Source organism: Sapajus apella, unplaced genomic scaffold, assembly GCF_009761245.1.
Source record: "Sapajus apella isolate SASKATOON/1434 unplaced genomic scaffold, GSC_monkey_1.0 scaffold31, whole genome shotgun sequence".
Classification (NCBI taxonomy): domain Eukaryota; kingdom Metazoa; phylum Chordata; class Mammalia; order Primates; family Cebidae; genus Sapajus; species Sapajus apella.
The window spans coordinates 944767-1009380 of record NW_022436971.1 but is presented as its reverse complement, the minus strand read 5'-3'; the positions used below and the strand labels follow the sequence as shown (position 1 = coordinate 1009380).

Below are 64614 nucleotides of genomic sequence, written 5' to 3'. Positions count from 1 at the left end.
ATTATATATAAAATATGTATATAAATATATATAAAACATATAAAATATATATCATAAAAATATATAATATATAAATATATATATATTTTTTTTCTGAGATGGAGTTTCCCTCTTAAACCCACGCTGGAGTGAAGTGATGCAATCTCGGCTCACTGCAACCTCTGACCCCCAGGTCCAAGTGATTCTCCTGCCTCAGCCTCCTGAGTAGCTGGGATTACAGGCACCTACCACCATGCCCAGCTAATTTTTGTATTTTTAGTAGAGATGGGGTTTTGCCATGTTGGCCAGGCTGGTCATGAACTCCTGACTTCAGGCAATCCACGAGCCTTGGCCTCCCAAAGTGCTAGGATTACAGGTGTGAGCCACCATGCCTGGCCAATTCACTAATATTTTAAAAATTAATTTTAATTTTTTTCTCTCCTTTTTTTGGAGGGGGGGGGCGCTGTGTTGAAGAAATCCCCCCAAAGGGTAGGCCTCTCCCAGCCTCCCCATCTGTTCTTAGATTATTTAACTCGCAGTTAATGTTGCAGTGGAATTATATGCAAGAAGTTTGGGAAAGAAATTTTACAAAGCCTGGTTTTTACTGGCTTTGTAAAATTTCATAAAATAATGGTCTTTAAAAAGGACCTTAGGTGTTATGTAATTAAATGGCCTCATCTAATAATGGAGGAAACCTAACCTCCGAAGGTGAATCCACTTGCCCAAGGATACTCTATTAATTAACAGGAGAGATAAGACTATCCCAAATCTTCTCATTTCAATTCTGCTGCTGCTACTGTGTTATATGAGAGTGGAGTTTATGGATATGTAACTACCTTACGTTGATTTGAAATCCCAGCCAGGGAGCACTGATTACTATGTTAGCTTCCTGAAAAACTTCTAAGTGATTAAAAGCTTTTTTCCTCTGTAGTCTGAAATTTCTACTACTGTAAAGAAGCAGGATTTCATGGCAGCTTTATTGTAAGAGGTTCCCACAAAGTTTCAGAATAAGTTAAAAAAAAAAAATTCGGCAACCAACCGAATGGGAACAAATTTTTGCAATCTACCCATCTGACAAGGGGCTGATATCCAGAATCTACAAAGAACTAAAACAGATTTACAAGAAAAAAACAAACAAGCCCATTCAAAAGTGGGTGAAGGATATGAACAGACACTTTACAAAAGAATACATTTATGAGGCCAACAAACATGGAAAAATGCTCATCATCACTGGTCATTAGAGAAATGAAAATCAAAACCACATTGAGATACCATCTCTTGCCAGTTAGAATGGCAATTATTAAAAAATCTGGAGACAACAGATGCTGGAGAGGATGTGGAGAAATAGGAACACTTTTACACTGTTGGTGGGAGTGTAAATTAGTTCAACCATTGTGGAAGACAGTGTGGCGATTCCTCAAGGACCTAGAAATAGAAATTCCATTTGACCCAGCAATCCCATTAGTGGGTATATATCCAAAAGGTTATAAATCGTTCTACTATAAGGACACGTGCACATGAATGTTCATTGCAGCACTGTTTGCAATAGCAAAGACCTGGAACCAACCCAAATGCCCATCGATGATAGGCTGGACAGGGAAAATGTGGCACATATACACCATGGAATATTATGCAGCCATCAAAAACAATGAGTTCATGTCCTTTGTAGGGACATGGATGAACCTGGAAACCATCATTCTCAGCAAACTGACACAAGAACAGAAAATCAGACACTGAATGTTCTCACTCATAGGCGGGTGTTGAACAATGAGAACACATGGACACAGGGAGGGGAGCATCACACACTGGGGTCTGTTGGGGGGAAATAGGGGAGGGACAGCGGGGGGTGGGGAGTTGGGGAGAGAGAGCATGGGGAGAAATGCCAGATATAGGTGATGGAGAGGAAGGCAGCAAATCACACTGCCATGTGTGTACCTATGCAAGAATCTTGCATGTTCTTCACATGTACCCCAACACCTAAAATGCAATAAAAAAATACAAAAAAAATTGGTGCTACGCTTAGTTTTTGGTTTTGTATAGCTTTTTAGATGACCAAAGTACACTGTAGTTGACATTTATTGGGAAAACTCAGCCATATAGACAGGAATAGGATGAAAAGTGAAACTATCCTAACCCTATTACCTAAATTGCACTTCCCAGAGAGAAGCTTTAGAGTTTGGTGAATATAAACCTCCTTTGCCTTGTGTAGCGCTAGTGATTCCACACAAAATGCCTGGCCAGGCTTAGGGGCAAGGATGGGGCAGGAAACAGCCCTTTTACAGCTTCCTGGGCTTTAACTGTGACAAAAGAATGCTAGGAACATGAAAATCACTCAGTAACAAAATCCCTAGAGTGGGTCTCTCCCTGTCTCCCCGCCTCATAGGTTATTGAACTCTCAGTTGCTGGCTTGGGTGGATATCCCTTAAGACATGATTTTCAAGTCATTCTGGAGGCATCAGAGGTTCTATAAGAGTTTAAAATTTCGTTAAAACAAAAATGACCAGGCATGACAGCTCATGCCTGTAATCTCAGCACTTTGGGAGGCCAAGGCAGGTGGATTGCTTGAGCCCAGGAGTTTGATACCAGCCTGGGCAACATAGAGAGACACTGTCTCTACAAAAAATAGGAAAAATTAGCCAGGCACGGTGGCATGTGCCTGTGGTTCCATCTACTCAAGAGGCTGAGGTAGGAGGATCACTTAAGCCCAGGAGGCGGAGGTTGCAATGAGCTGAGATTGCACCACTGCGCTACAGTCTAGGTGACAGAGTGAGACCTTGTTTCAAAAAAAAAAAAAAGAGAGAGAAAAAAAGAAAGAAAATGTAGTAAGTACATCCAGCCAAATGTACTAAATGCGATGTTCTAGAGTATTCAAGTTAACTCCCTCTTTGTTTAGGCTCACCTCAGAAAGAAGTTTCTGTCATTCCTCTGCATACGTGCAGGATTTGATGAGGAAAATTGTCTATGGTGGTCTTTAAAAAATATATAGACCTTTTTCTGTCCATCTAAGCAACCTGGGAAAGCAGGTACAATATGACTTATGAGTGGGAAGCAGAATATTTTCAAATTTGGATCCTGAACCTCAGAGTGTATGGTGGAGTCTGGATTCTGCAAATGGGCAGTCTTAGGTTTGAATAACTTTTTATTTCCCCCAGGCTGGAGTGCAGTGACACAATCGCAGCTCACTGCAGCCTTGATCTCCCAGGCTTATGTTATCCTCCCACCTCAGGCTCCTGAGTAGCTGGGACTACAAGTGTGCTACCATGCCCGGCTAATTTTTGTGTTTTTTATAGAAACAGGATTTTACCATGTTGCCCAGAGTAATTCTGAGCTCAGGCAATCTGCTCTGTCTTGGCCTCCCCAAGTACTGGGATTACAGGTGTAAGCCACCACTCCCAGCATGAATAGTTTCCAATGGGTCCTCAGGCAAGGCATTTAACCCCTCTGAGCCTTGATTTTCTCATGTGTAAAATGGGAAGAACATTGTAAAAATAAAAGCCATACATGTTCTTAAGAGTCACTGGTTATTTCTGGAACTTCTCCCTGGCTGTCTTTCTAAGATAATTTAGTACCTCATAATTTCTACCATCCAGCATCTTTCTAACTATCCTTCTCAAGACCCCAGTCTTCTACTCCATCTAATCAAAATTTTCTCTTCCTTTAGGGAGTCCCCAACCTCCAGGAGTCGTATTCATTTCTTTGGAAGAGCAGCTTAGCTCTGTGCCTCAAGCACAATGCCTCACAGCACAGTTCCCTCATAGCTAAAATCTCTTCAGGAAGCATTAAACAGAGCCTCTGCCCAGCACTGCCTTCAGCACGAGGCCCAGCAGAAGCTCTTAACCCAGTTTCCCTGAGCACGATTCACTTTCTTGGGCAAGGTGCTCTCCTCCACCAGCATCTGTGAGCAGGGGAGATTACCATCTTCAAATATAAACCCTGCCATCTTCCTCAGGAGGCACAGCTGCCTATTTGCTTGCTTCTAGAAGGGGTGAAGTTACCAATGTGAACTAATAGATTTGTCCTGATACAATGTTGGTTTTAACTCTTTTATATATAGGGGTCCCATGTTGGAATTTACTAGAAATATAGGGCTCAGTCACTAAAAAAAACAGTTGACAACCACTGACTTGGGGCTTTTTTGTTTGCTCCCTGCTAGTTAGAGGGAGACCGTTGGAGACCGTTGGTTCTTTTTTTTTTTCCCTTTTTTTTTTTTTTTTTTTTTTTGAGACAGAGCTTTGCTCGTCACCCAGGCTGGAGTGCTACGATCTCGGCTCACTGCAACTTTTGCCTCCCAGGTTCAAGCAATTCTTCTGTCCCAGCCTCCCGAGTAGCTGGGATTACAGGTATGTACTACCACTCCCAGCTAATTTTTATATTTTTAGTAGAGACGGGGTTTCACCTTGTTGGCCAGGCTGGTCTGGAACTCCTGACCTCAGGTGATTCACCCACCTCAGCTTCCCAAAGTGCTGGGATTACAGGCATGAGCCACCATGCCTGGCCTTATTTTCCTTTTGAACCACTAAGATGCCTTCTTTCTTTCTTATTTATTCAATTAACTTTTCATTCTCTCATACTCTAAAACTAGCAGAATGTTTACATCCTGACATCTGAGGATATAAGACCCTCTCATCTTAATTTCTCTCAATCATGGCAGATTTTTACATTCACTTCCTAATTCAAATGCTTTCATGGGTTACAGCTGCTGATTTTATAATTATGAATGAATTGTTTTGAATGCAAAGAGACATTTTCTTAAAGTCATAGCATTTAGAACAGTCAACTGACCAGAATTTTAAAGAGGTGATATTATAGGTACACATTTGTTTATATAATTAAAACAACAAACTTAGATTTTAGATATTTTCCCTCAAAATGAACCCACCTTTCAACTGCTTTGGAAGAATATGTTAATATTTTCATGATAAATATACAAACTTGTGTATAAAGAAATCCCTAACTCAAGTTGGAACTATTTCCTTTATTATTTTATTTTATTTTGAGATGGAGTCTTACTCTGTTGCCCAGGCTGGAGTGCAGTGGCACGATCTCTGCTCACTGAAACCTCCAACTCCTGGGTTCAAGCACTCAGCCTCCTTAGTAGCTGGGACTACAGTTGTGCGCCACCACCCCCAGCAAATTTTTGTATTTTTAGGGGGGCTTCGCCATATTGGCCAGGCTGGTCTTGAACTCCTGACTTCAAGTGATCCTCGCCCCCACCTGAGCCCTCCCAAAGCACTGGGATTATAGGCATGAGCCACTACACATGGCTGGAACTATTTCCTTTAGGCCAACCTGAAAAACTGAGCTTGGCATGATAATGGTTGAGCTATCAAAAAAAAAAAAAAATTAATAAAAGCATTTAACAACCTACATGATCTTCGGTAAACACTAGCAATAAGAGTATTAATTCTAAAATTGTATATCTTAAGATTTCTAAAAAAATGCAAACTTGCTTTTGAGAAATAAATTATAGAAAAAAAGAAACTCTTTAAAACACAAATTTTAAAAAACAACACTAGACTGTAAGCTCCACAGGAGCTGTGCTCTGCGAGATCTCCCGTGCCTAGAACAGGGCCTGGCACAAGGCGGATTGCCAGTAAATACATGGTGAATGAATATTTCAACAGCAAAATTTCATTAACAATTTAAGAAATTACAGCTGCCCTTGACAGGCAGTGGATCAAATGGATACTAAAAAGTCAGATAATTCTGCATCTTAAATTGCCCCTGAAACAAACTGAGTATGTCCAATTTTTCTTTTCCATTTATTACTGGTTATGGTTTTAAAAAGTAGCCAAAGACCCCAGTTGAGAAAAACCAAGTAATTGGATATATTTTCATATATAAAATGTCACATTTGTCAAATGTTATTACCAGTCTACAGACCACAGATTTCTAAGCCCTGCTCACCATCCTTGTTGGCTTTTATTCTCTAACATTATTTAGGTTGCAGGTAACAGAAAGCAAACTCCAACTAAACTAAAGCAGTAGACAAGTGGAAGGACTCTGGGGTGGCTGACGAACTTGACAAACAAGTTCACGGGACCTCCCTCAAGCACCGGAAGGAAAACCTTAAAACCATCAGGACTCTGTCTCTCTCTGGATGGCTGCTTCATTCTCAAGTTTTTTCCGTGAGGTTGGAATCAAGGTTGTCGGCATCACTGGGACTCCTATCCTCCTTTCCTGAGAGAAAATGTATCTTCCTAGCTCCAGTTAGAGAGATGCTACGGAGGGACACCTATATGACCCATTTTGGGTCACAGTCCCGTCCTGCGGACTGGTGTCTGAGACCAGAAAGGAAGGACAGGAAAGAACTTGAACATTCTGAGGCCAGGTGCAGTGGCTCAGCAGTGGCTTATACAGGATTAGAATGCCTGTAAACCCAGCACTTTGGGAGGCTGAGGAGGACGGATAACTTAAGGTCAGGAGTTTGAGACCAGCCTGATGAACATGATGGAACCCTGTCCTGGTCTCTACTAAAAAATACAAAAATTAGCCACCGGTGGTGGGCGCTTATAATCCCAGCTACTCACTTGGGAGGCTGAGGCAGGAGAATTGATTGAACCCAGGAGGTGGAGGTTGCAGCGAGCCAATATCACACCACTGTACTCCAGCTTGGTGGCAGAGTGAGACTCCATCTCAAAAAAAAAAAAAAAAAAAGAACTTGAACATTTTGAACGTCTCCCCTTTAGACCATGATAGCAGGACAAAGAGGACAGAGTAGCTTCCCCAAAAGAGGGGTGGGCCATTCTCAGGAATGTCTTACTGAGGGTCACAGTTGGCTTCCAGCCTAGTATGTTTTCCATTAAAGATCAGTGTTTCCGCAAGTAAATGCAGCCCACAGACCAATGTTTGATATTTGGCTTTACTTTATAAAAATACACAACTTAAATACTTATGACACTCTGTTTACAAGACATAAACAACTGGTAGATTTAACATTTTCAGTTATTTCAACAGAAAGAAAATATGTAAATTACCTTTTACAAGCAAAGAGCTCATTGATAGACTCTGCTTTCACAGTTAAGGGGGAAAAATACCCAGGAGCAATCAATGCAAGAAGCTAACCAACACTGTCCAGCTCCCCAGCAAAACTCATCTCGCCAATAGGGCCTCTATTGCACCGCCTAATATTGCACTGCTCATTAGTCACCATCTCACTTATCCATGTCACAAGTGTAAGCTTTTGTCTTCTCTAGAAAAGTTTAATGGAAAAAACAATATACAAACAATATAACTGTGTCTTCCAATTGTGCTAAATTCCAATTATGAGAAGTATGAACCTCTCTCTTCGCTTTACAAAGCTTGCAATGAAAAGTGGTTAGCTATATTTTGCAGCTAAGTTCATTTTCAAAAGTTTTACAAAAACTTTGATTCAGAGTAAGCTTGATGGGGTACAGTAGCAAAGGAGGTGGCATTCCCATGCCTAGTGGAATTACTTGTAAGAGGGGCACTGTCACTCTCAAAGGCAACATGCACAGGGCTTACAGCTCCACCCTTTCTAACTTCAGAGCAAAATCCCTCCCTCCCCCTTGTGATGCTGTCATTGTTGTACGATTCGGAGCTTGCAGTGGCTGCCTACTTACTCAGGCTATCTTTCAGAAATTTAGCTGCCTTATCTATGGCTCGTTTAACTAACAGTGAATCAGGTACTAGTTTATAGGTATAAAGAAATAATTACTTGGTTTAGAATTCAACATATCAGAACCTACTAGAGTAAGTTTCCTGAGGTAAATGTTTGCCTTAAAGAAGGATGTGCAATCTACAGAACTGTAGCAATTTCTCTTGGGTAGCAACACAATGACCCCCAAGTCTGTACTTTTAAATTAACAGGCTAAGAAAACTAAGGACACATTTATATGTAGAAATAAAAATGACAATGCTGAAGTCAAAGAAATATTGACAGCTGAGATATCAATCCAAAAGGAGGCATGAAGAGGAACAGATGAACAAAAGGAGGCTGTATTTTAAAGTGCTTAGGTAGGTTAGACGATGAATTTGAAATGCCTCCAGGGATTTCTAACAAGTTTAAAAAGTGTGACTTCTTGGTGACTCAGATGTTGAAGACATGGCTTTTCTTCAATAATAGCTATTCAAGCTTTTTCTTCTTTTTTGAAAAACAAGATTCTCTATAAAAACGTTTTAGCCATTGTAATTATTCTGCTACCTATTACTCTCGATAATATATTTTGAAATCCCAACTGGCTGAGGATTTTTAATAAAGTTGAACTGCAAAGCACACATCTGCACCAAGAATTTAAATTAATGCAATAGAGGTCTGTGAAATTTTGCATGAAGTTAGTGCCAAAAAAACCTTTCTATTACAGATCATGCTTTGCTATTTCTTCACATTCTGCTGAAGGATTGTAGCAATCAAAAATTGCAGGACCCTGAAGCTTAACTTGCTTATTTTATTCCTTTTATGTAAATGAAGTGGTCTATGGCCATTCTTGACATTAATAATGAAGGTGTTGGAAACTGAGTTCCAACACCTAAGAATCAAGCTCAGGAATTTTTCAGCAACTCACACGTAAGGATATGAATGGAAGCACTAATGAATGTTCTCTGCTATAACTGTTCATCTGCACAATATAGTTGAATGAGGTTACCAATCTGGTATTTAATAACAGTGATGAAAACTGACACCAGCTTTTATACAGCGCCTCACATTGAGTTATCATGTCAATCTGGGCTAACGCTATCCTGCACGTCCCTCATCCTATGACTTCTACATTCTATTGTGAGGGAAGGCATATCTGAGTGCTTTCAGCATGATAAAGGCCTTCCTTAAGGAAAATTTAGGTCCTGAAGAACTCTGGGTTGAAGTTCTATAGCCTCAGAAGCCAGTTAAAGGCCAGAGGAAAACCTCGTAAGAAATGACATATATCACACAGTTCATTTAAAAAGTTGTTTTGATATTGTCAAGATGAAAACTGATAGGATAAAGCAATGCTCTGGTTTCCTGATAACAAGCCCAGTGTAGCCCAAGTACAGTCACACAGTGAAAAGCTGCTGCATGGAAAATCCACAAGACTGTGTTGGGCATGGATTGGAAGAAAGTGGCTTTTCTTCTTAGGTGGTAAGGTAGACACTCTTTGGCAATTGATATGGGATAGCTTTTTAAAATTCACAGGATAAGAATATTTTATATACTTTCAAGACCCAGTAAGTCAGCTAATTGAAAGTATATAAAAATGTGAATTAGTGTGGTTGCAGCTCAAAATATGAGTGATGCAACAAGAGTGGTGAAGTAATGAGTCAAATGCTGAGACTGGTTCTATAAGCAGTGTAAGGAGTGCCAGTCCTAATACGTGAACTTCATCTATCCTTGTATACCGAGGAGGAGGAGACTGTGGCCAGAGAATGTATTTTGTAAGCTATAGTTTAAAAATACCACTCTTTAGAGATTTGGAGCCCAAGAAGGAATTACAGAGATTCCTCCCCACAGAGGCCCTGAGATCTCCCCCGACTGGCAGCCAAAGGATCCATACTTGTCTCTGGTCAACCAGGCCCCGGCCAAGGCTTAGAAAAGGGAGGAAGCAGTGGCCAGAAGCCAAGGACTCAAGAGGAGACAAATGATGGCAGATGCAGGGTTCAGAAAAAACACAAGAAGGAAAGGGGAAGAGAAGAAAAAAAAGGAAGAAACAACACTGGTGAGGAAGTGCAGAAGAGGCCAGCTTTGCAGAGGAGTGACCCTGCCTTTCCCACCTTCCTGAGGCAAAGGCTGGCAATAAGACAAGGGCTAAACCTATAAGAAGTCTCTCCTACCGCACGCATCAAGCTTGTCCCAAGCTCGGCTGGCCTTTCTCTCTGCCGATGTGTGCAGAATCTTCAAGTGTGACCTGTAAGTACCTTTTTTTTTTTTTTTTTTTAAACAAAGTCTTATTATGTTGCCCAGGTGGGACTCAAGCTCCTGGGCTCAAGCAATCCTCCTGTCTTGGCCTCCTGAGTAGCTGGGACTCCAGGTGGATACTACTGCGCCTGGTTTCTGCAAGTACTTCTTCTTGGGGTCTGATTCCTCATTCCCAGGTGCACAGTGCTCTCTACTGCTACCAGCAACTATTTCTATGGCAAAGGAAAGGCCTCAGATCCAGGGGCAGGATAAGCAGCAGCCAATGTACCTAGAATTTGTGGCTGCCACCACCTTTTCTCTTAGGATTGGCTTGTCTCTCCCCCTGGTGGCTGCAGAAGGGGAACAGAGTGAATGTCATAAAGGACTGCTCAATTCAGAACTGAATTGCCTCATTTTACAAACTCCCAAGGGGCTGCCAAGAATCATCATTACAGATCAATGGTTAAAATACCACCTAGGGAACTCATTGTAAAAGCAGCAACTTGTCTGTAAGATCACGCTAAACTTACAGGGGATCTGATGTTGTATGCTTCCATTTTTGTTATTTTCTTCTCTGATGATGAACTAAGTAAAAAAGAAAAACTGAAAGGGTCCTCTTGTCTTCTCTTCCCTCCCTCCAGAAACCTCATGGATTTCCCCAAGTGAAATGTCTAAGGGATGCTACAGTTACAGAGCTGACGAATGAGAAAAAAAATCAGATTACCTAGAAATATGAAATGAAGTATAGGGTGTAAGTGACGCTCAGTTCTCTTCACTTCATACAAGTGCAGATCATCTCTCAGTAAAATGCCTATGAAATGGCAACAGACACCTGAATTACTAATACACAAATGAATAAAAAGAGAAGTGAGATTCTGGGAAGGAAAACTCCACGTTGGTTATTTCACCTCTAGGGAAAGTCTGTTTGCGCTTGAGTCCCACACTTGGCTTTTTTCTCTACCTTCTACTTGATGTTTTTCAGGAGGGCTGTCCGAGCATTCACAACTGCTTTGAAGGCATCTTCACTACCAGGTGCTACACATTTGTCAGGGTGAAGAAGCACAGCAAGTTTTCGATACGCTTTATTGACTTCATCCCTGTGAAAAGAAGCCAAGATCTGTGTTAGTAACAGGGCTAGCCCAACCCACTGCATGTTAGCTGCTCGGACACACATAATATCTCTTGCAGTAGACATAGCCTAAATTATTACCCTTTCTCAAAGGCAAGATTAAAAGACTAGAAAACAGATGTTGAACCAATAAATAATGTGCAAAATATAATACAAATAGAAAGCAGTACACAATGCAAAAAGTATGTAAATGCTAATGAAACACTTAGTAAAAGCATGATCAGATGAAAACAGGCAGTATTTGGCACCTCACAGGCACTCAGCATATCTTTGCTGATTGAAAGAATATGGGCTTGGGCACCAGGGAAGTCACCAGAGTTACCTTCTGAAAGAAGGGGTCTGGGAGAGGGCTGACAGTGGCCTGGAATGGAGCCTGGACACAGCACAGACGGAAAGCAAAACAACCCCAACACCTGGGCTTGATAATCACAACAGTAGGTGTTTCATGACAAGCGTGTGCTGGGAAAACTGTTTCTTGAAGTTAGGATACAGGAGGTTGTTACATAACCCAGGTGTGAGTATAAGAGTTTAGATTAAGGTGTTTGTGGAAGGAAACAAGGGAAGATAAAAGATAAAGAATGAAATGGCAGAGTGGATGATGAGCTGAGTATCCAGGAGGAGAGGACAAAAGGAAAAGGGCTGAAATGAGCTCAAGGTCATGAGGAATTTGAGGCCCAAGAAGGTGATACCACTGAGCAAGGAAGGGATGCTGGAAAGGGGTAGACCAGAGTGACAATGAGCTCACTGAGATGAAAGAAGAAACGTGACAGAGATCAGTGTTATCTGGAGAGGAAAGGAGCTGTTAAGAGTGCCTCTCCAATCCAGCAGTTCCCATAAACCAGCAGCGCTCCAGGAGACAGCTTCAGGCTTCTGAGCTCCTTAAAGAGCAGAAACTGGCTGGGGTGGGGCCTGAATATTCCTGTACCCATCCCCACTGGTCATCACCCTCAGATGTCAGGCCTCCCAGAGGGATCTAAGTACCCAACCACTCCCCTGGTCAGATTAAGCTCTGTCTCTACCAGATGGTTTTATTTCCCACCTTCCTTTTGTAATTCAGGGTTCCAGTGATCCTGTAAGCATGGATATGCTTATAGCTAAATACCCTAGGCTTTCTCCTTTATTTTTTATTAGAAGGATTTCTAATGTGGCTCTCTAAATCAGGGAGATGGCCTTTGATACCTTGGCTATGATGGCAAGTTTTATGTTTCAATTTGGAGAGACTGAAGTCATAGGGTCACGTTAACAGTTCTCCAAGTCTTAGGTATACATTTTAGGGCCTTTTCTGCTTTCTGCTCTTAGAGTGGTTCTGAATTTTCTTGTTTTAGCAAGAACCCCATTCTTTCAGAAGGCTGCTCTGTGGGGGCCTTCCTGGTACCCTGTGTGTTGTTTTTCTACATGTGTAACTTTGATAATTTTGCTAACAAGAATGACATTCTCCCTCTCTGAAGCAATTTGAATTGTCAAAATTGTTATTTGTCCTAAAGACCCTGTGTCCTTGAGGAAGGCACAGCATCATCTTCTTCCATGAGGGAGTCCTGGGAAGGGCCCTTCCAGCCACTCTGCCTCCCGAGAGAGGGTGTCCACACTGGGTCAGTAGTTACACCTGGTCCTCTGCATTAAGAGTGCCTTTCAAGATTTGCAGGTAGCAGCAGAAACTCTCAAGATGTAACAAATACATCAATTATGCTGAAGACAAAGATTTTCTTAAAGTTCAAGAACAGTAAACACGGTTAACACTCAACAAATATCAAAACTCTCTACAACTTAAGAAAAAAATGTTTTAAGGTTTTTTCCCAAATGTACTTGGTGCCATACAAAATTAGTTTGCTAGGCCCAGTGGAACAAAGGTAAGAGAAGCACATGTTTCTATTGGTTAAGGATATGGACCCTATGGGGGTCTGTAAGTTCTAGTAAATTCCAATTAAGTGAAGTGAATACATAAGGAACCCAAAGTTTCTTCTTCCTTAATGAATATTGTTCTAAGTCTACTAGTAAGTAGATAAAGTAACCATTTCTTAAGTTTAGAGCCAGTATCCCTTGGAGATGACACAGAAGAATTCAGAAAGAGACTATGAAGGTCTAAAAAGAAATTTAAAAGATACAGATATATGGATTCAGTGCAATCTTACTGAAACCCTACTGGCTTTTTTTTTTTTTTTTAATAGAGAAGCTGATCTGAAAATATATATGGGATTACAACAGATCTATAATAGTCAAATAATCTTGGGAAAAAAAACAAAATAGGAAGACTCACATTTTCCAATTTCAAAACTCACTAAAAATCTACAATAAGCAAGAGTATAGCACTGAACAACAAAAAAAAAGATCTCAGTAAACTCTGTGCTCTACACATGAGGTCACCTGAACTCCCTGACAGGTTTAAAGCATCCTCAATATCACCTGGTGAGTGAGTGTGACCAGTAGCAGTCTTCCCCTTCCCTTCCCCTCCTTCCTTCTGGACTTGAAGATATGCTGTGAGGCCAGAATGGAGAAGAGATATTTAGTGCTTTGGGTGCTGCATGGCAATTTCAAGACATACTTTTTTCTTTTGTGGGAACCAAGGTGAAAAAGTAGGAAGGGTGAAGTAAATGTGGGGAGCCAAGGTACAAAATAAGATACATAAATTACAACATGTGTAGTAATGGTAGAATTAGATCACTGAAAGTTACATAACCATACTGAATAATAATTTAAGTTTTGTACAAGCAACAAAGAATAGTGATTGTATTATTTTCTTGAATAACTCTCTTGACTAAAACAAAATAATTAACATAAATACACACATAGAGGGCTGGGTGTGGATTACATGCCTGTAATCCCAGTACTTTGGGAGGCTGAAGTGGGTGGATCATCTGAAGCCAGAAGTTAGAGACCAGCCTGGCCAACATGGAGAAACACCATCTCTACTAAAAATACAAAAATCAGCCAGGCCTGGTGGCACGTGCCTACAATCCCAGCTACTCAGGAGGCTGAGGCAGGAGAATCACTTGAACCCAGGAGACAAGAGGTTGCAGTGAGCTGAAATTGTGCCACTGCACTCCAGTCGAGAGGGAGGCGTGAGACTAAAAAAAAAAAAAAAATTATTTAATTAAATTAAATTTAAAAATACACACATAGATGAGGAACTTGCAGGTCTTCAGAGACAAAGACAGAGACAGATGTGTTCCAGGGTAAAGAACAAATGATACCACTAGCTCCTGGGATTCTTGAACATGTTTAATCTCACTGAATCCCAGTTTCCCACCAGTAAAATGAAATGTTTGTACAAGTTGATTGCCAACATGCTTTCCTCCTCTAACATTCTATGATTTAAGGATTCTCTTTTGTTAAGTTTTTAAGGTGCACTAGCTTCAAGGCTTTTCTTGTTCAACACAGATAAAAGCGGAGCATACCATTTCATAAAGCGTTTATATACATGACAGTTTTCTTAGCAGGCGACTGTGTCCTCTATTTTGTCTCTGGTATTCAGCTAATTAAGCGAAACAGAGTCATTCTAATATATTTTTATACATCTTTGTATTTCCAGCCAACTGGAAGAAGATACTCCGCACCTATAATTTTGGTGGCGGAGTCTTTCTGTATGATAGAGGTCAGCACTGAGTATCCCAGAGCGCTTACCTTGAGGCCCCAGGTTTGACTCCCAGCATGTCCCAACTGTCTTTACTATTTCGAATTCTGCGAATGGCATCTGCCTGTTCTTTGGTGAAACTAGCACTGCTATTTGTAGTAGGGCGTTTCCCACCATTTTCACATAAATCAACTATGGATACATAAAAGGTCTGCAAAAAGAAAACACATCCCAGTGTAGAAATGATTTGGTGAAAATAAGAATTCCTTTTAAGTATACAACTTAAGAGACTTTTAATATATTCCAGCAACTCTTAGAAGTCATGTATAAAGCAAATACATACTTTGGAAGATTTTTTTCTCTTATACTATTTAAATATAAATATATATATGTATATATATATATATATATATTCACGTTTTAATACACAAAAAGTATAAGGAATGAAATTAAAGTGGCTAATAATCCTACTTTCAGATAACTACACTTGAAGTTAAAAAGTAATAGATAAGCTGGGAGCGGTGGCTCACGCCTCTCATCCCAGCATTTTGGGAAGGCAAGACAGGCAGATTGCTTGAGCTCAAGCATTCCAGACCAGCCTGGCCAACATGGCAAAACCCCATTTCCACACACACACAAAATACAAAAACTAGCTGAGTGTGGCGGTGCACACTTATAGTCCCAGCTACCTGGGAGGCTGAGGTGGGAGGATGGGTTGAGCCCAGGAAGTGGAGGTTTCAGAGAGCCCAGATCATGCCACTGTACTTCAACCTGGGTGACACAGCCAGACCCTGTCTCAAAAACAAATCAACCAACCAAAACCACAAAAGTAATAGATGAACACTGTTAGAAAAATACAAATAGTAAAGAGAAGTGTAAAATGAAAACTGTGTCTCTCTGTACCTCAAATTCCTCTCCTGGAGGCAACCACTGTTAATTTTTTTTGAACATCCCTCCAGAAAAATTTATCATCAGTATGCCAGTATACACACAGATCCATACTCTTCCAACATGTACCTAAAGGAGATCAGCTTAAACACATCTTAGCACCTTGCATTTTTTTCTACATAATACATCCTGGAATCTTTCTATAGCTACATATAGAGACTTTCTTTGTTCTTTTAAATGGCTGTTCAGTATTTTATTGTGTGGTTGTACCATAATTTATGTAACCAACTTCTATTCTTGGACAAGTCAGTTGTTTCTAGTTTTTTTTTTTTTTTTCCACTACAAACAGTGTTTTAGTAAATTTTTCTTTTGTGTATACATCTCCGTACACTTGTGGAGATACTGCTTTAGGATAAATTCCTAAATGCAGAACTGTTGAGCAAGAGTGTATGCACATTTTAATTTTTGAATCTGACAACTGTTGTCCAAAAACAGCTGCACCAGTTTACATTCCCATCACTGTGTGTGTGACAGAGAGTGCCTGTTTCTCCACATCCTCATTAACACTGGCATTATCAAACATCTTAATTTTTGCCAATCTGATGCACATCTAATACGGTTTGATTTGCATGTCTCTAATTACAAGTGAAAGTGAGTATTTTCCCAAATGCTTATGGTCTTCTCTTTTTCTGCAAACTTCATATTTTTTTGCCCATTTTTTTTTTTTTTGAGACAGAGTTTTGCTCTTGTTATCTAGGCTGGAGTGCAATGGCGCGATCTTGGCTCACTGCGACCTCCGCCTCCTGGGTTCAAGCGATTCTCCTGCCTCAGCCTCATAAGTAGCTGGGATTACAGGCATGCATCACCACGCCTGGCTAATTTTGTATTTTTTTTTTTTTCAGGGTTTCTCCATGTTGGTCAGGCTGGTCTTGAACTCCCAATCTCAGGTGATCCGCCCGCCTGCGTCTCCCAAAGTGGTGGGATTACAGGCATGAGCCACCACGCCCAGCCTCTTTGCCTACTTTTACAATTTTGTTTTTTCTTTTTTTTTCTTTTTTGAGACAGTCTCACTCGTTCGCCTAGGCTGGAGTCTGGAGTGCAGTGGTGCGATCTTGGCTCACTGCAACCTCTGCCTCCCAAGTTGAAGCGATTCTCCTGCCTCAGCCTCCTGAGTAGCTGGGACTACAGGCATGTGCCACCACACCTGGCTAATTATTTGTATTTTTAGTAGAGATGGGGTTTCACTGTGTTAGCCAGGATGGTCTTGATTTCCTGACTTCGTAATCTGCCCGCCTCAACCTACCAAAGTGCTTACAGGCATGAGCCACTGTGCTTGGCCTGTTTTTTCTTTTTTTTTGAGACAGGGTCTACATTGGCCAGGCTGGTCTCAAACTCCTGGGCTCAAGTGATCCTCCTGAGCAGCTGGGATTATAGGTATGTGCCAGTGCACCTGGCTATACTTTTCTGGTTTTTTAAGTGGAAGCTTTTTTGAACCTGCTCATGTTTCATGTTCTGTGTACTGTAATTATTATTGAATAATACTCATTTACCACACCACAGCTACTTTTAAATAGACATATTTCCTCTTCTAATTTCTTTAAAAATCTTTTTCTCTTCTTTTTCAGATTCTTCTATAGTTCCTGTTACCTTCTAAAATTTTTCTTTTTCTTTTCAACTCTTCTTTCTTATCTCTAGTAATAGCTAATCAACTTGGTAACCTAACAAGAAGCCTTGATGTTTGAAAAGGGGTGTCAAAGGAATACCACTAGAGACCAAGACACAAGAAGTATTAGGTTGGCTTTACTCTATTTTAATATTGCTCTCTCTAGTAACAGTATCAAAAACCAAGTTCCTTCCTGACATAAAATGTCTATTAAACAGATAGGAAACAAAGAAAATATTTATTGAATTGAACCAGCAGGAAAGCACTACTTATAAGTACTTACTTATAGAATAGTATAATTATTCTCTTCTTGTTAGCCTTTTTTTTTTAACAGACTAATTTATCCATTAGTTCTATCCAAGATGTATCTAAAAGGATAAAAGCCACATAAAAGGGATCACAGTTTATGGATGTTTTCTAGTGGTATGTATCAGTAAGGTTATCGTCTAGCCTATGAATTAACCTGAAGTATGAATACTCACAGATTTCTGAGGGCACAGGATTCCATTCACTATACACATGGCTGTAGAAGACAAGCCATGGTGTAAGTTACAGAATACTAGGATTGAGATCAAAGCCTGTTTAAATTTCATGTCTGAGTTCCAGCCATGACAGAGCAATGAATACTGGATTAGACCTTCTGCTATCAACTACAACTGAAATGGGAAAAAATCTGTTGGCAGTGGACAACAGCAAGTGCAAGACCGCTCCCTGAGAGGTAAGCCCCACAATCACCTGGCTGTCTACTTGGAGTCCATTTTCCCGACCAAATCACAGAGAGCTAGAGTCTTAGACTGCCTCTAAGGCTCAGTGAGACTTGTGTCTGCCCATACTCTAGCTCTAAGTCTCTCCTCTCCTTAGAGGCAGAGATTGGAGTTTGAGGCTGCTGAGGTGGCTAGAATCTGCACAGCAGGCCACAGGAGAGGAGAGAGCTGGGCAGAGCTGGGCACCAAGTCCATATGCGGGTCTCTCATAAGTCTGTAGTCAAAGGCTGGGCTATATATGCATAGAGTGAGATCACCCAAGGCTTACCAGATAACAGCTGGTATGGGGTTGAGAATAAAACCAATATCCTGAGGTCTAGTGGTGCCAGAGGAAGAGCTATCTGAGAATGTTAGGGTTTAGTCTTGGCAGAGTGGAGATACTGCCTTAACCCCTCATTAATAGCCCTACCATCTACTGAGGCACCACAGAAAGGCTGTGCCTTAAAAGTTATGGACTCATCCTAACAAAACCTAAAACCAAGAGCTGACAAGATCTGGAAAAGAGGCAGAATATGGAAGCTGTGTCCTGCCAAATTAGAATGGCTTGGGAAACACTTTGGGCTTCCTTCAAATCCTTGCTATTAAGGCAAAAAAACAAGCCAACATAAATCCATTTTAATTTGTCAATAATTGAACTGCCTCCTGAGGAATCAAAAATCAACACTCGACCTTCTTCAATCAAGAATCAACAGTCTTCTGAGGAAGATAAAAGAATCTATAGTCTCTACAATGTATATTATCCACAATGGCTTGTGTTCAATCAAAAACCACTACTCATACAAAAAAACATGAAAATGTGATCCATAGGAAAAAAAGTAGTAAACAGAAACTGAACCCAAGATGGTTCAAATGTTGGACTTAGCAAAGATAGTAAAACAGCTATTATAAATATTTCAAAGAGGTAAAGGAAAATACATTCAAAGAATTAAAAGAAAATATACTCTTAATGAGTGAGCAGAGAATTTAATAGAGAACTGGGAACTATACTGGGAACCAAATGCAAACTCTAGAGCTGTAAAGGACTGAACTGAAAACTTCCCTTGATGAGTTTAACAGCAGATTGTCAGTGGTGAAGTCAAATCAAGAGAGATTACGCAATCTGAAAAATGCAGAAAAAAATGGAAGAAAAATTAATATAGCCGCAGGGACTTTGGGACAAAATCAATTGGTCTAATATACATTTAATTGGAGCCCAAGAAGGTAAAGAGAGTCAGAATGTGGCCAAAAAACAAACAAACAAATAAAAAAAACTAAAGAAATAATAGTAAAACAAAAACCAAACAAAAAAATTCCCAAATTTGATGAAAAACACCTAACAACCAATCTTAGAAACTCAGTAAATCCCAAATAGAATAAATATGAAGAGAACCACATCTTGGCATATCATAATCTAGCTGCTGAAAACCAAAGAAAAGAGAAACTATTGAAAGCAGCCAGGGGGAAAAAGGGGCACATTAGGTACAGAGATTACTAAGAGTCAGAATGAGTGCTAACATCTCATGAGCTACAATGGAGGCCAGAAGAGAATGGACCAGCATCTTTAAAGTGCTGAAAGAAATTTCATTTGTAACCATTATGTCCCTTGGATGAATCACTTTACTACCCTTAGACGCTCTCATATACGAAATGAAAACAACACCTGCCACACATTGTTTTCATAAGTCTGCATGAGATGAAATGTGTAAACTTCTCCAGAATGGTGAAGTACTATTCAAATGGTTAGGTATCATTATTGTATACATATAGGTACAAACTCACATAGCTCTGTGTACTCAAAAGAATAGAAAGCATGGCAAACCAGCATCAACTTGATTTGATCTTGAAATAGAAACTACTTTTGGCCAATTCAGCCTGTCAGCCAAGGAAGAAATCTGTCTTCTAGTAGGAGGAGTGACATCTTGTGAGAAGGAAATTCAGCATAAAAGATTAAGTACAATCCCACTCAATAATTAAGAACAACTCTTTATAGTGTAACTACATTATTTGAAATGCTAAAAATTCCCAAAATATCAGATATATTCGGAAGAAGAAAAATACATTATTCATACTACCACTTACTTCCAAAAGTATCTATAATTAAGGGCTGACTTTGTAAATTATTGTTTTAAATGGCCTATTTCCCTTAAAATTACTCAAGATGAGGTTTTTAAAAGTGGCCATCTATTCAGGTTGCAATGTGAGCGCCTCCATTTCCTGCTTGATTGGCGAGGCCTTATTTTTATGTGTGATTAGCTGGAGTCTATATTGAGAGTCTCCTGTTCTCTAACTGCACCCCTGTGGGCTACAATATAGGATTATATTAGCTGTGGCAAGGCAATTTTGCCACAGTAATGCTTCTATTTGATTATGCATACAAATGTAATACCATTAGCCAAAGGTGGCTTTGCAGAAAATCTCTGTCCTGCTTAAGCGGTGTACAATAATTGTTGTTAAACTTGATGATCTTCAGAATCACCTGGAGAGTTTTTCTAAAATATAGATTCCTGGGCTCCATAGCAACATAAGTTTCCAGTAGATCTGGAGCCTAGAAGTATGTATTTTGAAGAATCTCCTCAGGTAATTCTCATGATCAGCTAAGTCTCATCTAAAATAGAGAGCAGACAGATAGCTTCTTTGAAAAGAAAGAGCTTATTCTAATGAGAAATTCCTGATACTTTTTTGCTTCCTATAATTTAAATTAAAAATTGGCACAGTTGGCCTTGACACAAACCTTAAAATAACAAAATGCTAGGTTACCTGGAACATCTCATTAATGCCTTCTCCAGTTTGTGCTGAAGTTTCAAAGTACAGGAACCCTTTGCTTTCAGCCCAAAGACGTCCTTCACTTTCATCTATACAGCGGTGTTTGGTACAATCAATCTGAAATGTGGGGGCGGGCAGAGAGAAGATGACAACCTTGTCCTACTAGAATGGACCCAGGGCGGTCTTTGTCAATCCTTTACTAAGGCAAAGCTATTCTTAGTAAATGCCTGTACTAATGTGTAAAATTACCAGGACCTAAAGGGACAGAAACAAATCCTTACATTGAATGTAGACTGATATTCTATAGCAGTAGGACTAGTGCCTGTTGCTGCAATGCCCCACCTGACCCCTTGGGAAAACAGCTGTTATTCAGTTCTGTGAAAGTTGGCTTCATGATATCTGCCATACCTTTGGGGCCATAGTCTGCTTTTCATACCTTTCCCCTGTCCACATCACCTAATTAATGCCCCTCCTCCAATCGGGTCAAAGTGTGATTACCCATGGCTCCTGCTCAGTCACCAACATCCTTCCCCAAGTATGGCACCAGAAAAAAAAAAGTATACAAATCTTGATATAGCAGGTTTTAGGTTGCTGTGTTGTTTTGTTTTTGTCTTAGGGACATTATGTTTTGAAAGGTTATTGATTCCCATATTACACAATAAGGAATTTTTCTTTTTATTTGATCCCCAACACTCAAAGCTCCACTCTTCCCCTAGAAACCTGAACACACCATTTCCAAAGGGGTTACCTTGTTGGCACAAACTACAAATATAATATTTTCCATGTTTCCATGAGGTCCAAGCTCTTGCTTCATTTCTGCCAGCCATGCATCAAGGGAATCAAAGGAGTCTTTCTGCCCAACATCATAGACCAGTATCACACCCTGTGTGTCCTTGTAAAACTCATTTCGAACCTTCAAATAAAAGGACAGATGCACAAAATGTAGTTTTTGTGATGTTATAAGAATATATCTCATAGTCATTAACCTGGTAAAATGTGTTCTTTTGTGTATTTATAGTGTTTGCTATTGTATTTCAGTTTCTACTGGTCTCTAGAAGTTTTTTTATAGAATCAAAGTAATGTCATTCTAAAAAGTTATTAGTATGGAAGGACTTATAATGGAAAACAAGAGCCTCCTGCCCCACTCCGCCCCACCTCCAGTTCAACTCCCCAGAGGCAATCAGTCTTTAACTATTAGTAGATCTTAAAAGAATACCAATTATATAAAGTTCTTCTTAGGAAGAATTAGGAAGATGAGTGAGCAATGCAAAAGAACTTAAGGCAAAAATGACACAAGTATTAGCAATGGCTAGAGCCATTTATAAATCACATCCCAAAGCCGGCTTCCCCCAGGGTGCGAGGCAGAGCTTTCCTGACTCTCGGGTCTGCACGCCAGCTTTAGAACTCCAAACTCAGAGCCTCAGTGTAATACAGTGGAAAAGGGCACAGGCTCTGGAGTCAGACAGATCTGGGTTCACACTTACTTACTAGTTGTATGATCTTGGGGAAGTCACTTAACCTCTCTGCGTCTCAGTTTCCTCATCTGTAAAATGGGGATAATACTACTTACTTCACAGGGTTATTATGAGGGTTAAATGAGATAATGCAGGCAAAGTACTTAGCATGGTGCCTGAAAAACAATATCTATTTAACACCTTCTCCTTCCTTCCTGGCATCCATTCTCCGATTATCCTTTGATGCTTCATTAGAAATGGCAGCTTGCCTCTGGGGCATGGCTCCAAATCTGGGAAGAGGCAGCATGAAGTATGGGGCATACTCAAGCATTAGGGCCAGAGAGAGGTTGGGTGGGTGAGGAGCAGCATTGAGAGACGGGGATTCTGGGACAAAGTTCCAGAAAGAATCTTGACAAAAGCCGTACATTATACATTCTTTTCACAAAATTCCCAAATGTATTCAGACCCACACAGGCTATGCAGTAAGAAATGAAAACATGTTATACACATCAGATAGGGTTTTTGGGCATAGGCAGATACCTGGACCAAGGATTTAGTGCTCCTATTTGTTTACAGAAACCTAAGAAACTATCCCCAAAAGTTAAACCCAATCAATTCAATAAGAACTGAAGATGATGAAGCCCACCAGTCCTTTCTCTCTGTACTTGTGGTCCTTGGCCCTTCTACAGCAGTTAACAATGGACTCTCCTTTCCTAAAACCCCTGCTGCCTTGGCTCCTGTACATCATATTCCCTAGGCTCTTACATTCTCTTTCACCAACTTCTTTCTCTCTATTGCTCCTACTCCAGCCCACCACCAAAGTGTCCTGTGCCCTCTTCCTTTCTTTTTGAATCCTTCCTCTTAAATCAACATGAACCACTTGTACAGTTTCAACTGTGAGAATCTCCAAGATGAGCCCTCTCCTCTGAGTTTCCGGACCTGCATTTCTAATTAGCACCAGATTCTCCCAGCTGAATGTCCTGTTGGAATCTCAAATTCAACATGCACAACACGAAACACTTCAACTTCTTTCTTCTTAAACTATTCTCCAAAGTTCCAACTCTCTCAAACGATGTTAAAAGTTTCTGATCAGTCCTCCATCAACCTTTCCAGTCTTATCCTCCCACTATCCCCTGACCTTCAAACTGGGTAATCTCTCATTCCCCAAACCTGTCCCATGCCTTCCTAACTCCATCTGGAAACAGACACCTCTTTATCTTTAATTGTTCAAGCCCCGGCTATAATGCTGTATCTTTCATGCAGTTTTCTCTGCCCCATTCCTCACCATCCAGCCCCCATTCCTGCCAAACAGAATGTAATCTCTATGTCCCCTGTACCATACTGTTTTGTACTTCTAATAGTGCTATCACTTCCTGCCCAGTTTTGCAGTTTGTAGCATATCCAGCTGACTTCCCTCCTACGCTAGAAGAAACATGAAGACATGCATCTTGATGCATCTACCCTTGTGTCACCCACAGGACCTAGCCGATACAGGCACATCTCAGTTTATTGCACGGTATGTAGATATTTATTGCACTTATGTAAGGCACACAGGCACACCTCACTTTATTGCACGGTATGTAGATACTGTGTTTTTTACAAAGTGAAAATTTGTGGCAACCCTAAGTCAAGCAAATATATCGCTGCCATTTTTCCATAGTGTGTGTTCACTTTATGTCTCTGTGTCACATTTTGGTAACACTTATAACACTTCAAACTTTTCAACATTGTTTTATCTGTTATGATGATCTGTGATCAGTGATATCTATTTCTATTTTAAGTGTCTTGGGGTACCATGAACATATAAGCTCATTTAAGAAGGCAATCTTAATAAATGTAGTATACATTCTGACTGTTCCATTGAATGGCTGTTGCCCCATCTCTCTCACACTCCTTGGGCCTCCCTATTCTCTGAGACAAAACAATATCGAAAGTAGGCCAGCTGGGCCCAGTGGCTCACGCCTACAATCCCAGCACTTTGGGAAGCTGAGGCGGGTGGATCACAAGTCAGGAGTTCGAGACCAGTCTGGCCAATGTGGTGAAACCCTGTCTCTACTAAAAATACAAAAATTAGCCGGGCATGGTGACACGTGCCTGTAATATCAGCTACTTGGGTAGCTAAGGAAGGAGATTCACTTGAACCTGGGAGGTGGAGATTGCAGTGAGCTGAAATCGCACCACTGCATTCTGGCCTGGGTGACAGAGTGAAAATCTGTCTCAAAAAAAAAAAACGAAAGTAGGCCAACTAATAACCCTACAATGGCCTCTAAGTGTTCAAGTAAAAAGGAAGAGTCACATATCTCTCATTTTAAATCAAAACCTCGAAATGATTAAACTTAGTGAGGAAGGCATTTTGAAGACTGAAATAGGCCAAAAGCTGGGCCTTTTGTACCAAACAGCTAGCCAAGTTATGGATGCAAAGGAAAACTTCTTGAATGAAGTTACAAGTGCTACTGTGGTAAACACATGAATGATAAGAAAGTGAAGGAGCACATTGCTGATATGGGGAAAGTGTTTGTGGTCTGGATAGAAGTCTAAACCAGCCACAACCTTCTCGTAAGCCAAAGCCTAATACAGAGCAGGTCCCTAACTCTCTTCATTTCCATGAAGGCTGAGAGAAATGAGGAAGATACAGAGGAAAAGTTGGAAGCTAGCAGTGCTTGGTTCATGAGGTTTAAGGAAAGAAGCCATCTTCATAACATAAAAGTGCAACATGGAGCAGCAAGTGCTGATGCAGTGCTGCAAGTTATTTAAAATATCTAGCTAAGATCATTGATGAAGGTGGCTAATCTAAGCAACAGATTTTTAATGTAGATGAAACAGCCTTAGAATAGATAGATCTAATGGAAGATGGTATCTAGGACTTTCAAGGCTAGAGAGGAAAAGTCAATGCCTGGCTTCAAAAGCTTCAAAGGACAGGCTGACTTTCTTGTTACAGGCTAGCAGAGCTGATGACTTCCGGTTGAAGACAACGCTCATTTGCCATAATGAAAATCCTAGGGCCCTTAAGAGTTATGATAAATCTACCCTTCCTGTGATCTATAAATGGCACAGCAAGGTCTGGATGACAGCGCATCGGTTTTAGCATAGTTTACTGAATATTTTAAGCCCACTGTTGAGACCTGCTACTCAGAATAAAGATTCCTTTCAAAATATTACTGCTCATTCACAATGCACCTAGTTACCTGAGTTCTGATGGAGATGTATAAGGAGATTAAAGCTGTTTTTATTATGCCTGCTAACATAACATTCATTCTGCAGTCCATGGATCAAGAAGTAATTTTGACTCTCAAATCTTATCATTTAAGAAATACATTTTGCAAGGCTATAGCTGCTATAGTGATTACTCTAGGCAAAGTAAATTGAAAACCTTCTGGAAAGCATTCAGGTGCCATTAAGAACATTCATGATTCAGGGGAGAGGTCAAAGTATCAACTGAATTTGGAAGTTGATTCCAACCCTTGCAGATAACTCTGGGAGAGTTTAAGACATCAGTGGGGGAAATAACTGCAGATGTGGTGGAAATAGGAAGAGAACTACAATAAGAAGTGGGGCCTGAAGATGTGACTGAATTGCTGCAATCTCACAATAAAAAATAAATAAGGAGTTGCCTCTTATCAATGAGCAAAGAAAGTGGTTTCTTGAGATGGAATCTACTCCCAGTGAAGATGCTATGAACATTGTTGAAATGAGAACGAAGAATTTAGAATATTACATAAACTTAGTTGATAAAGAGCAGCAGAGTTTAACTGGATTGACTCCAATTTTGAATGAAGTTCTAATGTGGGTGAAAATGCTGTCAAATAGCGTTGCATGCTACAGAGAAATCTTTCATGAAAGGAAGAGTCAATCAGTGTTGCAAACTTTATTATTGTGTTATTTTAAGAAACTGCCACATCAACCACCACCCTGATCAGCCAGCAGCCATCATCACTGAGGCAGCCTCTGATCATAATAGAATCAAACTAGAAATCAGTTAACAGAAGGATAACAGGAAAATCTCCTAACATTTAGAAACTAAACAGCATATTTTTTTCTTTCTTTCTTTTTTGTGTTTTTTTAAAATTGTTTTTGAATAGCACACTTTGTTTTTGAGATGGAGTTTTACTCTGTCACCCAGGCTGGAGTGAAGTGGCGTGATTTTGGCTCCCTGCAACCTCTGCCTCCTGGATTCAAGCAATTCTCCTGCCTCCGTCTCCGGAGTAGCTGAGATTACAGGCATGCGCCACCATGCCCAGCTAATTTTTGTAATTGTAGTAGAGATGGGGTTTCACCATGTTGGCCAGGTTGGTCTCAAACTCCCAATCTCAGGTAATCCACCCTCCTCAGCCTCCCAAAGTGCTGGGATTATAGGCGTGAGCCACCGCGCCTGGCCTGAATAACACACTTCTCAGTAACTCATGAGTCAAACAGAAAGTCTCAAGGGAAATTAAAGAAATACATTGAAGCCGGGCGTGGTGGCTCATGCCTGTAATCCCAGCACTTTGGGAGGCCGAGGCGGGTGGATCACGAGGTCAAGAGATCGAGACCATCCTGGTCAACATGGTGAAACCCCATCTCTACTAAAAATACAAAAATTAGCTGGGCATGGTGGCACAAGCCTGTAGTCCCAGCTACTCGGGAGGCTGAGGCAGGAGAATTGCTTGAACCCAGGAGGCGGAGGTTGCGGTGAGCCGAGATTGCGCCATTGCACTCCAGCCTGGGTAACAAGAGAGAAACTCTGTCTCAAAAAAAAAAAAAAAGAAAGAAAGAAAGAAATACATTGAACTGAGGGAAAATGAAAATACAACATCTCAGAATTTGTGGAACACAATTAAAGCTGTGCTGAGAGGGAAATCTGTAGCATTAAATGAATTTATTAGAAAAGAAAAAAGTCTCTAATCAATAATCTAAGCTCCCACCTCAAGAATCTAAAACAAAATGAGCAAAATTAGCCTAAAGCAAGCGGAGAAAAGGAAATGATAAAGATAAGAGCAGAAGTGAAATGGCCAAACCAGAAAAGAACAAAAAACCTCCTTGGGAAAAATGAAAAAGCCCAAGGAAGGAAAAACAGAAGAGAATGGTCATGAGATTCATTTGGGGATTACTTAGGGGTGATATGCAGATGAAAGTAAACCAAATGGTTGCTTTAGCTTCTTCTCTGGAAAGAGTGCACATGACTAGTCATGAATAGGAACGATCACTCCAGTATCCTGATGTGAAAGAAGTCACATCACTGAGTTCTTAAGTCCAAGCATAAATGTAATTATTTTTTCACATTTTAGGCTAACATATGAGGTAAAAAGCAAAAGCCCTCTGAAAGTCAAAATGTTTTATCAAAATGTTTGAAATACTAGCAATGAAAGTTTCTACTGCTATTTAACGGGATAACCTAAAAGATTAACAGGTGTCTATTAACTTAAGGCTCTGAAGGCAAGCCACAATCAAGCTAAATTTATCCAGTTTTACGTATGATTTCAATATTGGTTGTTTCAGATAATTTTGGATCTTTCCCAAACCACCAACAACACTGGATATGGGTTTTGTTAAAAAGGCTTTCTTACCTCATAGAAGAAGGGATGTCCAGCCATATCAAAGATGTTAACTTTGATTTCTCTGTCTCTGACGTGTACCCTGAAATGTTCAAATGAAAACAATCCCAAAGAAGGTCATGGTTTCTCCATTTACCTTAATATCATTTATAAATTTTAAAGGGTATGTGTATGCAATTTAAGAAGCTTTCTTAGTGCCTCTTGTTGATTCCAGGTCATCTTTATAACAGTAGTCAGCAACCAGACAGATGATCCCGCCTTCTTATCTCAAGAACACTGAACTCACATGGAGTAGGCATTCTCAATTATGTCACCTTCACCTTCACCTCTAGATTCCTTGGTCCACAGCTTCCAACCAACAAAGGGTAATTATTACTATGGTATTAAGAAAAATTGATTTGGGATAAATAGGAGCAAGATGAAGGAAAATGAAAAGTTTTTTCACTTAGTAAGAGACATCTTAATTACCACTGGTTATTTGGTTACCATACAGTAGAATAACAAAGATGTATATTAATGATGTGTATTTAATTTTCTTGTGATCTTTATTTGAGCAACGGCAATAGTGAATTTGTTTTCAGAAATTTGGAAATAAAGGATAAAACCAAAGAAGAAACAGTAGCCATTCATATTAGAAGTAACTACTGTTAACATCATAGCGTATTTGTTTCTAGTCTTTTTTTTCCCATGAAAAATCACCATTGAAAAAATGATAAAGGAACATTAGAATTCAAACACTAAAGAAAAACACAAAGATGAATGCTTAAAAGTTATTCCAGGCCAACAGGTAGGGAAAGAGACGCAGTGAAATGAGCCGTCTAGACTCCCTCCCTGATTCCAGCCATCTCTGAGGCCCAGCTGCATCCTTGTCACTAGATTTTGTGACTTGATAGATATCCTTTTTCTTTTATTTTGCTTAAGTTGGTTTGAAATAGGTTTCTGTCAATTATATCCTCCTGACTCATCATGGGATAAACATCTCTTCCAAAAAAATTCTGGCAGAAAAAGAATAGTCTGTTGAATATACCATGGTCCCATGGCATAATATGGTAATTCTCACATCTTAGATAAATAAACTAGCTACTTACATGAATTCAGAACAAAACTACCTTAAATAGGATGTCCTACTATGTCACTGATGAAATTCTATGCTTTGAAGTAGGAAAGAGGAAAAGAAAACTAGAAAGGTGAATTTTATTTTTATTTGTTTATTTTATTGAGATGGAGTCTCACTCTGTTGCCCAGGCCAGAGTGCAGTGGCATAATCTTGGCTCATTGCAACCTCCGCCTCCTGGGTTCAAGTGATTCTCCCACCTCAGCTTCCCAAGTAGTTGGGATTACAAACACCTGCCACCATACCTGGCTAATTTTTATATTTTTAGTAGAGACGAGGTTTCACCGTGTTGGCCAGGCTGGTCTCGAACTCCTGGCCTCAAGTGACCTGCCCACCTTGGCCTCCCAAAGTGCTAGGATTACAGACGTGAGCCACTATTCCCGGCCAGAAATGTGAATTTCAAATGAAGAGCTTCATACATTTCACTGCCAAGAGCTACAATTTTCATTCTTTAAGGAAAATTTGCAGAAATACCCTCTGCTGCTGCTGGTTGAAAAATGGTGCTATGAGAGCATCACACAGAACTCTTGAGTTTTACTTTACCATTTACTGGGGTCACTATAAAAAGTCATGAAGGATATGTCTAAATTTGACTCCACTCTTCACCTAATCGACATTCTGCTAGCTATACATCACAACTTTAGTCTACCTTCTTGAATACTGCTCTCATAGTCTAATCTGGCAAACTTCCTCTTTAAATGTATCTATCTTACCTAACAATAAATATTTGTTGAGTACCTATTAGGTATAAGCACTATGCCAGGCACAGGGAGTTTATAATCTGGCAGGAGACATTAAACATATACAAATAATAACTATACAAGGCAATTTATGGTAAATACCATAAATAGCATAGAGAATGTTACGATTTCTGTCATTTGCAACCAAAATGAGTCCTGACCAATAAAGGGCATGTTTAGAAGATCTTATGAGAACAGGAGAATTTTTATATCTCGAAGAAATTGGCAGGGGTACTCCAAGAAGACAGAGTGAATAATGGCACTGAGGTAAAAGTATGAGGGTAACAGTTCAGTGTGGATGGAAAGTAAAGTGTATAACAGAAAGAGAAAAGGGGGAAGGCCAGAGTGAGGCTAAGATAGTGAATGCCTGAAATTTCATGTTTAGGGAGTGTGCCAACTACCCCAATTCTACTCTATGGTTATTTCCTGCTAATTTAATCCAACTCTTCAAGCTCAACCCCCTCCTGACTCATCTCCAGGTAAATCCCCCATGAGACCCAACTTTACTCTTTCCAGATCATTTTTGTTGGATTCTAATAGCTATGAAGATCATAAGCCAATAAGAAAAGTTCTCTCATAGAAAATTTTCCACATAATATTTATAGACTTTTTAGAGAGAATATTTCAAAATGCTCTAAAAACACACCTACTGAAAGGACCTGTTAATATAGAAACATGTTTCCTAGAAAGTTACACCTGCCAGTTAGGCTTGTAGGCTTTGTGTTGACATGTTCATCGTTGCAGCCTACCCCTAACACAAGGCCTGGCGAATAGGGTGTGCTTAATGCCAGCATGTGGGCTGAATGAATAATGTGATCACTAGATACCTGTAAAAGCCTCCTATTCCCATCTTTCCCAACTTATCTTCAAAGTCTCTGTTTCAAGATTACCTGCACAAGGGCACTGATGCAAAGAGAGATCATTTTAGAAAGTTCTGAACTTCTATGTAATTTACAAACACAGGGAAACAATATACTTACTTTGTGACTCCATAGTCGATTCCAATTGTTGCCAGGTATTTAGACACGAATCTTTTCTCACAGTATCGCTTTATAATACAGCTCTAAAAAGGTAAATAAACAGGCATTTAGTAAATATACACTGAGAACACACAGAAAATAAGTATATTTCTTCATTATGGTTCCTTCATTCATCACTATGAAAAAGCACTTTCAAAAGACAAAAATGGCTGGACACAGTGGCTCAGGCCTGTAATCTCAGCACTTTGGGAAGCCAAGGCAGGTGGATCACCTGAGATTAGGAGTTTGAGATTAGCCTGGCCAACCTGATGAAACCCCGTCTCTACAAAAATACAAAAATTAGCCAGGCATGGTGGTGGGCAGCTGTAATCCCAGCTACTTGGGAGGCTTAGGCAGGTGAATCGTGTGAACCTAGGAGGCGGAGGTTGTGGTGAGCTGAGATTGCTGCCATTGCACGATAGCCCAGGTGACAAGAGTAAAACTCTGTTTAAAAAAAAAAAAAAAAAGACAAAACCATAAAATAACTGAAACAATTATTAAAAGATTTTAAGAAAAATTATTTTTAAATTCTTCCCTTATTACTAAATATGTATACGGTTTTCAGTTGAGCTCTCAATCTTGTGCTCTTTTCTTTTGAAGATCTCTTTTATTCTTATCCTTTCAATGACAACACCAAAATATCTGTCTAGCTTTGACCTCAATGCCAAGACCAGATCCACATCTCCAAATATCTATTAAATTAGTTCTTTTTTTTTTTGAGCCCAGGAGGCAAGGCTACAGTGAGCCAAGATGGTGCCAATGCACTCCAGCCTGGATGGCAGAGGGAGACCCTGTCTCAAAAAAAGAAGAAAAAAATTCTATTAAATCAATTGAATTGAGTTTGTCCTACTTGCAGTAAAAAGTACCCACTTCATAGAGTATTGTACATACTTCTGGAGTTTGCTTTTCTCTCTTAAGAATGATAAATTATGGTTCCCAAGTTAACTTTAAAATAGCTAGTCCATGATATACAAATATTCCCTCCTTTTTATTGCTTGCCAATTACTTTGTCATTTGATTTGTTGTTTAAGTCAAGGATTATTTACTAAGGCATTCCTTAATTTTTAACTTTAAAATGCTTTACCTGTATATCATCCTATATTTTCCAAATCCTTTAAAATGAGTAAGTATGTGCTACTTTTACAACTAAGGCAAAATAGTAAGTTTTTTAAAAAGGTTATACTTAAATATTTTATTCATCTAGAATTTATTTTTGAGAAATAAATGCAATAGGAATCCAACCTATTCCCAAATAGCAGATAGTTGTTCCCACAATATTTACTAAATGATATCTATTTTCCTAAAATTTTACATTTGTTGTAAATTGAATTTCCTTATGTATTTAGGTTTATTTCTGGATTCTACTCTGCTCCACTGATGTTTCCATATTTCCTTCCCAATACCAATAAGAAAAGTTTGGTAGCTTGAAAACAAAATTTTTTTTTTCCCCATTTATTTATTTTATTGCATTTTACATTTTGGGGTACATGTGAAGAACATGCAAAATTGTTGCATAGGAACACACGTGGCAGTGTGATTTGCTGCCTTCCTCCCCATCACCTACATCTGGCATTTCTCCCCTTGCTATCTCTCCCCAGCTTCCCACCCACCACCCTCCCTCCCCTATTTCCCCCCAACTGACCCCAGTGTGTAGTGCTCCCCTCCCTGTGTCCATGTGTTCTCATTGTTCAACACCCGCCTATGAGTGAGAACATGTGGTGTTTGATCTTCTGCTCTTCTGTCAGTTTGCTGAGAATGATGGTTTCCAGGTTCATCCATGTCCCTACAAAGGACCCAAACTCATCGTTTCTGATGGCTGCATAATATTCCATGGTGTATATGTGCCACATTTTCCCTATCCAGTCTATCGTCGATGGGCATTTGGGTTGGTTCCAGGTCTTTGCTATTGTAAACAGTGCTGCAATGAACATTCGTGTACACGTGTCCTTATAGTAGAACGATTTGTAATCCTTTGGATATATACCCAGTAATGGGATTGCTGGGTCAAATGGAATTTCTATTTCTAGGTCCTTGAGGAATCGCCACACTGTCTTCCACAATGGTTGCACTAATTTACACTCCCACCAACAGTGCAAAAGTGTTCCTATTTCTCCACATCCTCTCCAGCATCTGTTGTCTCCAGATTTTTTAATGATTGCCATTCTAACCGGCGTGAGATGGTATCTCAGTGTAGTTTTGATTTGCATTTCTCTGATGACCAGTGATGATGAGCATTTTTTCATATGTTTGTTGGCCTCACGTATGTCTTCTTTTGAGAAGTGTCTGTTCATATCCTTTGCCCACTTTTGAATGACAAAAATTTTTAAATTAAATTATCATGTTATTGCTTGAGTACATAGACAAATTTATACGACCAGGGCAGAGGCTGTAGATGACTCATTTCCAACTGGGAGGGAGGACTCACTTGGTCTTACAATATTGAGCCAAAGGGTCAATCCAACTCTGTCAGACTTAGACGGAATTTAGTATCCTTAACCTTTCTGTTCATCTCAAGATGCTTTCAGACAACTACTTTTTTTTTTTTTTTTTTGAGATGGAGTTTCACTCTTGTTGCCCAGGCTGGAGTGCAATGGCATGATCTCCGCTCACTGCAACCTCTGCCTCCTGGGTTCAAGGAATTCTGCTGACTCAGCCCCCTAAATAGCTAGGATTACAGGCATGTGCCACCACGCTCAAATAATTTTTGGTATTTTTAGTAGAGATGGGGTTTCACCATGTTGGCCAGGCTGGTCTTGAACTCCTGACCTCTGGCGATCCACCTGCCTCGGCCTCCCAAAGTGCTGGGATTACAGGCGTGAGCCACCACCCCAGGCGCAACAACTACTTCTTAATTAAAGGGTAGAGATCTTCAGGGAGATCAGGAACAAGTCCCTTCTTGGACTTAAGAATTCTTAAGATTTTATTGCCTGTCACAAAACGTACTTGAGCAACACCATGTGAGTCTCTCAAGATCACGCTTGAAAAGAGAATCATGTTTTAACTTCCAACACCAAAGACAAGCTGGAGAATGTGATGACATGAAGGCTCAGGTATCACGGCAGAGTTTCCTATTTGTAAGATGGAGGTCTACTTTTATACATCACAGAAACCAATATGGGAATGCATAAAAAGCCCCGACACTAAGGAAAACCTTTCTGGTGGAAACTGAATGTTGGAAAACCATCATCACAGTGAAAAACTTTTTTTTCTTTTTTCTTCATCTCTAAAAAGTTTTTAGAGATGGAGCCTTGCTCTGTTGCCCAGGCTGAGTTCAGTGGTGCAATCTCAGCTCACTGAACCTGCACCTCTCCAGTTCAAGCAATTCTCCTGCCTCAGCCTCCCGAGTTGCTGGGACTACAGGTGCCCACCATGCCTGGCTAACTTTTTGTATTTTAGCAGAGATGGGGTTTCACCATGTTGCCAAGGCTGGTCTCAAACTCCTGAGCTCAGGCAATCCGCCCGCCTCAGCGTCCCAGAGTGCTAGGATTACAGGCGTGAGCCACTGCGCTCAGCCTGAAAAATATTTTAAAATGGTAGATACAGTTAGTCTTCCCTCATTTCTTTTTTTCCCCACAATTTTCTTGGTTGTTTTCACATTAATTTTTCATAAAGACTTTAGTAATCTTTATTATGTTCTGAAAAAGAAAACCCTTATTGATGTTTTCACTGGAATTGGATTTCGTTTGTAGGTTATTTTGAGTAATTCACATCTATACAATATTGCGTGATCCTAAGGAAAAAGTGTATCTTTCCATTTGCCTAAGTAATTTATGTCCCTTCGTAGAGTCTGAAGCTTGTCTTCATATAGTCTACCTATTTCATGTTAAGTTTAAACCTAGGCACTTTATTTTTGTTTTTACTGTAAATTAAAATTGTTTTTCAATACACATGCCAAATGAGTATAATTTGGACACAATAAAGTCACTGATTTGTTGGTATTAATTTTGTTTTATTGAATTTTTGTAATGTTTCTAACAGTTTTTCAGTTAATTCTCTTTGGATTTCCAGGTAAACAATCACATTATTAGCAAATAATAATTTTACCTTCTCCTTTCTAATATTTTGTATTTTCTTAGTCTTGCCCAATTGCATTGGCTAATAAAACTAGAAAAAGTTAAACAGATGTGGTGACACCAGGCATTATGAGCTTCTTCCAATGCTACATCATTAGGCACAGTAAAATTACTTTTTTTTTTTTTGAGATGGAGTCTCATGCTGCCTCCCAGGCTGGAGTGCAATGGTGTGCTCTCGGCTCACTATAGCCTCTGCCTCCCCGGTTTAAGGGATTTTCCTGTCTCAGCCTCCCGAGTAGCTGGGATTAAAGGCGTGCACCACCATGCCAGCCTAATTTTGTATTTTTAGTAGAGACGGGGTTTCACCATGTTGGTTATGCTACCCTCGAACTCCTCGCCTCAAGTGATCCATCCGCCTCGGCCTCCCAAAGTGCTGGGATTACAGGCCTGAGCCACTGCGCCCAGTCCCTAGAGGTATTTTTTTCCTTAAAACAAAAACCTACACAGCTGACGTTCAAAAACATTGACTTTCAAGTGAATGTTATGCTAATACATGCACATTGCTACATAAGTAGTATCATAAAATAAAAAACACTAGCAAACATTTACTGAGCATCTCCTGGGTGCTGGGCACTGGCCTAAACACTGCCTTAACAGCTCTTTCGGAGTCGATTTTGACTGCATACAGTGATGGAAGGAAAAGAGCACTGCAGTGGGAATGTGAAGACTCGGGTTCTAATCGTCTCTCAGTCACTGATTTGATGACCTTGGGAAGTTCTTAACCAACAGCTTCCACTTGCCCAGCAGGGGAGAATTTGGGTGAAGAGGAGGCTGTCTTCGAATTTATATGGGAAAAGGCCTCAGGTTACCGCTGGCCTTCCCTCCTGCACACTGAAGGAGAGTTTATAGCTGATGCATAGACAGGGTAGAGAGAAGGGCTGTGGAACTAACAGATGTGGGGACACCACTAGATCCAGCCATCCACTGAACCTCCCCTGTGAATCACGTCAGCGTCACTACGCTCTCTCGTGACGGGAATGCAGAATCTGGGCTGCCGGGCACCATTTCGCGAACCCGAAATTCTCACACGCACCCCATGACGTTCCGCCGGCTCCCAGGCACAGCTAGGAGAACTAAACTTTCATCCTCCACCTCCGGGTCCCAGACGGCCCCCTAGAACGCCGGCACGGAACCTAGGCCAACGGCCGCGCATGGGGACCCAGGCCTCCTTACTCTTTTGGGGACACATTCAAGGCTTAGGGGCCACCCCAGACACCTTCTCCGGGAGAGTGACGTCGGAGGAGGAGGGGGCAACGCAAAGGTCAAAAAGGTCAGGGAGTTTCGCTCGCGGAGCCGCAACCCTCGGCAGAGATCCGGGCCTGTTCGGGGGCGGAGAAGAGGCCGGGCCCCAGGCTGTTGAGTGGCCGCCCTTGCAGCCAATGGGCACGTCGCCCCACTGCGCTGGGGCCCGCCCCTCCCGGCGCGCGGTACTCACTTTCCCCACTTCGGCGTTGCCCATGGAGATGACTTTGATGCGGAGGGACCTGCTGGGCTCCTTTCGCTTCGGCATGTTGGCCTCCATGGCCCTGGGTCTCTCGGGGCAACCCGCCTCGGTCTCTCCTTGTGCACAGCTGGTCCGTCCCTCAGGCCTCCTTGTCCAATAGCGGACCCGCTGCTCTCGTCACTGCCTCGGCTCCGCTGCTCGCCATCCCCGCCGCTGCCTGGCAGCAGGCGCTGGCGGTTGGGAGCGCTCGGAGCCGCGGGAGGGAGGCGGGAGTCTCGCGATGCTACCGCAGGGCAGCTGACGTCATCGGCAGGCCCTGGAGACACTGCTGCAGTTACCGGGTCTCTAGGGCCGCGTCCCCTGACAGGAAGGCAGCGTTGGAGGGTGGCTGGGTTTACCCTTCGGGGTGAGCGCGGCCTTGTTTTCAGGGGCGCCTGGACGGGAGACGTTTGTTGCTTTCGCAGCCAAGTGCTGGAAATCTATTGGCTATTCAGGGCAGGTCGGATAGTATCTGTTCCGTTTGGTGGTTTTTTTTTTCTTGGATTCTTCTTCGTTCCTTGGTCCGTTTCGCCGGTCCAATATTATGTTCCCCTTGCTCGAGATCCTCAAGAGGCAGGCACCGGAGCCAGTAAAGTAGGGGGGTCGGAACCCTGGTTCTGGAAGAGGGCCTTGGGCAAGGCGGGAAGCGATTCTGATTCTCGTTCATATCGTTTTTCTTTTTAAATGGCCTTGTCCATTTGGAGTCAAGGCAAGAGCGTTAGTTCAGTCTTGGCCCTCCTGTTACAGAGCTGTGATGGATTTGTTGACTCCTCTGTCGGAGAAAGGCTCGGCCTGCTGCAGGTGCTAACGCTCCGCCGGGGTGCGGGGCTGGAGCTGTGGGGCGTCAGTTTCCTCCGCTGCCCAGCGTTCACGTCGAACGTTACCTCGAGTTCTGCTCTCGCCTTCCCTTTAGCTGACAATGTAACAGTGGAAGAATAATGAGTCCTAAGATAACCACTTTCCTGCTCTCATTCCAGGGGATGAGAAAAGCAGCTGGTTGAATAAAAGTCAATCTTACAGAAACGGTAATTTTTTTTTCAGCCAATATCTTCAGTTACTGAAGATAAATACAACTTGGCAATGATTGTTTATAGCGCCCTGAAAAAGAATGGCTGCCAATTTCCCTGTATATTACAAAGACAAAAGTAGCATTGCCTCTTTTCTCACCTAACTTAAAACATCTTCAAGGAAGTGCATTACAGGAAGGCAATGAACAAAGACTCAACAGTTCATAGTAAAGGTCAGATTTTCAGGCATTTTAATTTTAAAATGTGTTTTTCAAACATTTTTTTTAAGACAAGTTTATTCTGCATTGTTTTATTTTATTTTATTTATTTATTTATTTCATGTCAAGACGTGTATTTATTGTTATACTTTGGTATGAAATCCCAGGTATTCTGATCTGGAAAAACCAAAATAAACACAACTTTTAGAAACTCGATGTTTATTTTCCATGAATCTTATATGTTGTTTAAGAGCCCACACAAGAGCAGCTTAAGACCATTCAGTGGTTGCTCCTACCCATTCAGTGGCCTGAGCAGTGGGGGCTGCAGACCAGTCTTCCGTGGCAGGCTGGGTGCTCCAGTCTTCAGTAGGGAACTGCTGGATGGGCACAGAGGGCACCTGCACGCCTTCAGACCAGTCGGCAACCTCAGGCTGAGTGGCAGTGAACTCAGGGGCCGGAGCAGTCCATTCGCCCTGAAACTCCTCCTTGGTCACAGCCTTCTCAGCAGCAGCCTGCTCTTCTTTTTCAATCTCTTCAGGATCTCTGTAGATGTGGAAATCAGGCATGACCTCCCATGGGTGTTCACGGTAAATGGTGCCACGCATGCGCAAAACTTCCCGAGCCAGCATCCACCACATCAAACCCACTGAGTGAGCTCCCTGGTTGTTGCATGGGATGGCAATGTCCACATTGCGCAGAGGAGAATCTGTGTTACACAGAGCAATGGTCGGTAGGTTAACATAAGACGCCTCCGTGAGAGGCTGGTGGTCAGCCCTTGGGTCAGTAACCACAAACAGCCGTGGCTCCCGGAAGGCTGCCTGGATCTGGTTGGTGAAGGTTCCAGGAGTAAAGCAGCCAGCAATTGGAGTGGCTCCAGTGGCAGCAGCAAACTTCAGCACGGCCCTCTGGCCAGTATTCCTGGAGGATATAACACTGACATCAGCAGGGTTTTCAATAGCAACAATGGCACGAACTGCCAGGAGAAGCTTCTCCCAGGTCCTCTTCAGATTTATGATATAGATGCCATCACTTTTCCTTTTATAGATATACTGTTCCATCTGGAAGTCAAGGTTGGTGCCACCTAAATGCGTTCCTGCTGCCAGGAACTTAAGGACATCCTCCTCCTTCATTTGCAGGACATCAAGGGCTCCGGACATTGTGAAAGTTTCCCTTTAAGTTACGACGGGAATCCAGAACAACGCCGCTTGGAGCCCTCGGCAGGTAGCGCGGAAAGCTGCATTGTTTTTATAATCAAATAATATAACTTAATTCACTGAAGCTTCTAAAATTCTTTACAAATGTGAAATAGGTCCTGGTTAGAATTTGGATAATTTTAAAGCTTAAAAGAATCCATATGCTAGCGTCTCAGTATGATTTAATAAATTACTAAACATCCAATTTAGTCTACAGTTCACCTTTGACCCCATAATAGGGTAGCTGTTAAACGACTGATTAAGAATGGTACTGTTGAGACTAAGCAACAAAACATGCTAGAGATTAAAATTGATTACTGTTTTTTCATATTGATGCCTTTTTTTCTTCTCTTGAAACGGAGTTTCGCTCTTGTTGCCCAGGCTGGAGTGCAATAGTGCAATCTTGGCTCACTGCAACCACTGCTTCCGGGGCTCAAACAATTCTCCTGTCTCAGCCACCTGAGTAGCTGGAATTAGAGGTGCCCGCCACCACACCCAGCTAATTTTTGTGTTTTTAGTAGAGACAAGCTTCCTCCTTATTGGCCAGGCTGGTATTGAGCTTCGGACGTCAGGTGATCCGCCTGCTTCGGCCTCCCAAAATGCTGGGATTACAGGCGTGAGCGAGCACGTCCGGCCCATATTGATTCTTTTGACATTTTAATATATATAGCTACATTTTCTATTGTATGTATTAAATTAGTTTGGAATTGAAAGAGCAAGCAAGTCCCCCCGACCAGCATCTTTGAATATAAAAAAATAAAAATCAGCACGAGTTAGCTGCTCTTCCCATAGTATGGACCTGAGAGCTATGGTTCAAGCATGGATTCTGGAGCCAGCCAGTTATACTTAATGTTGGCATATGATGTAGGCATGAGGTTGTGGTAAGGATTGTAGGAGGTAATGCATATGAAGGGGTAGTGGCCGCCCAGCAGACAGCAGCTACATGCTTTCATTTGCTCATACCTTTTTTATGTATTAAGAAAATACACATTTTTTAAATGTGTATTTTTAGAAAGTAAATATGGGGGCCTGGCGTGGTGGCTCACGCCTGTAAACCCAGCACTTTGGGAGGCCAGGAGGTCAGAAGTTTGAGACCAGCCTGGCCAACATGGCAAAACCCCATCTCTACTAAAAGTACAAAACTTAGGCAGGCGTGATGCGGCCTGTAGTCCCAACTATTCAAGAGGCTGAGGCAGGAGAATCGCTTGAACCCAGGAGGCAGAGGTTGCAGTGAGCTGAGATCAAGACACTGTACTCCAGCCTGGGTGACAAGAGTGAGACTCTGTCTCAAAAAAAAAAAAAAAAAGTATGAAATATTTTGGACATACTTAAAGATATAAGGTATAATGGAATGAATAGCTATGTATCCCCCAGCCAGTTTAAGAAATAAAATATCACCACTGGGCATGGTAGCCCGTGCCCATAATCCCAGCACCTTGGGAGGCCAAGGCCAAGGGCAGTGGATCATTTGAGCCCAGGATTTCGAGATCAGCCTGGGCAACTTGGTAGAGCCCTTTCTCTAAAAAAAAAAAAAAAAAAAAGCCATGTGGTGCCCCAAGCCTGTAGTCCCACTTATTCAGGAGGCTGAGGTGGGAGAATCACCTGAGCCTGGGAGGTTGAAGCTGAAGTGAGCTGTGATCATGCCACTGTACTCCAGCCTGGGCAAGAAGGTGAGGCCCTTGTCTCAAATAGAAGGAAGAAAACATCACTGATACTGTGTGTAGCTTTTTCCGATACATCTTTTCTCTCTACAAACAGTTGCAACAATTCTGAATGCTGCTTTAATTTCCAGGCATTTAAAATTGTTTACTACATATGAATATACACCTTAAAATGTAGTATTGCATTTCATCTTTCAAGACTATTTTAAAATAATTTTACACAAAAAGTTTCAAGAATGGTAGCAAAAAAATCTTGTTTACCCTTTATCCAAATTCATCAATTGTTAACATTTTGTCCCATTTACTATATCACTGTGCTGTCTATATGTACACATATAGTCACATTTTTCTGAGTAGTCTGAGGTTTATTTGTAGGCATCTTTCTTTTATAGATAGATTAAGATAGATAGATAGATCGATGGATAGAGATATAAACACAGGCCCAGCTCGATGGCTCACACCTATAATCCTAGCACTTTGGGATTCTAAGGCAGGTAGATCACTTGAGGTCAGGAGTTTGAGACCAGCCTTGCCAACATGGTGAAACCCCATCTCTACTAAAAATATAAAAATTAGCCGGGTGTGGTAGCAGATGCCTGCAATCCCAGTGACTTGGGAGGCTAAGGCAGGAGAATAGGTCAAAAAAAAAAATATATATATATGTATACACACACACACACATATACATATATAATATACACATTTACATATGTATATATATGTATATGTACGTATATATGTGTATATATATATATATACACACACACACAGACATTTTAATATGTATAGCTACATTTTCTACTGTATGTATTTTTTTTTTTTTTTTTTTAGAGAAGGAGTCTCACTATGTTGACCAGGCTGGTCCTGAACTCCTCGGTTCAAGCAATCCTCCTGCCTCAGCCTCCCAAAGAGCTGAGATTATAGGCATGAGCCACTGCACCCAGCCAATAGATTTCTTTGTCCATAAATACTTCAATGTGTGTTTCCTCAGAAAAAGGACTTTCTTCTCTACATGGCAACCATATATCAAAATCAGAAAATGCAGCATTTATACTGCACTATTATAAAATCCTGTGGTTTGAATCAAACGGTGCACTGAGCTACCTCACAGCTCCACAGTAAATTCACAGGGAGATATCCATGGAATATCTTGCATTCTAAATTTTCAAGGCAAGCAAAATGAAATCTAGACTATGCAAAACTCCTAGCTTGAGGTTGTTTACAGTTTCAACAATAGATGGTACCAAATTCCTTGGCTATGTCATATCTCGATCTGGGTTTTCCAGTTGGTTGTGATGAAAAGTGAGTACAGTGCAAAAATCAATGTGGAACAGGAAATGAGGGTGGCCTTCGCCCAATCTGATTCCAAGGTTTTAAGAAGTATGTGCCCTGCAGGTGCACACATCCCTTTAGTAAGTGTGATTATTTAAGAATGAAATAAAAATGTTGTTTTCCTTTTAATTTGCATGTATTTTTTTTCAAATGGCTACTTAAATTATTAGGGCATAAACACTTAATAAGCTATTTGGACCTAGATATTTCTTTTTACCAAGGGGCATTGTAAAATACTGAGAGCTGGGCGTGGTGGCTCACGAATGTAATCCCAGCACTTTGGGAGGCCGAGGTGGGTGGATCACTTGAGGTCAGGGGTTCAAGATCAGCCTGGCCAACATCGTAAAACCTCGTCTCTACTAAAAATACAGAAATTAGCCAGATGTGGTGTCAGGCACCTGTAATCCTAGCTACTCAGGAGGCTGAGGCAGGAGAATACCTTGAACCTGGAAGGTGGAGGTTGCAGTGAGCCGAGATCATGCCACTGCTCTCCAGCCTGGTTGACACAGTGAGACTCCGTATCAAAAAAAAAAAAAAAGTACTGAGATACTAAAAGCACTGTGAACAAAGAAAACTTGGGAAACTTTTTTTTTTTTTTTTTTTTTTTGAGACGGAGTCTTGCTCTGTTGCCAGGCTGGAGTGCAGTGGCACGATCTTAGCTCACTGCAACCTCTTGTCTCCCGGGTTCAAGTGATTCCCCTGCCTCAGCCTCTTGAATAGCTGGGACTACAGGCATGCACCACCACGCCTGGCTGGTTTTTTGTTTTTTTAGTAGAGATGGGGTTTCACCATGTTGGCCAGGATGGTCTTGATCTCCTGACCTCGTGATCTGTCCGCCTTGGTCTCCCAAAGTGCTGGGATTACAGGTGTGAGCCACCATGTCCAGCTGGGAAACTTCTATCTAACCCACAGTCAATACTCAAGTTTCACCATTTGTCCCAATAATATTCTTTTTTTTTTTCTTTTTCTTTTTCTTTTTTTTTTTTTTTTTTGAGAGGGAGTCTTGCTCTGTATCCCAGGCTGGAGTGCAGTGGCGCAATCTCGGCTTACTGCAACCTCTGCCTCCTGGGTCCCAGTTCAAGCAATTCTCCTGCCTCAGCCTCCCAAGTAGCTGGGATTACAGGCATGAGCCACCATACCCAGCTAATTTTTGTATTTTTAGTAGAGACAGGGTTTCACCATGTTGGCCAGGCTGGTCTTGAACTCCTGACCTCGTGATCTAACCACTTTGGCCTCCCAAAGTGCTAGGATTACAGGCATGAGCCACTGCACCCAGCCAATAATATTCTTTTTAGCTATATTTGACTCAGTCAACTGGTCTGGGATCATTTAGTTATCATGTATCTTTAGTCTTCTTTAAGCTGGAATGGTTTCTCAGCATTTCTTTCTCTTTCAAAATAAATTGTTTTTAGAATATTCCTCAATTTGTGTTTGTCTGGTGTATTCTTGAAATTAGATTTAGTTGTGTTTGACTGGAATACCACAGAAAAGATGTTATGGGCTAGGCGTGGTGGCTCATGCCTGTAATCCCAGCAGTTTGGGAGGAGAAGATGAGCAGATCACCTGAGGTCAGGAGTTCGAGACCAGTCTGGCCAACATGGTGAAACCCTGTCTCTACTAAAAATACAAAATAATTAGCTGGGAGTGGTGGCATGCACCTGCAATCCCAGCTACTCAGGAGGCTGAGGCACAAGAATTGCTTAAACCTGGGAGGCAGAGGTTACAGTGAGCTGAGATCACGCCACTGCACTCCAGCCTGAGTGACAAAGCAAGACTCCATCAAAAAAAAAAAAAAAAAAAAAAAAGATATGGCATCCTTTTTTGGGCATTATGTCAGTTGAGATGCCAATTTTTTCCATTTATTAATGATGCTTAGTTTAGTTCATTGGTTAAGGTAGGGTTCATGAGGCCAATCCAAAGTGACTTTTGCCTTTGTAATATGTAATTTGTAAAGGGGTACTTGGAGATAATATGGCTATCCTTTCTTCATTGAACTTTCACCCACAAATTTTTAGAACCAATGATTACTTATGGCTGAAGAGATTATTACTGTGATGGATGCAATACGGTGATTTTCCAACTCTGTCATTCCATTTGTGTTTATTACTTGGTATTCTACCATAAGGAAAAGTTTTCTCATTCATTCATTTATATCACTATGACCTTATATATGCTTATTTTACTCCATGAATATTATTTATTTTGATACTCAGGTTGGCTCCTATGTCCTTTTGATATGTCTCCACCTTTTTTTGTTATTTTTGTTTCTGTTTGTTTAGCACTTTCTTTCTTAGCACAGCAACAAGTCCGGCTTCCGAGGATCCTTTTAATAGAGGATGGTATTTAGAAAGCAAGATCTGGGTGCTAGGTGTGCTCAGTAGTATTAGAGTGTCTTTGCTTTTGGACCTTTCAGTTGATTGACCCAAAAAAGAAACACATACAGGTATTGATCGACTTACCATCTATGCAACTTATGACCATTCAACTTTACGACAACAATCGCTAGCCACAACTGCTCCACGTCTGGCAGTGCAAATGTTGCCCAGCTGGGCATAGGACAGTGCAGACCAGCTTCTGGCAGCACTACCATCTCCGCGTGCACCATTTCAACCATACATATAGCCTACTCAACTTACGATCAAATCGTGTTACAACCGGTCTGCAGTCCTGACTATGATCGTAAGTCGAGCACTAGCTGTATATATATATACATGCATCTAAATCCATTTATTAAAATATAGTTCACATGGATAATACCAATGCATTTTAGCATAACAGGATTTGTTCTAGTCTTCTCCCTTTCCATATTATGATTCCTTGCTTCAACAGTGAGAAACCTGGCTCCCTTTATCCTCAATATATTTACTCATTTGCTCAATCCTACACTAATATGAAGTAGGTTTGGAGTTGCTAACCCATAGAATTTTTAAAAAGCAAAAGCTCTTTGAACTAGAGTTCAATATTTGTTTATGACTTTTTGTCCAAAACTGACAAAGTTTGTCATGTAGTATAAATATTGTGCTCAAATGTTGGGTTAATCCAGTTTTTCCTTCTTCAGCATGGTTATGGTTTCCATTCAATATACAATTAAGCTCACTTGTTTCTTTTGTATTTTAGTTTCAGTTTTTTGTCCCTTATGGTTATGGACTTTATTAAGTTTTTTGGGTATGTAAAACATTAACAGATTCAAAGTTAAAGCAATACAATCTGTGCACCCACATGAGTGTCACTTTCACTCTTCATTCCAATCCCTTTCACCCCTTCCCACCTACCTCCTGTGGGCAATCAATCATGTAGACTGTGGTTTACTCCTTCCTGTGTTTCTTTCTATAAAAAATGAACAGTTATATGTATATTTTCTCATTTTTCCTTCTTTCTGACACGAAGAGGTAACATTGTGTGTGCACAATTTTGAAATTTGCTTTTACACTTAACAATATATCCTGGGAAGGACTGCATGCTATTTCACTGTTATGTAAAAAAGGCCATTCTCCTTTTTTTACAACTACATAGCACAATATATATTTTTTTTCTGTCAATATATTTAGGGGCATTTAGGTATTTTTGTATTATTGTGGATATGTCTTCAAGGTAAATTTCTTTTAAAAAAAGGAATTACTGGATCAAAGGTAAATGTACATTTACTTTGTTATATATTGCCAAATTTTGTAAGGTAACATTTTGAGAATTTTTGCACGTATATTCTTAAGTAATGTTGGAAGTAAGTAATATTATTAATACTAAAGTAATTTTATGCTACCTTTACCTGGTTTAGATATTAATGTTATACTTGCATTATAGGTCAGGTGCCACTCGTGGCTCGTGTCTGTAATCTCAGCACTTTCAGAAGTGGAAGTGGGAGGATCTGTTGGGGCCAGGAGATCAAAACCAGCCCTGGCCACATAGTGAGACCCTGTCTCTACAAAAATAAAATTTAAAAATTAGCCAGTTGTGGTGGCACATACCTACAATCCTACCTACTTGGAAGACTGATGTGGGAGAATCACTTGAGCCCAGGAGTTCAAGGTTACAGTGAACTATGATCTCACCACTGCACTCCAGCCTGGGTGACAGACAAAGACTTTGTCCCCCAAAAATACCCACCAACACACACATATTTGAAAGTTTAAAAAATTCTATGCTCTTGAATAATTTGTGTGACTTTTTTTTTTAAAAAAAAACAGGGCTTCACCATGTTTCCCAGGCTGGTCTCAAACTCCTGAGCTCAAGTGTCCCTCCTGCCTTGGCCTCCCAAAGTGCTGAGATTACAGGCATGAGCAGTGGCGCCTGGCCCAAAATTCACACATTAGCAAAAGTAGGGAGAATAATGAACACTCGTTTTCCACCTTATCAACACGGATCAATCTTGTTTCATCTACATCCCACTCTCATCCCAGATTATTTTTGAGGCAAACTGTAACTATAGTTATAACCATCCATATCTTATTATATACTTTAGAAAATGAAGCTCTTAAAATACAAACAAATGAAATCTAACTGACATACTGTGGTAGGCCGAATTCTAAGATGGCCTCTAAGATTCCTGGCTCCTGGTACACACGTACCTCTCCCAGTTAATCAAACACGAATTTGTGTGCTGCTACAAAGGGATTTTGGTAATTAAGCTCCCAAATCAGTTTTTTTACACTAAGGATATTATCCTGACCCAATCAGATGAGTCCTTAAGTAGGATAGGGCTTTTCCTGGCAAGGGATATTAACAATGTGAGAAGCAATGGATAGGAGGAAGGTTCTCCAGGATGGAAGGGGACACTTAGCAAGGACCTGAGAGTGGCCTCTTGGAGCCGACAGTAACCCCAGCCAACAGCAAGAAAATGGGTACCTCAGTCCTACAACCAGAAGTAACTGTATTCTGCCAAATACCTGAATAAGCTTGATAGGAGGTCCTGAGCTCTGATGACAACCCAGCTGTCTGCTACCTTCATTGCAGCCTTGTGAGACTTCTTTTTTCAGACAGAGTCTCGCTCCATTGCTTAGGCTGGAGTGCAGTGGTGCAATCTCAGCTCACTGCAACCTCTGCCTCTTGGATTCAAGCAATCCTCCCACCTCAGCCTCCCCAGTAGCTAGGATTACAGGTGTGCACCACCACACCCAGCTAATTTTTGTATTTTTAGTAAAAATAGAGTTTTGCCCTGTTGTGCAGGCTGGTCTCAAAACTCCTGGCCTCAAGTGATCCACCTGCCTTGGCCTCCCAGAATGCTAGGATTATAGGCATGAGCCACTGCGCCCGACCTATTTTTTTTTTTTTTTTTTTTTGGTAACAGGCTCATTCTGTTGCCCAGGCTAGAATGCAGTGGCAAAATCATAGCTCACTGCAGCCTTGACCTCCTGGGCTCAAGTGATCCTCCTATTTCAGCCTTCTGAGTAGCTGTGACTACAGGTGTGTAGCACCATGCCTGGCTAATTATTCTTTGTAGAGGCAAGGTCTCACTATATTGCCCAGGCTAGTCTTAAATTCCATGCCTCAAATGAGCTTCCCATCTCGGCCTCCCAAAGTGCTGGGGTTACAGACATCAGCCATCATCCTGGCCCCTTGTGAGATTTCTGGGCTAGAGAACCCTCTGTATGCCTGATCTTCTGACTTATAGGACTTCAAGATGTGTAATGTCTATTGTTTGAAACTGTTAAATTTGTGGTAATTTGTTATACAGCAATAGAAAACTAATATACACACGGAAAAGTTGGTAACAATTCCTCTCAATGACCAAGTTTTTGTGGGAAAGTTTTTTAACTACAAATTCAATTTTTTAAGGAGTTTTGCTTCCAGTATGGTAGTGTAAACCCTTTCAATGAACTCTCCCACTGATTAAAAAACAATAACAGGGTTGGGCGCAGTGGCTCATGCCTCTAATTCTGGCACTTTGGGAGGCCAAGGCAGGCAAATCACTTGAGGTTAGGAGTTGAAGACTAGCCTGCAAAACATGGCAAAACCCCATCTGTACTAAAAATACAAAAATTAGCTGAGTGTGAAGGTGCACACCTGTAATCCTCGTTACTAGGGAGGTTGAGGTGGGAGGATTGCTTGAATCCAAGAGCCAAAAGTTGTAGTGAGCTGAGATTGTGCCATCACACTCCAGCCTGGACAACAGAGTGAGACTCTTCCTCAAGAAAGACAGAGAGAGAAAGAGAGAGAAGGAGAAGGGGGGAGGGCAGGGAAGGAGGGAAGGAAGGAAGGAAAAAAACCAACTACTGGGAGATTCTGAGGAGTCATAGAAACCAGGCTGATGGTAAAGGGGAGTAAAAATCTTGGAGAAGCACCTGGCATGAGGATGAGTCTCTTGAGCAATGTGAGAACCTTGGACCCCTGACTCCGCTGAGGCTTTCTGCCTTCCTTATTAGGGTAGAGGATTTTAGTTCTGAGTCTGCGGGCATATTATGCTTCCGTGTAGACATCCATGTGCTCATCCTACTACAGACCATCCAAAAGAGTGTGTGGGGGTTCATCTTTTCCAAAAATGGCTGTGACAGCATCTCCCATTTCATATGACCTTTTGTACATAGTGGCAAAATACACATAACATAAAATGTATCATTTTAACCATTTAAAAATGTATAGCTCAGTGGCATTAGGCACATTCTCATTGTTGTACAACCATCACTGCCAGCTGTCTCCAGAACTTTTTCATCTTCCCAAACTGACACTCCATACCCACTGAGCACTAACTCCTCCTTCTCTCCTCCCCCCAGCCCCTGGCGCCCATCTTCTACTTTTGTCTCCATGAATTTGAGTACTCTAGCCACCTCATTTGAGTAGAATGGCTGGCTTATTTCACTTAGCATAATGTCTTCAAGGTTCCCATATGAAATTCTAAGAATGAGCATGAGACTCCTCTTCACAGATCTATGTTTCTCTGCCTTGAATCTGGGTGGAATTGTAACTATGGTGTTAGTGACGTTATGCCACCTCCAAAACTAAGTCATAAAAGGCAATGCAATTTCCTTCTGGTTCTCTTGAAATGCTCACTTTTGGAATCTAGCCACCAAACTGTGAAGATTCCAGCTCTTCATGGAGAGGACCATGGAGAGAGAAACTGGAGCTTCCCACTCACACCCACCACCGCAGCTGAGCTCCCATATGACAAGCAGCACCACCTTGCCAGCCGTGGGATTGAGCCATCTTGAAAGTGCCAAGACAATGAAGCAAAGATGCCAACAAGCAGTGGAATGTAGCAATAAGGAATACATAACAAGTGATATTCAATAATATGGACAGGTAGAAAATTACCATTAACCAGATCATGAGGTCAAGAGTTTGAGATCAGCCTGACCAACATGGTGAAACCCCGTCTCTACTAAAGACACAAAAAATTAGCTGGGCATGGTGGCGGACACAGGTAACCCGAGCTACTCGGGAGGCTGAGGCAGGAGAAAGTGGAGGTTGCAATGAGCCAAGATTGCGCCATTGCATTCCAGCCTGGGTGACAGGGAGACTCCGTCTCAAAAAAAAAGAGAAGAAAAGAAAGAAAGGAAATTATTATTAACCCAACCAAGAAAAAATTGAGCTCAGAGCAAGGTGCCAATTTCTTGGGAGACATTCTGAGGTACCTAGAGGATTACTGGAAGTGCTCAAATGCTATCTTCCTTCTGTTCTTTGAATGCCAAGTTCACATGCAGCTCATGGCCTTTGTATATAGGCCTGTTCCTAAAATGCCCTTCTCTAGATCTTGAGGTTCTCCAGCCATACCATTCTGGCTCCTCATGGAGAGGAGATTTTGGCACAAACCAGTGTTTCCACCTGCATATCTAGTTGCAGTTAATGGCATCCAATTGCCTAATAAAAATGTAGGGAAGGGAAGGGAAGGGTAGGGAAGTGGAGGGGAGAGGAGGGGAGAGGGAGAAGGGAAAGAAAAGAAAAGAGGGAAATCTTTAGAGCTATGGCACAGGGCTCTACTTTTTAACCCAGCTCTCTTGAACAATTTGGGTAAATATATACAGGTATTGATCGACTTATGACCTATGCAACTTACAACCATTCGACTTTACGACCACAATCACTAGCCACGACTGCTCCACGTCTGGCAGCGCAAACGTTGCCCAGCCGGGCGTACGATAATGCAGACCAGCTTCCGGCAGCACTACCATCTCTGTGTGCATATAGCCTACTCAACTTACGATCAAATCGTGTTACAACCGGTCTGTCGGAACCAATCGTGGTCGTAAGTCGAGCACTAGCTATAGCAGAGACAATATCCAAAAGTTGTGGATTGGCTGGGTGCAAGCTGTAATTCCAGCACTTTGGGAGGCCGACGTTGGTGTATTGTTTGAGGTCAGGGGTTCAAGACCAGCCTAGGCAACATGATGAGACCCCATCTCTACCAAAAAATACAAAAATATTCCGAGTGTGGTAGCAGGCACCTGTAGTCCCACCTGGTCTGGGGGCAGAGGTGGGAGGATTATTTGAATCCAGAAGGCAGAGGTTGCACTGGGTTGGGACTGAGCCATTGCACTCCAGCCTGGGTGAAAGAACGAGACCTTGTCTCAAAAAAAAAAAAAATTGTGGATAACAATTCAAAATTGCAAACAATGTTGATTTTTGTTTTACTTTTTTTAGACACAGGGTCTCAGTCACCTAGGGTAGGGTGTAGTGGTATGACCATACCTCACCATAGCCTCAACCTCCTAGGCTCAAAGAATCCTCCCACCTCCGTCTCCTGAGTAGCAAGGACTGCAGTCACATACCACCGTGCCAGGCTAATTTCGTTTTCTTTTCTGCAGAGACAAGGCCTCGCTATGTTGACCAAGCTGGTCTTGAACTCTTAGTCTTGAGTTTTCCTCCTGTCTCAGCCTCCCAAAGTGCTGGGATTACAGGTGTGAGCTACCACATCTAGCCAACAGTGTTGCTTATAATGGAGAACTGAAAGAAGATTTTATGTTTTTTTGAGGCAGAGTCTCACCCTGTCACCCAGGCTGAAGTGTGGTGGTGTGATCTCAGCTCCCTGCAACCTCTGCCTCCCAGGTTCAAGTGATTCTCCTGCCTTAGCCTCCTGACTAGCTGTGACTACAGGTGTGTGCTACCACCCCTGGCTAATTTTTGTATTTTTAATAGAGACAAGGTTTTAATGTGTTGGCCAGGCTGGTGTTGAACTCCTGACCTCAGGTGATCTACCCGCCTTGGCCTCCCAGAGTGCTGGGATTACAGGCATGAGCCACTGTGCCCAGCCCTGAAAGAAGATTTTAAATGATCAGTCTGCTGCTGATTGATTATGCGTATTAGCAGCTTGACTCAGTTTTAACATTTTGCAGTTAAAGTTCATCAACGTTACTTATACAATACTCACATTTCTAAGGGGTATAAACTTAGGCGTTGAATCGCTTTGTCATAGGGTAGGTCTGTTCAGCTTTGGTTGGTACTGCCAAACAATTTTCCAAAGTGACTGTCAACTTACACTCCCACCAACAGTGAATGAAAGTTCCAGCTGTTCCAAATTCTCATTGGCCCCTCAATTTTGCTAGTCTTTTAATTTTAGCCTTCCTTAGACATTTGTAGTGGTATCTAATTGTAGTTTTAATTTGCATTTCCCTGGTGACTAATGAGGTTGAGTGCCTTTTCATATTTTTAAGGGTGGTTTCTTCTTATATGAAGTACCTGTTGCCTGGCACAATGGCTCACACCTGTAATCCCAGTACTTTGGGAGGCAGCAGGCAGGATCACTTGAGTCCAGGAGTTCAAGGCCAGCCTGGGCAACATTAGGGAGATCTCATCTCTACAAATAATACAAAAATTAGCTGGGCATGGTGGCGTAGGCCTGTGATCCCAGCTACTTGGGAGGGTGAGGTGGGAGGATCACCGGAGCCCAAGAAGTTGAGGCTGTAGTGATCCATGACTCTACCACTGCACTCCAGCCTGGGTAACAGAGGTACTCTATGACAAAGCAATTAAACTCTTAGGTCTATACCTCTTAGAAAGTGAAAATATGAAAAGGCACTCAACCTCATTAGTCTAAAAAAAAAAGTATCTGTTCAATTATCTAATATTTTATTGAGTTGCTTTTTTTTCTTATTGATCTGTAAAAATCTTTATATAGTCTACATATATATTCTTTATCAGATATACACTTTGCACCAGAATATTTGTAGCACTACTATTAGTAAAACTTGGAAACAACTCATTTGTCCAGCAGTGGAGGAATGGATACATAGTCATATATTCTTTTTTTTTTTTTTTCTGAGACAGAGTCTCGCTCCATCACCAGGCTGGAGTGCAATGGCATGATCCAGGCTCACTGCAACTTCCGTTTTCCGGTTTCAAACAATTCTCCTGCCTCAGCCTCCCGAGAAGTTGGGACTACAGGCACCCACCACCACACCCGGCTAATTTTTTGTGCTTTTAGTAGAGATGGGGTTTCACCATGTTGGCCAGGATGGTCTCGATCTCTTGACCTCATGATCCGCCCGCCTTGACCTCCCAAAGTGCTGGGATTACAGGCTTGAGCCACCGCGCCTGGCGTAGTGATATATTCTTAAACAACGGAACTCTAAATCATTGCTATACAATACCATGCTTCTGCTGGGAATCTCACAGATGTAATGATGAGTTGAAGAAGGTAGGCACAAAAGAGTATTACTGTATGATTCCAATCATATAAAGTTCAAACCAGATCAAACTAATCAGTGAGTGAGGAGTCAGGATTCTGGTTATTTCGGGGATAGGGATGGAAGAGGGCTATAAGGAGGTGTCTGGGAGCTGGTCATGTTCTAGATCTTGATCTGAGTTGGGGTTACATAGGTGTATTCCCTTCATGAGAATTCAGAGGGCCACACACTAATGACCTGTATAATGCTCTTCTATCATATGTCACACTTTGAAAAAGTTTATAGAAACAGTTCCTTCCTAATTTTCACAGGGCCTAAGAGCTAAAAACGCAGCCCTGGCCTGATGTTTTTCTCTGCTCAGGGTTTCTTGTGCTGTGCCTGTGATAGCTCTTGGTGTCCATGGAAACCAGACGAAGACAGCGTGGCGGGGAAACAAGCCAGAGGGAAACTGGAGCCGGAGAAGCTTTGCTCATGCAACAGAGGAACAGAGCCCACCCCCCCCCACACCCCCCAACGAGTCTTCCCTCAATGAGTCTTCCCTCCCTGTACTCTCAGATTTCAATCAGCTACAGCCAGTTTCCTGCCACTGCAATGTCTACCTAAGACAACTGGCTGCTGCTTGTCGTAATTTACATCAATAACTGCTACCAGCCCACCTTCTCCATCTGGCTTTCATCTTCCTGGACCCAGCAGGAAAGTTGACCTGCCAGGGACTCAAAACAACAACAAAAAGGTCTTCCCTGGATCAGGGGACACTAATACCTCATTAACCTTACGAGGGCATAAGTCCTAAAAGGCCTTTGAGTAGCCATGGTAAATGTTACAGATTCTGTGCCTTAGAGCATAAGCTCTTTACTCACAGGAGCGTTCTCCGGATTCTTGCTCAGAGCTTATGCATCCCTATTTTAAACAGAGTCGTATCACCTTGTTATCTGATCTCTTAGATCTGCAAAAACACAGGGTAGAAGTGAATGGGTGAAATTCTCCCCTGAGGATGCCCACGTGCCTGGCTTTGTTAAGTTTGAGAATTGTTCTGGTTATATCTGGGTATGAATGTGTGTATGCAAGCATATGTGTGGGGGTCTCTGTGTACACTCATGTGTTGGTTATAATGAGTGTGTATGAGAGAGTGTGGATTAGCATCTCGTGCATCTGTCGGTTTCGTGTGTGCATATTGGGTGTATACTAGATGAGGACATTTGTGAATGAGTTTGTCATTTTTTGGGTTTATATGTGTACATGTGATCAGATGTAAAATATGTAAATGAGAATTTACACTTTTTTGACTCTGTGGGAAATATGACAGAGCATTTGTGGGGCTGCTTATAAGTTTGTATCTTCAAGCTAAACTGTAAGTTTGTATGGGGATTTATATAGAGATAGCTCTAGGGAAAGTTTTCAAGTCATATGGCTGAACCATATGGAATTACCATTTTTGTGGGCTAAAAATGGTTAAATATTCTGTAATTTTTGTATGATTCAAATTAATGGGTGTGTACGTACACGTGTATGCACACATACATAAATTCAAGTTAGCATAGTCCCTGTGCCAATTAGTAATACAATCAGAGCTGAGAAGAACATGACCACCAGGAGCGTGAGATCTGGGAAGAAACTTAACAGGGACCTTGAGGGAAAGATAAGATATGGAAAGAATGATGAATAATGCAACAGAAAGTTGCAGAAGGGAAATAATGGGAAATGAAGTTGAAAGTTCTTTACCCAGGAAAGCCTTCTCTGACACTTGTTTTGTATCCACGCACCCCAAGTTTGCCTCTGCCTCAGGCCTTCTACAACCCCCATGAACTGACTGTATGACAACACTCGTCACCCTGAGCTATAATTGTTCATCTAATTGGCTGTCTTCCCCACCACGCAGCAAGTTCACAGAAGGCAATGACTGTCTCTCTTGTTCACTTATATTCCCAACACTTAGGACAAAGCTTGGTACAGAATGGAAACTTAGCTAGCATTTGTTGAAGAAACGGATGGCTGAAAGCCAGGTCTCCTGATAAAGCAGTACATCGTCAGGCTAAGGAGTACAACTTGTTCTGGCCAATACATGTAACTATCAGTTCTTTGGCAGCTGACAGACATTTTGGAGAGTCAATTAACATGGACAAAACATCATTTAAAAATACTAATTTAGGAGCGGTATCAAGAATAGACAGAAGTAGGTCAGGTGAAGTGGCTCAGATCTGTAATCCCAGCATTTTTAGAAGGCTGAGGCAGGATTGCTTGAGACTAGGAGTTCAGGACCAGCTTGGGCAACATAAAGAGACCCTGTCTCTTAAAAAAATAAAAATAAAGGCCAGGTGTGGTGGCTCTTACCTGTAATCCTGGAACTTTGGGAGGCTGAGGCAGGAGGATAACTTGAGCCCAGGAATTCAAGACCAGCCCGGGCAACACAGGGAGACCCCATCTCCACAAAAAATAAAAAAATCAGGCCAGGCACAGTGGCTCACACCTGTAATCCCAGCACTTTGGGATGCTGAGGTGGGTGGATCACTTGAAGTCAGGATTTTGAGACTGGCCTGGCCAAAGTAGCAAAACCCTGTCTCTACTAAAAAAAAAAAAAAAAAAACAAAAAAAACCACTAAAAGTAGCCAGGCATGGTGGTGCACAAAATAAGTCATCCTACCCACTTGTGCATGCCTGTAATGCCAGCTACTTAGGAGGCTGATGCATGAGAATCGCTTGAACCCGGGAGGTGGATGTTGCAGTGATCCAAGATCACACCACTGCACTCCAGCCTGAGCAACAGAGCCAGACTCTGTCTCAAAAAAAAAAAAATTAGCCAGGGATGGTGGCACACACGTGTAGTCTCAGCCACTGAAGAGGCTGAGGTGGGAGGATCACTTGAGCCAGGGAGGTTGAGGCTGCAGTGAGCTGAGATCACACTACTGCACTCTACCCTGGCTGCCAGAGTGAGACCCTGTCAAAAAAACAACAACAACGACAACAACAGCAACAAAAACGGAATAGAAAGAAGTAGGTAATGTAGGTTATGGCTAGCCATCAGACGCCCAGTACTTCCTATGCATGTGATAATAAATGTCTGGATGACAATGGCAATGAGAATGGACAGCAAGGGGGAGATGAAAAAACTGCAATAGAAACAGCTTCTTGGTGACTGCTAGGTTTGGGGCAAACAGAGAAAGTGAAGTGAAGGCTGACCCCAAGTTCTGGAGCCTGAGTGGCTGTGATAATGACAGTCACCCCAACAGAAATAAGGAGACCTATATAAACAGTGACAAGATCTGTTTTGAACGCATTGTAGGTTTTGGATATTGATATGGTTTGGCTGTGTCCCCATCCAAATCTCATCTTGAATCATAATCCCCATGATCACCATGTGTTTTGGGAGGGACCTGGTCGGAGGTGATTGAATCATAGGGGCTGTTTCCCCACGCTGTTCTCGTGATAGTGAGTGAGTTATCACGAGATCGTGATCATTTTCCCCTTCCGCAAGGCATCACACTGGTCCATTACATCGATGGCACTGTGCTGTTTGGATCCAGTGAGCGAGAAGTAGCAAGCACACTGGACTTGTTGGTGAGACATTTGTATGCCAGGGGATGGGAAATAAAGCTGACTAAAATTCAGGGAACTTTTACCTCAGTAAAATTTCTAGGGGTCCAGTGGTGTGGGGCCTGTCAAGATTTTTTTTTTTTTTTTTTTTTTTTGAGACGGAGTTTCACTCATGTTACCCAGGCTGGAGTGCAATGGCGCGATCTCGGCTCACCGCAACCTCCGCCTCCTGGGTTCAGGCAATTCTCCTGCCTCAGCCTCCTGAGTAGCTGGGATTACAGGCACGCGCCACCATGCCCAGCTAACTTTTTTTTTGTATTTTTAGTAGAGACGGGGTTTCACCATGTTGACCAGGATGGTCTCGATCTCTTGACCTCGTGATCCACCCACCTCGGCCTCCCAAAGTGCTGGGATTACAGGCTTGAGCCACCGCGCCCGGCCCAAGATATTCCTTCTAAGGTGAGGGATAGGTTGCTGCATTTGGTCCCTCCTACAACCAAGAAAGAGGCACAATGCCTAGTGGGCCTAACTGGATTTTGGAAGCAACACATTCCTCATTTAGGGGTGTTATTCCGGCCCATTTACTGAGTGACCTGAAAAGCTGCAAGTTTTGTGTGGGGTCCAGAACAGGAGAAAACTCTGCAATAGATCCAGGCTGTTGTGCAAGCTGCTCCGACACTTGGGCCATATGACCCAGCAGCTCCAATGGTGCCTGAGGTGTCAGAGGCAGATAGGGATGCTGTTTGGAATCTTTGGCAGGCTCCCATAGGTGAATCATAGTGGAGGCCTCTAGGATTTTGGAGCAAACCTTTGCCATCTTCTGCAGATAAATACTGTCCTTTTGAGAGACAGCTCTTGGCCTGTTCCTGGGCTTTGGTGGAAACTGAACATTTGATTATGGATCATCAAGTCACCATGTGACCTAAACTCCCTATCTTGCACTGAGTGCTTTCTGAGCCATCTAGTCATAAAGTGAGGCATGCACAGCAGCGTTCTGGCATCAAACAGAAGTGGTATATACATGATCGAGCTCGAGCAGGTCCTGAAGGCACAAATAAATTACATGAGGAAGTGGCGCAAATGCCCAGATCTCCACTCCCGCCACCCTGCCTTCTCTCCCCAAGCCTGCACTGATGGCCTCATAGGGAGTAACCTATGATCAATTGACAAAGGAAGAGAAGACTGTGGCCTGGTTTACGGATGACTCTGCACGATATGCAGGCACCACCCAAAAGTGAACAGCTGTAACACTATAGCCTCTTTCTAGGACATCCCTGAAGGACAGGGGTGAAGGGAAATCTTACCAGTGGGCAGAACTTCGAGCAGTGCACCTGGTTGTACACTTTGCTTGGAAGGAAAAATGACCAGATGAATGGCTATGTACTAATCCATGGGCTGTAACCAATGGTTTGGCTGGATGATCAGGGAGTTGGAAGAAGCATGATTGGAAAATTGGCGACAAAGAAATTTGGGGAAGAGATATGTGGATGGTCAGAAAGAGGTAAGTGCTCAAAAACTGTGAAGATATTTATATCCCGTGTGAGTGCTCACCAGAGTGTGACCTCAGCAGAGGAGGATTTTAGTAATCAAGTGGATAGGATGACTTGTTCTATGGACACCACTCAGTGTCTTTACCCACCCCACCCTGTCATCACCCAATGGGCTCATGAACAAAGTGGCCATGGTGGCAGAGATGGAAGTTTTGCATGGGTTCAGCAATATGGACTTCCACTCACCAAGGCTGCCCTTTCTATGGTCACTGCTGAGTGCCCAATTTGCCAGCAGCAGAGACCAACGCTGAGCCCTCAATATGGCATCATTCCTTGGGGTGGTCAGCTACCTACTTGGTGGCAGGTGGATTATATTGAATCTCTTCCATCATGGAAAGATGATTGTCCTCTCTGGAATAGCCACTTACTCTGAATATGGGTTTGCCTGTCCTGCATGCAATGCTTCTGCCAAGACTACCATCTGTGGATTCATGGAATGCCTTATCCACCATCATGGTATTCCACACAGCCCTGCCTCTGACCAAGGCACTCACTTTATGGCTAAAGAAGTGCAGCAGTGGGCTCATGCTAATGGAATTTAATGGTCCTACCATGTTCCCCTGAAGCAGCTGGATTGATAGAACAGTGAAATAGCCTTTTGAAGTCACAATTACAATGCCAACTGGGTGACAGTAGTTTGCAGGGCTGGGGCAAAGTTCTCCAGAAGGCTGTGTAAGCTCTAAATCAGCATCCAATATGCGATACTGTTTCTCCCAAATCCAGGATTCATGGATCGAGAAATCAAGGGGTGGAAGTGTAAGTGGCACCACTCACCATCACCCCTAGTGGCCCACTAGCAAAATTTTTGCTTCCTGTTCTGGTTACCTTGCATTCTGCTGGCCTAGAGGTCTTAGTTCTAGAGGGAAGAATGCTGCCACCAGGGGACACAACAATGATTCCATTAAACTGGAAGATTGTCACCTGGACACTTTGAGCTCCTCCTACTTCTATGTAAACAGGCTAAAAAGGGCGTTACAGTGCTGGCTGGGGTGATTGACCCAAACTATCACGATGAAATCAGTTTACTACTCCACAGTGGAGGTAAGGAAGAGTATGGATGGAATTACAGGAGATCCCTTAGGGCATCTTTTAGTATTACCATACCCTGTGATTAAGGTCAATCAGAAACTACAACAACCCAATCCAGGAAGGACTACAAATGGCCTTCAGGAATGAAAGTTTGAGTCACTCTACCAGGTAAAAAACCATGATCTGCTGAGGTGCTTGCTGAAGACAAAGGAAATAGAGAATGGGTAGTAGAAGGTAGTCATCAATACTAGCTATGCCCACATGACCAGTTGCAATAATGAAAATCCAAATGTTAATCACCAAGGTAATGGAGGAAATGTCTCCAGGGCATGTCAGAGGTCTTCATGGCAGCCCCTTCCATCACAGGTCTGAAGGCCTAGAAGGAAAAAGTGGTTTTGTGGGCCAGGCCTGGGGTTTTGCCACTTTGTGCAGTCTCCAGATTTTGTGCCCTGTGTCCTAGCCATGGATAAAAGGGGCAAATGTACATCTCAGGCCATTGCTTTAGAGGGTGCAAGCCCCAAGCCTTGGTGGCTTCCACATGGTGTTGGGCGGTTCACAGAAGTCAAGAATTGAGGTTTGGGAACCTTCACTTAGATTTCAGAGGATGTATGGAAACACATGGATATTCAGGCAGAAGTTTGCTGAGGGGTGGAGCCCTCATGAAGAACCTCTACTAGGGCAATGCAGAAGGGAAATCTGGAATTGGAGCCCCCCCACAGATTTCCCACTGGGCATTGCCTAGTGAAGCTGTGAGAAAAGGGCCACTGTCCTCCAGACCCCAGAATGGTAGATCCACTGACAGCTTGCACCATGCACCAGGAAAAGCTGCAGACACTCAGTGCTAGCCTGTGAAAGCAGCTGGGAGGAGGGCTGTACCCTGCAAAGCCACAGTGGTGGAGCTTTCCAAGGCTATGGGAGCCCACCTCTTGCATCAGCCTGACTTGGCTGTGAGACATGGAGTCACAGAAGATCATTTTGGAACTTTGATGTTTAATGACTGCCCTTATTGGATTTTGGACTTACATGGGGCCTGTAGCCCCTTTGTTTTGGTCAATTTTTCCCATTTTGAATGGGTGTATTTACCCAGTGCCTGTACCCCCATTATATCTAGGAAGTAACTAACTTGCTCTGATTTTACAGGCTTATAGGCAAAAAGGATTTGCCTTGTCTCACATGAGACTTTAGACTTGGACTTCTGGGTTAATGCTGGAATGAGTTAAGAATTCAGGGACCGTTCGGAAGGCATGATTATGTTTTGAAATGTGAGGACATGAGATTTGGGAAGGGCCAGGAGTAGGATGGTGTGGTTTGGCTATGTCCCCACCCAAATCTCATCTTGAATTGTAATTTCCATAATCCCCACATGTCATGAGAGGGACCTGATGGGATGTAATTGAATCATGGGGGTAATTTCCTCCATGCTGTTCTCATGACAGTGAGTAAGATCTCACAATATCTGATGGTTTTATAAGTGTCTGGCATTTCCCCTGCTGGCACTTATTATCTACTCTGCTGCCTTGTGAAGAGGTGCCTTCTACCATGATTGTAAGTTTCCTGAGGCCTCACCAGTCATGGGGAACTGTGAGTCCATTAAACCTCTTTTCTTTCTAAATTACCCAGTCTGTTATTTCTTCATACTGATAGTGACAGGAGGCAGACAAATGCCTAAGCAGATAGGGTTGGGTCCCTGGTGAAACCCAACCTTCAAGCCAACGACAGTCCCAGGTAAATCCTCAGACCAGATCAAAAACCTGTCTTCCCTTTTGGCACATTTTCCTCTGCTGGATTCCACCCTTCACCTATTTTACATATACCTATGCTTCCCTAACTGTTTTTTTTACACTGTTGTGGTCACCTTTGAGTGGTACCTTTGTTTTAATTTTTTTTTTTTTTTTGCATACCCACAAACCAATCAGCATGCATTCCCCTATTCTGAGTCCATAAAAGCCCTGGACTCAGCCACACTGGTAGAGAAACCACCTACTACAGGGTTGGGGGACCACCCATGTCCCTTCTTTGCTGAGAGCTATTCCATCACTCAATAAAATTATTCTCTGCCCTCCTCACCTTTTGAATCATCAGCATATTCTCATTCTTCTTGGCTGCAGGACAAGAGCTCCAGAACCACCATATGCCAGTACAAGCTATAACACAGGCAGGCCAAGTGAGTGGGGCACCTCCAACAGCAGGCCCAGGGCCCAGCAAGGCCCAGGCTGAGGGTGGAGGTGGGGGTGTCACTGGCCATGGAGCTCCCTGGGTGGCAAAGTGGCCAAGAAAAACCCTGCATCATATCTGGGGAATCATCTGAGATTTGTCAGAAGGGTGAGTGAATGTGAACATATAACTCCACTTTTTTTCTGAGGCTTCTTGTCCTTACACTTTTTTTTGAAGGCAGGCAAAGCACCAAACCTCTTAGCTAGTTAAGAGCAAATGGTGTGACTGGGTGTGGTGGCTCATGCCTATAATCCCAGCACTTTGGAAAGCTGAGGTGGGTGAATCACCTGAGGTCAGGAGTTCAACACCAGCTTGGCTGACATGGTAAAACCCAAACTCTACCCAAAATATATATTTTTTAAAAATTAGCTGGGTGTGGTGTTGCATATCTATAATCCCAGGTACTCTGGAGGCTGAGGCAAGAGAACCACTTGAATCCAGGAGGAGGAGGCTGCAGTGAGCTGAGATCATGCCACCCTACTCAAGCATGGGTGATCGAGCAAGACTCCATCTCAAAACAAACAAACAAACAATAAAAAAAACACAACAAATGGTGCAGCTGCAAAGGACAGGATGCTGAAAAGGAACCCACACCGTTGCTCTCGGGAGTTGAAAATGTCAGCCTCGTTCCAATCCAGTCTTTTCTATGGCATTTTTCTTCTTTCTATTGTGGCTGTCATGGTACCCAACTCTGCCTTTTACTAGGCTAACAGTGTTGTTGCAAACTACAGAAATATTACTGGGAAGAATGGGCACTTGGCCCAGTCATCAAAAATGTAATTCAGGACAATGCAGTTTCTGTCTTCTTAGAAGAGTGGGAGGAAGCAGTGATTAGGAGTTTCTTTCCCTGTTGGGGGAACCCATTTGCAGAAAAGCAAGAGGATTTTTCCCCTAGACACCTTCCGCTTCCTGCACTTAAGCTGTTTTTTTTCTTCCTTTTCTCTACAATGTCAGGACGTAACACAGCCCTGTGAATACAGGGAGCTTTTCTATGCAAGAGGATTTTTTTTTTTTTTTGGGAAGTGGAAGGCATAGGCCAGGACACCAATTCGTGGGATTCCTTTTTCACTGTCTTGTTTGAGGAGGACCCCTTCCACAGCTTCACTTTAACATTTGGATTATAATAAGGAAACACTGGAGGAGCAGCCTTTCCAGCTGCTGGCTACAGTCTAGCACGAGCCACCTGGGACTTAAGAGTCCATGCACCCTCCTGAAGCACCTTTTTTTCCCAAACTCAATTCCAAGCTTTGAGTTTAAGTCTTAGAAAGGAAAACTGGACCCGAGGGATCCAGAGACAGATGACGATGGAAGTCAAGGTGCACAATGCAGGTAGGCTTAATTCCTGCCGATTAGGCCTCCCTCCTTTTCATGGTTGAGGAGGTTGGATACATGGTTCATACCTGTATTCATGGCATAGATGAGGTTACTGACAGCAGGGAGGGCAGGCCAGCATGTATGTGAATGTAGACAGTTTCTACCCTTTAGGCCTTCCTGTTACATGGCTGAGAGCCGTTTTGGCACCCATGGGTGACACTCTGCCAAGGTTGCCAGAACTTGGGGATATAAGGAGAAAAGAAAAAAGGAGATGCCTTTTCTTTCTCTCCCTTACATGCCCCATGTATTCACTGGGAAGAGAAAGGACAAAGGTACTCCTTTTTCCCTTCTTTCCAGATGGGTAACCAATCATCTTCAGTCTGTATTTCTCTCTAATGCATACTGAATCACTGGGACTCCTTTGGGAAAAAAAAAAAAAGCCTTCTTTTTCTTTTTCCTCCTCTCTCCTCTCTTCATGGATGGCTAATTGTGCCCCCATATGACAGATGCATCCCCCAAACTGGGAAAAGTTTAATTTCCTCAAACCTTAAACTGTTTGGCTTAAAAATAAACCAGGAGGATATTACAGATCAAACAGGGCAAATCTCCTGCGGAGGGACAACTTTTACAGTATCCAAAAACTCTTTATTTGCTCCCCCTTTATGTGACTCCAGGGTCAAAAGGGCTCCATAACTCAGGGGAAGGGAACCCAGAAGCCTGACTTGCCAGAAAAAGAGTAAAAGCTTTTGCCAGTCAGGCTTCTATCCTCTCTCTCTCTGTGCAGACTGGTCGAATGAATGATAAAAATCACTGTTTATATTCTCTGCAAAGTTTTGATTAATGGAAAAAAAGGGTTAACGAGGCGAGTCTTAAGCTGTAGCCAATCTGGTATGCTTTGTGTGTTTTTCAGTATGGTTCTGCCATAAGGAGGAGTACCTTGGGATAAAATGTGGGTTACTGCTCATGCCAGCCCACCAAACTGGTCAGTAGCAAATTTTGTTACAGGTCTCTGAAGAAAAAAAAAAAAAAAAACTGAATGAGGTCTCCATCTTGTTTTACATCCTTGGGAACTTGACCTTGAAACCACATAGCAGTACTTTCTTTTGTTCTCTGCCATTTTACAGTGGCAGCCTGAGTTCAATCCTGGCTTAAGGAATGAGTACTTTCTGGTTAATATCTGTGTGACTGTTACCATTTGCTGATTCTCTTTTCCTCCATGAACAACTTCTAGCTTCCTTCCTAAATCTTCCTTTCTCTAATCTAGCTTTAAAGATTCTAGGTTTTGTTAAAACTGACTACTACCTGTTTGACAATACAGCTAGTGCTCGACTTACGACCACGATTGGGACCGGCAGACCAGTCGTAACACGATTTGGTCGTAAGTTGAGTAGGCTATATGTACAGTTGAAATGGTGCACGCGGAGATGGTAGCGCTGCCAGAAGCTGGTCCGCACTGTTGGACGCCCAGCTGGGCAACGTTTGCGCTGCCAGACGCAGAGCAGTCGTGGCTAGCAATCATGGTCGTAAAGTAGAATGGTCGTAAGTTGCATAGGTCGTAAGTGGATCAATACCCGTACCTTGTACATTCACAGTTAAATCATAACCTTAGTTGAGGCTTATTGGTTTCATCTGTGAGATACTTTTGGTCAAGTTCAAAAGTCAGAAATATTGGCTATTTGGCATCGTTAAAGTCAGGTAATAGGAATTTAAAAGGATTTTTTTAAAAGAGTGCTGTTGTTAAAAGTCAGCCTAATTAAAAGTGGATGCATATGTAGATATATATGTATATATCTCTCCAAGCTTTAGGTATATCTAAAAGGCCTTTATGTTTTTTTTTTTTTCTCTTCTTGGATCTTTCTGCTGGAAAAGGTTTTTTTCTTCTCAGTCGACTGAATTATTTTTCCTATTTTGCCTTGCTTCTCTTAATGCATGTATGAGAGGCTCTAAGATAACTTCGCATGGGACTGCTTGGAAAGCCTCTGTTTTCCTCATGAAACCCCAAGAATTAAAAGCGAATAAATCCATCTCAAAATCTGTTTTTATCTTCCAGATATATCTGCTTATTATACCTTAGAAACTGCATGATTTCCTTTCCCTGCTTCTTGAAGGGTTCCACCCAGCGGCCAGTAATCCAATTAAGAAACCAGCAGATGAAAAATCTTACAACTACTGCATCGTCTTCTGTCTATCTGTGTAGTTATATATGTGTACATATGTGAAGTTTATATTTAAAAAGAGCTCTAATTAATGGGCTTAGAGAAAAGTAAGTGCTTAGATCGAATATTTTTTGAAGAAAAAATTGCCTTTTAGTTCATGTGACATTAATCTTTGAGAAATAAAAACAGATTTAAAGATTATTGGCAAAATACAAATGTCTTCAAATGTAAACATGTAGTCTAAATTGTGTTCAGATATTAGGTTTGCTAAATGCTCTAAGATCATGAATTGCTTCTTAGGCTTTTGAAAATTGTTTAAGGCCAGGTGCGGTGGCTCATGCCTATAATCCCAGCACTTTGGGAGGCTGAGGCGGGTGGATCACGAGGTCAAGAGATCGATACCATCCTGATCAACATGGTGAAACCCCATCTCTACTAAAAATACAAAAATTAGCTGGGCATGGTGGCACACACCTGTAGTCCCAGCTACTCAGGAGGCTGAGGCAGGAGAATTGCTTGAACCCAGGAGTGGAGTTTGCGGTGAGCTGAGATCGCGCCATTGCACTCCAGCCTGGGTAACAAGAGCAAAACTCCGTCTTAAAAAAAAAATTGTTTAACTTGCTTGCTTACAGTTTGGTAAGGCCTGGGGACATATGAAATTAACCATGCCCTTAAACTATTCTGGGAAGAGTCAGATCTTACCTGCACCAAATACATAATTAAAAACTTACAGGTTTTACATTAAAATTAAAACTTGTTAACAGTTACCATTATAACATGTAATTGAGACTACTGAAAATAGATTTACATGCAAGGTGTGTAAGGGAAGTAAAATATGTTTTTAGTAAGATTATAAAAAGGCATGGGAATGTAAATTTTT

The 64614-nt window shown here is 42.0% G+C and overlaps 2 protein-coding genes and 1 long non-coding RNA gene across 4 annotated transcripts; 1 reads left to right on the top strand and 2 right to left on the bottom strand.

The window, feature by feature from the left end:
• Nucleotides 1-6824: 6824 nt before the first annotated feature.
• DNAJC27 (DnaJ heat shock protein family (Hsp40) member C27) lies at nucleotides 6825-36198 on the bottom strand. 2 transcript variants are annotated; one of them, XM_032293956.1, is made up of 7 exons: nucleotides 35929-36198; nucleotides 30382-30464; nucleotides 27560-27629; nucleotides 21311-21475; nucleotides 20557-20679; nucleotides 14556-14716; nucleotides 6825-10905 (listed from the first exon to the last, which is right to left on the bottom strand). In XM_032293956.1, exons 1-7 carry the CDS (start codon nucleotides 36013-36015, stop codon nucleotides 10773-10775), a joined length of 822 nt encoding a protein of 273 aa, XP_032149847.1. In that variant the 5' UTR covers nucleotides 36016-36198; the 3' UTR covers nucleotides 6825-10772. The 2 variants fall into 2 exon arrangements, with proteins under 2 accessions (XP_032149847.1, XP_032149848.1); XM_032293957.1 differs by lacking the exon at nucleotides 35929-36198 and adding an exon at nucleotides 35667-35843 and having other exon boundaries at nucleotides 10382-10905.
• Nucleotides 36199-36226: 28 nt separating this feature from the next.
• Nucleotides 36227-45331, top strand: LOC116561945. The gene is made up of 3 exons (XR_004273677.1): nucleotides 36227-36343; nucleotides 37018-37216; nucleotides 45189-45331. It is a non-coding gene; the product is annotated as an uncharacterized LOC116561945 (long non-coding RNA).
• Nucleotides 37404-38446, bottom strand: LOC116561943 (40S ribosomal protein SA-like). Its single transcript, XM_032293955.1, has one exon. The coding sequence runs from the start codon at nucleotides 38356-38358 to the stop codon at nucleotides 37471-37473; it is 888 nt and encodes a 295-aa protein (XP_032149846.1). The 5' UTR covers nucleotides 38359-38446; the 3' UTR covers nucleotides 37404-37470.
• Nucleotides 45332-64614: the final 19283 nt, after the last annotated feature.

Excerpts from the sequence above, each read along its gene's own strand:
- DNAJC27 (XM_032293956.1), bottom strand. The coding sequence starts at position 36,015 with ATGGAGGCCAACATGCCGAAGCGAAAGGAGCCCAGCAGGTCCCTCCGC. Across the intron at positions 30,465-35,928 it reads GCAACGCCGAAGTGGGGAAA|AGCTGTATTATAAAGCGATA; the intron begins GTGAGTACCGCG and ends TTACCTTTTTAG. Across the intron at positions 10,906-14,555 it reads GTCAAACCTGGGGCCTCAAG|GGATGAAGTCAATAAAGCGT; the intron begins GTAAGCGCTCTG and ends TTCTTTTCACAG.
- LOC116561943 (XM_032293955.1), bottom strand. The coding sequence starts at position 38,358 with ATGTCCGGAGCCCTTGATGTCCTGCAAATGAAGGAGGAGGATGTCCTT.